The sequence below is a fragment of the Zea mays genome, chromosome 1 (assembly GCF_902167145.1).
Source record: "Zea mays cultivar B73 chromosome 1, Zm-B73-REFERENCE-NAM-5.0, whole genome shotgun sequence".
NCBI lineage: Eukaryota > Viridiplantae > Streptophyta > Magnoliopsida > Poales > Poaceae > Zea > Zea mays.
In genome coordinates, this window is record NC_050096.1 from 23,336,884 (window position 1) to 23,408,972 (window position 72,089).

Below are 72,089 nucleotides of genomic sequence, written 5' to 3' on the forward strand. Positions count from 1 at the left end.
GTTGATCACGATTCCCTTCCCCTTAGGATCCATCTCTTCGGGCGGTAAGTCCCTTTGTGAAGAGAACGGCTCCGATACCAATTGAGAGCACCTAGAGGGGGGGGGTGAATAGGTGATCCTGTAAAAACTTAACTTATAGCCACAAAAACTTGTTAAGAGTTAGCACAATAATTGCCAAGTGGCTAAAGAGGAGATCTTGCACAATACGACAATCACAGAGACGACACAGAGATTTATCCCGTGGTTCGGCCAAGTACAAAACTTGCCTACTTCCACGTTGTGGCGTCCCAACGGACGAGGGTTGCAATCAACCCCTCTCAAGCGGTCCAAAGACCCACTTGAATACCACGGTGTTTTTGCCTTGCTTATCTTTATCCCACTCGCGAGGAATCTCCACAGATTGGAGTCTCTCGCCCTTACACTTAAGATTCACAAAGAAGCACGGAGTAAGGGAGGGAAGCAACACACACAAATCCACAGCGAAATGCGCACACACACGGCCAAGATTCGAGCTCAAAGACTATCTCACAGTTTCTCACAAGAACAGAGCTCGAATCACTTAGAATCACAAACGGATGCGCAAAGACTGAGTGTGGATGATCAAGAATGCTCAAGAGTTGCTTGGTATACTCCTCCATGCGCCTAGGGGACCCTTTTATAGCCCCAAGGCAGCTAGGAGCCGTTGAGAGCAAATCTGGAAGGCTGATCTTGCCTTCTGTCGTCGGGCGCACCGGACAGTCCGGTGCACACCGGACACTGTCCGGTGCCCGATTCCTTTCCTTAAATGGCGAAGCCGACCGTTGCTGATCTGGGAGCCGTTGGCGCACCGGACATGTCCGGTGCACACCGGACAGTCCGGTGCCCCCTTCCGACCGTTGCCTTGGCCACGTGTCGCGCGCAGAATCCGCGGCCGACCGTTGGCCCTAGCCGACCGTTGGCTCACCGGACAGTCCGGTGCACACCGGACAGTCCGGTGAATTATAGCCGTACGTTGTCGGCGAATTCCCGAGAGCGACCTCTTCGGTCGAGGCAGCCTGGCGCACCGGACACTGTCCGGTGCACCACCGGACAGTCCGGTGCCCCAGACCGAGACAGCCCCTTGGCTGTACACAGCCAAGTCTTCTCTTCTCTTCTTCTTTCTGTTTCTACCACTTAGACAAATATATTAGTACACAAAACCATTGTACTAAGACTTAGAAACATACCTTTGCTCTTGATTTGCACTTTGTTCATCCATTGCATAAATTCACATTTTAAGCACTTGAGTTGGCACTCAATCACCAAAATACTTAGAAATGGCCCAAGGGCACATTTCCCTTTCAACTTGGCATAGAGTTGATTATCTCGTAGCTTCTGTAGCACCAACCTTAGATGTTCCTCATGATCACTATCACTCTGGGAATAGATAAGAATATCGTCGATGAATACCACGACGAATCTGTCCAAATACTCCATAAACACCTTATTCATCAAGTTCATAAAATAAGCTGGTGCATTGGTTAATCCAAATGACATCACAGTGAACTCATATAATCCATATCAAGTCGAGAAAGCCGTCTTGGGAATATCTGATGGTCTAATCCTCATCTGATGGTAACCCGATCGGAGATCAATCTTCGAGAATACTCTAGCACCTCTCATCTGATCAAATAAATCCTCAATACGAGGCAACGGATACTTGTTCTTCACCGTAACATCATTAAGAGATCTATAATCCACACACATCCGCTGCGATCCATCCTTCTTCTGTACAAACAAGACCGGCGCTCCCCAAGGTGAGGAACTCGGACGAATGTACCTAGCATCTTGTAACTCAGTTAACTGCTTCTTAAGTTCCTTCAACTCCTCTACGGACATCCTATATGGCCGTTTAGAAATAGGGGCGGTTCCAGGTAAGAGATCAATAACAAACTCAACTTCTCTATCTGGGGGGCATCCCTGGTAACTCCTCTGGAAAGACATCCGGAAAATCTCTAACCGCACAGATGTTGTCACCCACAAACTTCTCATCTTCTAAGAATGTCGCTAATCTGATGGTGGTAGTTACTGCGACTTCAACTTCAAATCTTTGTCCTTTGGAACTGGTGAGTTCTACGGTTCCCTTAGCACAGTGTATAAACTGTCTTTGCCTTTCTTAACCATGACATACCAAGGATCAAGTCTATACTGCTCTCTTCTAACAGTATAGGGGTAGTCCATCTGGGTTAGAACTATAGGGTAAGAAAGGAAGAACTGTAGACAAGGTGAGTAATTAGGAGAAATGTTACTATGGGGGATTTATTAGCTAAGTAGATTAGTGTGTCACCTACTAAAGCTATTTCATTGCCTTATGGTGGTACATGCTAAGATGCCCAACTATACTATTTCAATCAATCAAAGAAGCAAATCAGGCATGGATCATCAGAACAATCAACCAACATTTTTAATAGAGAAAATTAGTTTTAATTTGTCTTAGGCTTCCTATCTCTTAAAAATGTCATAGGGGTAGGGATTCCAAGGTGTGAAATCCATCTTGTCTAAGAGTAGAAAAGGTAAGAATGATCAGAGTAGAACAGTAGAAGGTGAGACAGGATCAAGATAGGTGTAGAAAGAATCAGAGTAAGGTGAGTGTAGAATGAATCAGAATGAGATAAGTAGGTAAGGGTTGTTCATTTATATCTAGGTTTCGTCCTACAGTCAACATTTCCTCTGATACCACTTCTGTCACACCCGGCTTTAAGGAACAAAGCCAGGTGCATCTCATACATGCGCCAAGAAGACAACATATATAATAACAGAGTGTATAGAGATAAATGTCATAAAACATCAGAGTATTTATTACATAGCGGAAGACTTATTACAAAATAAAAGAATAAACATAAAACGAACTAAGGATCGTCGGCGCCAATGTCAACTGAGAAACGCCACCTAGATCAGATCATACTCCTCGCCTTGTGGCTCCTCCTGAACCACCTGCTCTTCTCCTGTGGGGGGTGTGAGACAGCAAGGGTGAGCTCACACATGATCATAGCTCAACAAGTTGTGGGGAACCAGTGGACATAAACTCACAAAGGTGTGAGCTCATGTGATGTGTAAGGCTAATCAATGATAGGGGTTAAAGCTGAGCATTGCTTTTAAGTAGTTGGTCAAAATTTTATTAGCAGTTACTACGTGTAAGTAAATACCAAACCATAAATAAAGTAAATAAACAAAATAAATAATAAACCCATGCAATGCAAATGACAAAATTGAATTTAAGTTCCATAATTTAAACATCAGAGAGTCCTGAGCTGCTCATGACCGTGAGCTCGGCTAGTATACCAGTTTTACACTCTGCAGAGGTTGTACCCTTTACCCACAAGTCATGCTACCCATCTGCCAAGGGGTCGCGAATCCCATACACCTCTACCTAGGAAGCGCGGCAGGGCAACACTACGAGGCCTTTACAAAGTTCCACTAGCTTCCGAAAACCCGCTACAGTTTATAGGAAGTTCCAATGCAGGGTTCTTGGCTGACCGCCATCACAGCAAAATCAACCAAGGACCTCCCTACACTGACCACTCCCCTACTGCCCTTGCCCCTTTCGGGTAAGGTAGTCTTCCACTAGCTTTCCTAATTAGTCAGCCAAGGGCGTCCCATTAAACCCTTGTGGTGGCACGTGGTTCTCAAGTTAAGCTCTATGTTCCAATTAACATTAATGATCTCAACATGAACATAAATAGAATAACAAAAGAATTGGAACATAGAGGTAATAAATGATTATCCCAAAACCATGTAAAGCAATAGCAAACTACCCAAGTGATTCAGGGTTAAACAAGGTAATGAGATAAACAATCTAGGGTGACCTATTGGGTCCCATCAAAATTAACCTATGCATGGACAAGTGATATTAAAGAACATTATTGGGTAAAAAGTGATCAAGGGCACAACTTGCCTTCAATGAGCTCCTGCTCAGCTACTTCAACCTGCTGCTCACCAGGATCCTCGGTCACGGGCTCTTCTACTCGCCACAATACAAACAAGAACAGTGCATATAGAGAAATTAACATTACACCAAACATATATACAAAATACACAGTAATAATCTACACATTAAAATAAAATCCTAGGAACATGAATCGTAATTTTTGGAGTTATAGATTTTAAGATATGAATTTTCAAAGGTTTCATGTGTTTAAATTGGATTAAGTGAGGAATTAAATTTATTAATGTTTTCATGACAAAACAGAGGTTCTAAGTGATAGAGAATAAAATTATAAAATTTTAGGAACTGGAATGAAGTAATTTGGAGTTAGTATGAATTTTCTATGAATTTAGTAAGTTCTAGCAATTATTTTCATATTAAAAATCCATTTTCTATTTCATTTATTCAAATTAAATGATCACTGGACTGGGCCTCATTTTCTAGAGAGTGCAGGGGGCTCGGGGAAAGAATCCCCAGACACAGAGAACAGTCGCATAGGACGGGGGGTTATTTGTTAGAAAGGTTATGGACTCTTTAGCAAAATGGCCTGGCGAAAGGGTACGGGTGATTTCTTGTCGTCCGATCAGAAACGGTTGGCCTGGATTAGATGCGAACGATTCAAATTAGATCAGCGCGGCTGCGAATCGGTATGCCACCATGGCCCCTGGATCCAGATCCGACGATCGTAGTTTAATGAAATCTAGATCAGATCTCCATCGCCCGATTCCCCCGCAACGACCCAGATTCGCTCACGTGAAAGGGTATCCCACTGTCTAATCTCAGCCGTTCAGAGATCCATCAACGGCCGAAGTGATTCTCCCCCAACCGAAACAGACGACGGCGGCGCCGCCATGACCTCACGGCGGAGAGTCCACCGGAGAATCCCGCAAGCGGTGTGGATGCACAGATTCCCATGCCCTCTAGCGTACGGGTTACCCCATGCCATAGCCAATGCGGTGGGGACCCTCACACCACCAGCAACCCGTCGACTGCACCCACCCACGGCACGCGGCAGATTTCTAGCCCTGGGCGAACAATTAACGGAGCACAGGAGTTCGATTCGGAGCTAAGACGAGCGCAAAAGAAAGAGTACACCTAGAGAGGTTAATGGAGGTACTCACCAGCCGACTTGAGGTATCGGGGATGGCCGACCACGAGGTAGCGACGGTGAGGACCCCGCGGCGGTGGAATTCTTCCGCCAGGCGGCTCCCGGTGAGGGATTTGGGGACGGCGCGGGCGAGCACAGGTGCGAGGGGGTCACGGGGATTCCTATTTAACCCTCGAAGTCCAAGCCGGGGAGGAGAGGGAGGTCTTCACCCCATTCCGCGGCGCTCGGCGGCAATCCCGCGCGGTTCGGTTGCGCCGGGGAAGATAGAGCTGCGTTCGGTTGAGGTGGGAGACTGACAAGGCGGCCCCACGCGGCAGTGAGTGTGTGCGCGCAAACGATAGGATTGAACAGAGACTGACCCGCCAGCCCCACGTAGCAGCTACACACGGAGCGCGTGATGCGGTGTGAGTATGGCTAGCGGGCCCTGGGTGCAGAGAGCGCGAGCGCGCGGTGGAGGAGCCGTCTGGGCCGCGCGGGCGTGATTCGGGGTTGGGCCGAATTGGCACCTAGTGGCCCAATTAGGGTTATACTCTTTTTCCTTTTTATATTTCCTATTTTCTTTTCTTTTTTTTTCTCTTATTTTTGAATCTAAGTTTGAATTTCAAATTTGATGAACTTGTACTCAAATTTTCTGAGTATATGATTTGGATAAATCATTTTGGAATAAGTTTATCTATTTATAAGTTCTATTTTTGTATTGCATAGTATTTTTCTTCCTTTCTTTCCAAATTTTAAAATTTCTTTTAGGATTTAATTTCCCATTTGGATATTTAACATTTTTCACATTATTATATGTTAATACAAAATGCTTACAAAATAAAATCGAGCATGATGCATAATTTGGTAGTATATGTTTTTATTAATTGTTTTTGGGTATGATGCTCACATAAGATAATGCATAGAGATCAAACTCACATAAAGAGATATTGTTCCTCTACTGGTATTATTTCTAGCAATTACAAAGTGGGTGTTACAGAAGTCTTCCCACTCTCAGGGCATGATTACTTGAGCCGAGACGCGGCACGATGTGGGCCGAGCCGACGGTGGAGTACACTGTACACCTGCCCCGCGCCAATGGCGAACCCGGGCTCCGTGTGCCTGATAGCGATTCGACACGAGGGCTCCAAAACCCCAACAATCCACGAACAATCTTGGATCACGACGGGAGATTATAGACTACAGCAACAGTAACAACAACTATCCACGGCGCCAAACAAACAATCACTACATTTTTAGCCCCCTCGTTCTCGTTCTCGTTCACAGAGGGCGCACAAGTAAAATCTCATTTGCTCCATCTTAATTTTCAGACCCGGAAGAAACAGGCGCACAGTACAGTACTCCCAGTGCCAAACACGCAGCAATTCTCACGCCAATCATCGACCGAGACAATTGGAGAATGAAAACCCTAACCCTAACAGGGGTTGGGTGATTGTTCGAACCAAAAATGAGTAAGCGGACGGTCCGGCCCTGAGGCCGGACGGTCCGCGGTCCGGACGGTCCGCGCCTGTGGGCCGGACGGTCCGCGCGTGCGCAGAATAGATTAGGGTTCCGAGTTTTGTGCTACGGTTGTTAGCTATATTCGCGGGATTAGCTCGGAATCAGTTGTGTAAAGGGTCCAGCCCCCCTCCTCTATAAATAGAGAGGTCTACGGCCGATTTGTAATCATCAACAATCGAATCAATACAACTTTTATTCGCATTTTATCCTAGGAGTAGTTCTAGTCTAGTTTAGGTTTAGCCTCTCAATCCCCAAATTCTTCGTCTCTCTTCGGCTCTACGTCGATTAGAGGAGTCTAGGTCGGCCGGCCCGAGCCTAGACAACCCCTAGGATCTCTCCTCCCCGACGGGGTCCCTCCCGGGAGCGAGATCCAGGCGCCGCCGGCGATCTTCCGCCGCCCCTGCACACGCGCGGACCGTCCGGCCGTCAGGCAGGAAAACCTAGCCCCTGCGCCAGGTCGCGGACTGTCCGGCCCTAGGCCGCGGACCGTCCGCGCCTGACCAGAGAGCACCGCCGCCGGTTCTTTTTGAGTATTTGGCGCTCCAAAAAAGCGTCAACATACTTTTTGGCGACTACGCTGGGGACGACATATCTAAGCTTATCAAATCGGCCCTCAATGGCCGGTTCAAGGGATAGCTCTGATATTTCTCCAAGCAACATCATAGAGCCGACTTGGGAAACTTTGCCGGCTGACGAGCAGCTCCAGTTTGAGGAGCACAAGGAGCGGATGATCCAGGAGGCGAAAGCAAAGTTCTTGGCCAACTTCAAAGTGGACAGGAACAACAAGGTCGTCCGACATCGGGCGACGGATCCGGCTTTGCTCCAACCCACGCCAGATATCCCCAATGTAAGTAATACCAACGATCTGCAATCTCTTAGAAATTATGTAGAAGATCAGCGTGAACAAATGCAGAACATCATAGGGGGTATGCAAAGCGATCTTAAGAGACTAGTACGTGCATTTGATAAATCTAGTACCGCAAATTTTCCTTCGCACGAGGTTGAGTTAGGAGATAACACGTGTAACACATCGGCTACAGGTTGTCACGACCAGTCACAACCCCTTTATGGGATGCCGATGGGCACATACCCTAAGCAACCGCAAATCGGCAGCAAACCAGCCGATCTGCACATGCCCGGACCGTCCGCACATGAGCGCGGACCGTCCGGGCCAGCAACAGTCGGGCCTATTTTTAATGAGTTACCTAGATATGCGCCCGAGCCACCACACACGGCACAGAACCTGAAAGCTCTCTTGTGAGTTTTGGTGTTTGGATGACAACTCAATTAAAGGACTAACAAGTGTACTAAGTGCTGAACAGGTGCTTAAAGTAAAGCCTACAGGGTTCAATACAAGTGAACAAATGTGATGGTCCAAGAACTGGATTATGGATACATGATGGACATTGTATAAAGTGAGACTCGGGTGCGAAGCTCGGAGACAACTGATCACGCCAAGGACGGAGGCAAGAGAAGCTTTGAGGTACCAAGTGCACGGGAGAAGGTCAAGGAGGCTGAGGAACCCAAAGCCAAGGGTGAAGAAGAAGGCTTGCAAAGTCAAGGGTGATCGAGTTGAGAACAGCTACGGCACATCAAGGATCACTACATAAGAACGTGACTTACAGCCAATGAGGTAACAGCTACAGTTATGTGGTGTAAGTCATAAGGCTCAAGATCAAGCTCTAAGAAGGAGATCAAGGTCACTAGAAGGAGAACAAGTGTCAAAACCAGAACTGGAAGCAGCCCAAAAGAGCTAAGTTCATCTTGATCTTTAGTTTGGGTTGTTCCTATGTTTGGAGATGTTCTATGTGACCTTTGCAGGATGTTGGAGCTAAGAAATGTCAATCTAGATCAAGTCAAGCCGACTCGACGATTTATGAGTCCAACATCAAAGCTCAAGCATGTGAAATGCTACAGATGTAATAATTAAGAGAAGGTATGTTTCTAAGCCTTAGTACATTGGTTTTGTGTACTAATATAGTTGTCTAAGTGTTAGAAACAGAAAGAAGAAGAGAAGAGAAGACTTGGCTGTGTACAGCCAAGAGGCTGTTTCGGTCTGGGGCACCGGACTGTCCGGTGGTGCACCGGACAGTGTCCGGTGCGCCAGGCTGCCTCGGCCGAAGAGGCCGCTCTCGGGAATTTGCTGACGGCGTACGGCTAAAATTCACCGGACTGTCCGGTGTGCACCGGACTGTCCGGTGAGCCAACGGTCGGCAGGGCCAACGGTCGGCCGCGTGATCTGCGCGGGACACGTGGCCAAGCCAACGGTCGGAAGGGGGCACCGGACTGTCCGGTGTGCACCGGACATGTCCGGTGTGCCAACGGCTCTAGATCTGCAACGGTCGGCTTCGCCAATTAAGGAAAGGAATCGGGCACCGGACACTGTCCGGTGTGCACCGGACTGTCCGGTGCGCCCGACGACAGAAGGCAAAGATGGCCTTCCAGATTTATTCTCAACGGCTCCTAGGCCCCTTGGGTCTATAAAAGGGACTCCTAGGCGCCTCCAAGAGATATACAAGTGCAGCCAACAAGTGTAGACATCACTCGAATCAATTCTCACTCTCCCTCGTGTGTGTAACTCTATAGTTTGTGTAGAAGGCACAGCTATAAGCCTTAAGAGAGAGGAGAAGTGCTGCTTAGAGCTAGAGCAAGGTCTTGAGCGTGTTGTTACTCTGCCGAGGTGCTGCCAAGAAGTTTGTAAGCAGCCGCGGTTCTGTTGTAACCCCACTCAATAGTGAAAGGCTCTATCTGTCATATTGACAGATCTAAGCAAACGGAGGAAGGAGTTGAAATAGACTCCAAGCCCAGGTGTGGCTAACTCCAACGAGGACTAGGCAAGCATTTCAGGCTTGGCCGAACCTCGGGATAAACCCTTGCGTCTGTGTGCTCTGTTCTATCCTGACTCTCTGCCTTACTCGTTTTTATATCTGCACTTCAATACTTATCTATGTTATAAGCTTGATTTGAAGTGCAGGACATATTGAGACAGGATCTTCCATTCCGCTGCAACCTACTCGAAGAGTCTTCTCACTCCACTGCGTACTAAGTCTTCGAGTAGAGTAAGAATTTCAGTTTTAAAGTAATAAGTTTTATTCGCCTATTCACCCCCCCCTCTAGGCGACATCCAGATCCTGTTCCCGGGTCAAAGGGAACTTTCAATTGGTATCAAAGCTAGGCCTCTCCAGTGTGGGCTTAGCCGTCCGGAGATAACGATGTCGTCACAAGAGGTAACTGTAGAACTTCTTTTAGGCGATGGCTCTAATTACAAATCTTGGTCTGTCTCTATTTATAATGCTTTCATGAGTGTTGATCCTGATTTGAGACAGATCTTTAGGAGAAGTATTTTTCCATCTGATATTAGTAAAAATCCCTCTAATGATGAACTAAGATGTTTTTCTCTCAATCACCGTGCTTGCAGCATCTTAGTTGATTCTCTTTCTAGAGGTGCTTATTTTGCCATCATGAGTAGTGGTAATGACTTAATTGTTGATGCTCATGATTTATGGAATAGAATTAAAGTAAAATATTTTGTGGCAAATTGTACTACTTCTACTCCCTATATTGCTTGTGATGCTAACCATTCAAAGGGAGAAGATCAAGAACGATGGACACCCAACGATGAATCTACCTCGTCGACAGGTTTGATCTCCACTAATAATAAGTGTTTTATTGCTAACAATGACGGTGGAGACAAAAGCCATGATGAGGAAGAATATGAGGATGATAGTGAGGATGAATCTTCATCATCACAAGATACATTTTCCTATATTGCTTCCACTGACGTTAATGACAGGGAAAATGAGACCGATGATGTGGAAGAAGAGGAGATTCGCTGTTTCTACAACCATCTCAACAAAGCGGACAAAGCTCTCTTGGTTAAGTTGTTGAGAAGAAACAAGGAACAAGGCAAGACGCTTCTCAGGCTAGAGGAGACTCTCATCAAAACCAACGACAGCCTGGAGAAGATGACCAAAGAACATGAGGAGCTGAAGTACACTCATGAGAATTTGGTCCAACGGTATGAATCGATTTTAATTGAGCAAAGAAACAATCATGATGTGTTATCTAATGCTGCTCAGCTCAAAATTGAAGATTCTATGCTTAGGAATCAAGTAGAATTGTTAAGTAATGATAACCTTGCTCTTACTGAAAAATATGACTTATTGTCTTGTTATCATGATAATCTTTTGGATAGACATATCATGCTTGAAGTTGCTCATGAGGTCGTAATTACGAACTTAAATTCATGTGAACTTCATTCTTGCACAAGTACACATTTAGATAATTCATCACCATGTGCTAACCCCTGTTGGTCAAAAGAAAGCCAATGTTTGAATGAGAAACAAGTTGCAGGATCAAAAAGAAAATTGCGTGGGAACAAGAAGCAAAGACAGCTAAGGAGAAGACACATTGCTCAACTCTCTCAAGATATCCACGGGCGCGTGGTGAAGAAGCTTGAGAAAGGAAAAACTGCAGCAAGTGTTAAGCTCAACAAGAAGAATGTTTCCAAAGCTACAAATGAAGAAATCAACATGAAAAAGGAAAAAGGTAAAGATTCAATTAATCATGTTGTTTGCACTGACCTTCTCTCCATGTCATTCAAGTACAAAAAGGGAAAAGGAAAAAGGAGGTGTTTCAAGTGCAAGAAGTCAGGCCACCTCATCGCGTCTTGTCCGTACAAAGACAAGAATGAAGGGACAAGGAGTTGTTTTGGATGCAACAAAAAGGACCACACGATCACTTCATGTCCGGTAATGAAGAATCAAGGATATGCATCCTCCAAGGTGACCCTCACTAAGGAAAATGACACACAGCAAGCGTCGTGTCAAGTTGAGCGACGTTTCTGCTACAAGTGTGGTGAGCAGGGTCATCTATCCAAGGTATGTTATAAAGGCAAGATTCCTATGCAAGTGAATTTGTGTCAATCTTATTCGCGTAGGAGACCCAAATCATACACTTGTGCTAGATCTATAACAAGATCACCTAGAACTAGCACAAAGGCAATTTGGGTACCAAAGGCACATTTAGATGATCATTATGGACCCATCCCGAGATGGGTACCAAACTGTGCTAACTAGACCATGCAGGTGCCTTGAGATGGACTGGAGACCATGGGAGAGCTTAAGACGGTTATCTAAAACTCTATACTTAAGCTGTTAATTGTTTTGGTGTTTATTAACCCAAGGTTGAATTATTGTGAAACACAAATCCCATGTTCATCTCAAGTGAAATAAGGTGTATAGGTCCTGAATCATTATTGGTGAATCAAGTAAAAGGACTTTGATGAGAATCTTCAACTAGCTCTCCAAAGGACGGTATCCCGTGTATTTTAAGTACATAATTGCAATTTAGTATTGCTCTTAAATTGGCTTGTTGTGCTTCCTGTCTTTGGAGTAGTTATGCTTTATGATTGCCTGTGTTAAATGTATCATAATGATGTTTGCTTAATCATGACTGGTGTTATATAGGATATATCTTTTGAATCATTCATGGGTAGCTATTTCATTTGTTATATCCACAACGATTAACTCTCTTGGTGTATATGGATAAACCTGTAAGTCATGCTATGTGCAAATATGACATTTTGTTTAGTGCATGTTCACATGATTACCCTAGTTTAGTATTGTGTGAATTTCAAATCCATGTCGTGCCCTTTTGAGCTATGAGGTGTGTGAGCAAAAGGAGTCCTGAATTGGTGATAACAAGTGCTCTCATAAAGGCAAAGGTATGGAAAATGGAACTGTGCAATTTTATTAAATATCTTGAAGTTCCATTGATAATGATCATAGCTATGTTCTTGTCTTTCAATTGGTAATATCTTGGTTTAAGTAATTTATGCCTTTAAAATGTTGTTTCTTTTGTGCACCTAAGAAACCTTCTTAATTATGACATGCTTAGATAATTCGCTTTATATACATGATTGTGTTGATCTTCAATTGGTATATGCAATGATAGTTAAGTATGAAGCATGTACAAGTTGCGTGTAAATGTTACACTTCCCTGAGTATTGAATTGGCTTAGGTGCCACTGAGGCGTGCATTGTTGTTTTTAGTCAACCTTTCATTTAGCCTTCAATTGATGTTAAGTGGTGTTTCATTTAATATTCAAATTGGCATCTTTGGGTGATGAAAGTGGTAGAGTATGCCTTGACCAAGGTATGTTGTGATCCCCTCTAGTTCTAAGGAAGCTAGAATGTGCAAAGTGCAAGTCGTTCAAATACCTGATGCACAACTTGAGGGGGAGCACACATAACTTGTGTTTTTTTTAGACTAACTGTTTTTTGAGTGATCCTATATAGTCTCAAGGTGGAAAAGGGAAGATGAGCAAGAAATGGAGCGATCAGGACTTGGGTACCTCCACAAGTCGAGTAATTGGTATCTAAAGTTGTGAGTAATTACGTATTTAAAGGTTGCTCGTGCTCTATAATAGTTGGTGATCCTAGATGCTTATCTTTAAATATCATGGAGCTATGACAGTGATGATTTTTCAATTGGTAGCCTTGGTAGTGTGCTTCAATTGATATCTTTTGATAATCATGAGAATAGAAGTTTCCTCTTGTGCCCAATACTATAACTTTGTCTAAGTTTGGTGTCTTAGCAACAAGAAAAAGTTAGGAGAAAGAATCAGGCACAAGTGTGGAGAAGCTCTCAAGAGATTAACTATTTTCAAGATGGGAAGTACACTAAATCATGGTAAAGGTACAAAAGGAAGTATTAATCTTTTTTGCATATATGTATCTTATCTAAATGTTGTTAGTGCATATGTTCAATAAGTAAGGGGGAGTTCTAATAGTCGTTTTTTTCCTCCTTAACACCATGCTGTCCCTTGACATCATCCTATGTTCTTGCTTGAGTATAGTTTTTGGTGTTTGATGTCAAAGGGGGAGAATTTGTGCATTAAAGCTTATCTCAACCTGAGAGGAAAGCTTATCCTAAGGGGTGATGTGTTAGTTTAAGCTTTGCTAGTGTGTTACTCATATGCTTCTTGCAGTATTATATGTGTTGCATCATATGGACTAGTGCTTCCGTTGCTATGAATTAATTGGCATCTATTGTGTTCATTCTGAAATAGACAGTCATGTGGATAATGATGCATGTGGTTAATGGTACTTTAAGATTGCTTTAAATTGGTATCTTAGTTTAAATCAGTATCTTAATGGTGAATAGTGGTAGGTTGATATTCCTGTGCTATATCCACTAATTTGAACGGTGTTTAACTCTGATTATGTGTGTTTGATTATGTGCATTTGTGTGTTATAGTATCATGGTTTGATTCTTGCCACAATGCATACTAAAAAGTGCTAAGGTGTAGAAATGTTTCGATTTGCCTAAGTATGTGCAAATTGGCGTCTGAGGCCAAAATTATGTTTTTGAAGTAAGCACTTATTTAGGGGGAGCATTCTATAATCTTAGAATTCAAATTTGTGCTTCAAATCTTATTCTTATGTAAGCTTTAATTGTGTTGCCATCAATCACCAAAAAGGGGGAGATTGAAAGCTCTCTTGTGAGTTTTGGTGTTTGGATGACAACTCAATTAAAGGACTAACAAGTGTACTAAGTGTTGAACAGGTGCTTAAAGTAAAGCCTACAGGGTTCAATACAAGTGAACAAATGTGATGGTCCAAGAACTGGATTATGGATACATGATGGACATTGTATAAAGTGAGACTCGGGTGCGAAGCTCGGAGACAACTGATCACGCCAAGGACGGAGGCAAGAGAAGCTTTGAGGTACCAAGTGCACGGGAGAAGGTCAAGGAGGCTGAGGAACCCAAAGCCAAGGGTGAAGAAGAAGGCTTGCAAAGTCAAGGGTGATCGAGTTGAGAACAGCTACGGCACATCAAGGATCACTACATAAGAACGTGACTTACAGCCAATGAGGTAACAGCTACAGTTATGTGGTGTAAGTCATAAGGCTCAAGATCAAGCTCTAAGAAGGAGATCAAGGTCACTAGAAGGAGAACAAGTGTCAAAACCAGAACTGGAAGCAGCCCAAAAGAGCTAAGTTCATCTTGATCTTTAGTTTGGGTTGTTCCTATGTTTGGAGATGTTCTATGTGACCTTTGCAGGATGTTGGAGCTAAGAAATGTCAATCTAGATCAAGTCAAGCCGACTCGACGATTTATGAGTCCAACATCAAAGCTCAAGCATGTGAAATGCTACAGATGTAATAATTAAGAGAAGGTATGTTTCTAAGCCTTAGTACATTGGTTTTGTGTACTAATATAGTTGTCTAAGTGTTAGAAACAGAAAGAAGAAGAGAAGAGAAGACTTGGCTGTGTACAGCCAAGAGGCTGTTTCGGTCTGGGGCACCGGACTGTCCGGTGGTGCACCGGACAGTGTCCGGTGCGCCAGGCTACCTCGGCCGAAGAGGCCGCTCTCGGGAATTTGCTGACGGCGTACGGCTAAAATTCACCGGACTGTCCGGTGTGCACCGGACTGTCCGGTGAGCCAACGGTCGGCAGGGCCAACGGTCGGCCGCGTGATCTGCGCGGGACACGTGGCCAAGCCAACGGTCGGAAGGGGGCACCGGACTGTCCGGTGTGCACCGGACATGTCCGGTGTGCCAACGGCTCCAGATCTGCAACGGTCGGCTTCACCAATTAAGGAAAGGAATCGGGCACCGGACACTGTCCGGTGTGCACCGGACTGTCCGGTGCGCCCGACGACAGAAGGCAAAGATGGCCTTCCAGATTTATTCTCAACGGCTCCTAGGCCCCTTGGGTCTATAAAAGGGACTCCTAGGCGCCTCCAAGAGATATACAAGTGCAGCCAACAAGTGTAGACATCACTCGAATCAATTCTCACTCTCCCTCGTGTGTGTAACTCTATAGTTTGTGTAGAAGGCACAGCTATAAGCCTTAAGAGAGAGGAGAAGTGCTGCTTAGAGCTAGAGCAAGGTCTTGAGCGTGTTGTTACTCTGTCGAGGTGCTGCCAAGAAGTTTGTAAGCAGCCGCGGTTCTGTTGTAACCCCACTCAATAGTGAAAGGCTCTATCTGTCATATTGACAGATCTGAGCAAACGGAGGAAGGAGTTGAAATAGACTCCAAGCCCAGGTGTGGCTAACTCCAACGAGGACTAGGCAAGCATTTCAGGCTTGGCCGAACCTCGGGATAAACCCTTGCGTCTGTGTGCTCTGTTCTATCCTGACTCTCTGCCTTACTCGTTTTTATATCTGCACTTCAATACTTATCTATGTTATAAGCTTGATTTGAAGTGCAGGACATATTGAGACAGGATCTTCCATTCCGCTGCAACCTACTCGAAGAGTCTTCTCATTCCACTGCGTACTAAGTCTTCGAGTAGAGTAAGAATTTCAGTTTTAAAGTAATAAGTTTTATTCGCCTATTCACCCCCCCCTCTAGGCGACATCCAGATCCTGTTCCCGGGTCAAAGGGAACTTTCAGAACCCAAACTACCCAGTCGGACGGTCCGCATACAACGACGGACGGTCCGCATATAACCACGGACGGTCCGGGTACGTATCCGGACAGTCCGCGCATGAGTCTTTTGAGGAGGATTATTACATGAATCCTCGCCTGTCCCAGCAACACTTCCCATCACACTATGCGATGCACCAGCCCATTAATTCAGGATCCAAAGCCCAGGAAAACTTTCCGGCCCCACCTAGAAGGCCGGAAAGAAACGATCAAACCTATGACCCATATAGGGCAAATGAAAATGCACCACGTAACTCAAACCAATGGGGGGAAAGACAACATGCTAACGTCCATTCAACCCCACCTATGTTTGACCAGAGAGCCGGTGGTCTCGCATCGGCTGCCATTGATATAGTAAGGGAAGAAATAGCCGGGGCGTTCCGAGATAAGCTCGGAGTAAGCATGGTCCCTGGGGGGCAATCATATCGGAAACCTTATGACAGCCGATTTGATCACCACCCATACCCACAGGGAACCAGGATACCCGAATTCGCAAAATTTTCGGGTGATCAAGGGAAAAACACACGTGAACATATAGGCCAGTTCTTAGCACAATTGGGAGAATTGGCCGACACAGAGGCATTTCGCGTACGTTTATTTTCATTATCGCTAACAGGAACCGCGTTTGCATGGTATGCCACTTTGCCTCCTAATTCCGTTTCATCATGGGGGGATCTAGAACAAAAATTTCATGATCATTTTTTCTCCGGTGATTATGAATTGGATTTAGTAGATTTAGTGTCATTGCGACAGACGAAAGACGAATCGGTTAATGATTACATCCGGAGATTCCGCGATACAAGAAACCGATGCTTTCAAATTCATTTAGCAGAAAAACAGCTAGTAGGATTAGCCTTTAATGGTCTACGATATTATTTAAAAGAGAGATTAGAAGGCATTCAATTTTTTACACTAGCACAGTTACACCAGAGGGCTTTGGCTTGCGAAAGCCGGAGCAAAGAAACTGCTAAAGCAATGCGTCACAACGTACATATAGTAGAATGCGACCAAAGTAGCTCAGATGACGAATCAGCAGAAGTATATGCTGCTGAAATGGTTTGGCCAAAACAGGCCAAATCTTCGGCTTGTTCCTCCTTGCAGCCGGTTCAAAAGAAACGGCAAGAGGAGGTTAAGTTTACGTTTAATGTTGGTAAGTGTGATAAAATATTTGATGAATTACTCAAAAATGGCAATATTAAAATAAATCACACTGTTCCATCCGCCGACGAGCTAAAACGTCGTGCGTACTGCAAGTGGCATAACTCATTTTCTCATGCCACTAATGATTGTAATGTATTCCGACGACAGATTCAATCGGCCATTAATGAGGGACGATTGAAATTTCAGGAAATGCAGGTGGATACAGAGTCCTTTCCAGTGAACGTGATCGACTTTGAGGGCAAGAAAGTCCTGGTTCGGCCAAACACGGCCGATAAAAGCAAAGGCAAAGAGGCAATCATCGGCAATTCTAAAAAGGCCGATGAGGATCATAAAGTTTCTTGCAGAAAAGTGGTAGCCGAGAAGACTCCCGATGGAGGGGAGACCCTAAAGGTGACCATCACAGCCTCCAGTACTGGGGGGCAAGCGCAGACAGGGAGACAGATGCAGGAACCCGTGCTGCGCATCCCGGACGGTTCGGCACGTAGGCGCGGACGGTCCGGAGAGCTCCGGTGGACGGTCCGGCCGTACTCAGGACTTACAACGGCCACGTACTTTCAAACCACGACGACCAGAGATAGGTACGTGGAAAACAAATACATTCAAGGCAGCGGGTCGGTTGGTTAAAGCCGGCCCAACTTTTGATCAATTACTGTCTAAATACGTTAAAAAGAAGGCCGGCCCCAGTGACCGGCCAGCAAAGCGACCCCGCTCACCCATGCATGAGCAGCGCCAGGTCAGGCCGATTGGACCACCCCACCAATCGGAAGAAATGAAAGGTCATACTATACAAGTGAGACCTAACATACCTGCATGGACAACTCCACCTCCATATCCACCTATGCCATATCCGTACACATATTTACCTCCGCCATATGTCCCAAATCAAATGTGGGGCATGCCACCATATCCATTTGGGATGCCACAGTACCCCGCCTGGGGGGCACCCCAAACATCTGTTTTCAACAGGTTGACGCCACCAGTACAAGACCGATTGAGCACTGCTCAATCCGGTCACCAGGCACAAACCCAACAGGATTGCCGGACTACTCGGCCTTCAAGGCCGACCAATCCGGCAGGGGGGCATATGCCTGCAGCAACTCAAAAAACAACAAAAGGGGACATCATCAAAATAGGCACCGCAGATGTTGTCATACAGGGAGACAATAAAGGGCCGATGATTTTCGGCGAATCGGCCAACGCAACCGAAAAGGATACGGCTACCATCAAAACAGCCGATCCAAAATACTCCATGCCTCGATGGTGCCCAGCGGGATTGACACGATCCCAAAAGAGAAAATTACAGCGCCTAAGAGCAAAGGAGAGCCAGGAGAAAGAGGCGGAAAAAACATTTAATGACACACATCCATTATACCCGCCACCGCAAAAGAAATGGAGACCGAAGGCCGTTGAGAAAAAAACAAACGGCCACAGAAATAGAAAGTCAATCTGCACCAAGCGCGGACCGTCCGGCCCCTACGCGCGGACCGTCCGCCGTTCACCAGGAAGTCTCTGGACAACCTGCACCAGGCGCGGACCGTTCGGCTACCGCACGCGGACCGTCCGCCGTTCACCAGGAAGCCTCCAACGACACGACAACATCAATGGAAGAGGACGACCTGCTGGGAGAAGAACTGGTCGACTACGAGGCTTCTCCAGAACACCCAGGTATGGATGTAAATATTATTACATTTTCTGCCGATTGTACTATTATCGGCGACAATGAACCTGTTGTTGCCCAGTTTGATTTTGGTCCTAAAGAAGCCGCCTTTACTAAACCAAAAGAATCGGTAAATCATTTAAAGCCGCTCTTCGTACGCGGCCACATTGATGGGATACCGATTGCTAAGATGTTGGTAGATGGAGGGGCGGCTGTAAATCTAATGCCTTATTCATTATACAGAAAATTAGGTAAACAAGATGACGAACTTGTCAAGACCAACATGACCCTCAGCGGTGTTGGAACTGATAGTTCGATCAAAGCCAGGGGAGTCACGTCCGTTGAATTAACCATCGGGACTAAGACCCTTGCTGCTGCATTCTTCGTCGCTGATGTAGAAGGAAATTACAGTTTAATCCTAGGCAGAGACTGGATTCACGCCAATCAATGTATACCTTCTACATTACATCAAATGCCGATACAATGGGTAGGCGATGACATAGAACAAGTACATGCTGATGTATCGGCCTGCATCGCTGTGGCCGATGCCCCTGTACTCTGGACTTATGAGACTGCTACATGTCTCACAGGAGTAGACTTTTCTGATTATCAATTCATAAGTATAGATAAGAAAGGTTTCATTCCTGTAATGCTAGAGCCGATGGAGAATCGGCTAAATCCTAAATAAAGTTAAATGATGAATACACACAAAGTTCATGAGTCTTTGGTCACGGACAGTTCGGCCGCCAAGGCCGGATGGTCTGGTCTTTCACAAAAGAGTTCGGACTTTAAGACCGAACATCTACCACAGCGAAAAGACAGTATTACGGATGATCCGGTCCCCGAGACCGGAAAGTCCGCCATCACACAAAGATCATCTGATTCCTCTGTGGGGGACATGATAGAGGAATTCAGAGATCTTGATAAACTAGGACAGGGGTTTACATCGACCGATCCTTTGGAGGAGATTGACATAGGAGATGGTAAAACTCCAAGGCCGACTTTTGTAAACAAGACCCTGGAGACCGATTCTAGAAATGAGATGATCGGTCTATTGAAGGAATATTCAGATTGTTTTGCTTGGAATTACACTGAAATGCCTGGACTAAACTGAGAAATTGTCGAACATCGGCTGCCTATTAAGCCTGGTTTCAGACCTTTCAAGCAGAAAGCTAGAACATTTCGTCCAGATCTTCTCCCACGAATCAAGGACGAAATCCACCGGCTGCTAGAAGCTAATTTTATTAGACCTTGCAGATACACAGAGTGGGTCTCCAATATTGTGCCGGTGGAGAAGAAGGAGTCAGGTAAGCTTAGAGTATGCATTGATTTTCGTAATTTAAATAAAGCAACTCCTAAAGATGAATATCCCATGCCCATAGCCGACACATTAATCAATAATGCATCAGGAAATAGAATTATTAGCTTCCTTGATGGTAATGCCGGATATAATCAGATTTTCATGGCCGAAGAAGATGCGTCTAAAACGGCCTTTATATGTCCAGGCTTCATTGGTTTATTTGAATGGGTTGTCATGACATTCGGTCTTAAAAATGCTGGTGCTACTTATCAGAGGGCTATGAATCTGATATTCCATGAGTTGTTAGGAAACACTGTGGAAGTCTACATTGATGATATTGTAGTCAAATCGGCTGAGTTTAGTTCTCATATAGCTGATTTGCGCAAAGCCTTTGATAAAATGCGTCGGTATGGTTTAAAAATGAACCCACGTAAATGTGCTTTTGGAGTGTCGGCTGGTAAGTTTTTAGGATTTGTCATCCATGAACATGGTATAGAAATAGACCCTGACCGAATCAAGTCTATTCGGAATGTGGGGCCTCCGACGTGTAAGGTCGAAGTGCAGAGGTTTCTCGGCAAGGTGAATTATTTACGAAGGTTTATTTCTAACTTAGCCGGGAAGATTGATGCCTTCACCCCTATCCTTCGGTTTAAAAATGATGCTGAATTCACTTGGGGGGCAGAGCAACAGGAAGCATTTGATCTCATTAAAAAATATTTGTCTTCGGCTCCCGTGTTAAAAGCACCACAAGTAGGAGCACCATTCAGATTATACATTGCAGCTGAAGACAAGGTTATTGGGGCTGTTCTGACACAAGAAACTGAGGGGAAGGAGCATGTGGTGACATATCTAAGCCGAAGGTTGGTGGATGCTGAAACAAGGTACACTTTTATTGAAAAGTTATGCTTATGCTTGTTTTATGCATGCACCAAATGTAGATGTTATTTACTGTCTAGTCATTGCACTGTTTCTGGTCAAGCCGATGTAATCAAGTACATGTTGCATAACCCAATTATGAGTGGTAGAATTGGTAAGTGGGCTTATGCACTCATAGAATATGACTTGGCTTATGAACCATTGAAATCTATGAAAGGCCAAGTCGTAGCGGATTTTATTGTAGAACATCGGGTTAATGATATTCATAAACTAGACATATCATACCTCACTATTACTCCTTGGATTTTATATTTTGATGGATCGGTTTGCAATGAAGGGCAAGGAATTGGCATTGTGCTTGTTTCACCAAGTAATGTCTCCTTTGACTTCTCTAGCCGATTGAAAACATATTGCACTAATAATCAAGCTGAATATGAGGCCCTCCTATTCGGTTTAGAACTTTTAAATGGTATGGGAGTAAAACATGTGAAGGTATTTCGTGATTCTCAGCTGGTTGTCCAACAAGTGTTAGAAGAATATCAATGTCTTGATGGTACTCTAAATAGTTATCTTGAGAAATGTTGGAGCATAATCCATTCTTTTGACGAATTTAGTATTCGGCATATCTCTAGAGTTGAGAATCATAGAGCTAACGACTTGGCACAAGATGCATCGGGTTATCGGATAAAGAGAGGGAAATTTCACAAAACTGAAAATCTGATAACCAGTGCAGAGCCAAATTCCCAGGTCGCGGACCGTCCGCGTGTTGACGCCGGACCGTCCGAGGTTACCAGAAAGGTTCTCTTAATTGATTCGGCTGACAATGAAGCCGATGCAAGTGATTGGAGGACACCTATACTTAATTATTTGCAAAATCCCAATATCAGGACAGATAAGAACATTCGGCGAACAGCTTTCAAGTATGTTTTGATGAGTGATGAACTTTACCGCCGAACGGTTAATGATGTTCTGCTTAAGTGCTTGGGCCCAGATGATGCTATATTAGCCATGGTCGAAGTACATGAAGGAATTTGTGGTACCCATCAATCAGCTCCAAAGATGAAGTGGTTGTTGCGAAGGTCTGGTTTTTATTGGCCTAGTATGACAGCTGATTGTTTCAAGTACTACAAGGGGTGCCAAGTGTGTCAAAAATTCGGCGACCTACAGTTGGTCCCTGCAGTCGAATTACATCCTATCATCAAGCCTTGGCCATTCAGAGGATGGGGATTAGACTTTATTGGAGAAATTCATCCTTCATCATCAAAGGGGCATCGGTTTGTGTTAGTTGCCACTGACTATTTCACCAAATGGACTGAAGCCGTTGCTCTAAAGAACATGACGCACAAGGAGGTAATTGAGTTCATAACTGAGCATATTATTCATAGATTCGGCATTCCCCAGACCTTGACTACAGATCAAGGTACTTCTTTTATGTCAAAAGAGGTACGTGAATTTGCTGAATTATACAGAATTAAGCTGCTTAATTCGTCTCCATATTATGCTCAGGCCAATGGACAGGCCGAGTCTAGTAATAGGACATTGATTAATTTGATAAAGAAGAAGGTATCTGATAATCCTAAACATTGGCATAAGATTTTGTCTGAAGCTTTATGGGCTCATAGAATATCTAAACATAGTGCTACTAAAGTATCTCCTTTTGAGCTTGTCTATGGGCAGGAAGCAGTGTTACCTGTGGAAATAAGTTTGAATGCTGTCAGGTTTGCCAGACAAAATGATCTAACTGCTGCTGATTATTATAATTCAATGATGGATAATATTGATGAGGTGACCGACAAGAGGATGATAGCTTTGGGAGCGATAGAAAAGGACAAGATCATGGTAGCCAGGGCCTACAATAAGAAGGTCAAAGCAAAGTCATTTCAAGTAGGGGATCTGGTGTGGAAGACCATCTTGCCTCTAAGGAATAAAGACCGGAAGTTTGGAAAATGGTCGCCAAGCTGGGAGGGTCCTTATAAAGTAAGACAGGTAATGTCTGGTAACGCCTATTTGCTACAAACATTACAAGGCAAGGATTTACCAAAGGCTTTGAATGGGTGTTTCCTCAAACAGTACCATCCTAGTATGTGGCAAGATGCCTAAGAGAACCGATGTGATCACATCGAGTTAGTTGCTTTTGGTTCGCCCAGCTCCACCAAAAGGCAGGGGGGGCATATGTTCGAACCAAAAATGAGTAAGCGGACGGTCCGGCCCTGAGGCCGGACGGTCCGCGGTCCGGACGGTCCGCGCCTGTGGGCCGGACGGTCCGCGCGTGCGCAGAATAGATTAGGGTTCCGAGTTTTGTGCTACGGTTGTTAGCTATATTCGCGGGATTAGCTCGGAATCAGTTGTGTAAAGGGTCCAGCCCCCCTCCTCTATAAATAGAGAGGTCTACGGCCGATTTGTAATCATCAACAATCGAATCAATACAACTTTTATTCGCATTTTATCCTAGGAGTAGTTCTAGTCTAGTTTAGGTTTAGCCTCCCAATCCCCAAATTCTTCGTCTCTCTTCGGCTCTACGTCGATTAGAGGAGTCTAGGTCGGCCGGCCCGAGCCTAGACAACCCCTAGGATCTCTCCTCCCCGACGGGGTCCCTCCCGGGAGCGAGATCCAGGCGCCGCCGGCGATCTTCCGCCGCCCCTGCACACGCGCGGACCGTCCGGCCCCAGGGCGCGGACCGTTCGGCCGTCAGGCAGGAAAACCTAGCCCCTGCGCCAGGTCACGGACTGTCCGGCCCCAGGCCACGGACCGTCCGCGCCTGACCAGAGAGCACCGCCGCCGGTTCTTTTTGAGTATTTGGCGCTCCAAAAAAGCGTCAACAGTGATATATTAATAGGCTGAGTAAACTGGGTCAGTTCCATTACAGAGTGGTGAGATGGTCATTACACGGGGAAGACCCCAAACCCTAAACGGGTATTCTAACACCCCCGCAGTCACAACTCTATCCTGTACAGATGTTGAGACTGGATCGAAAGTCTAAAAACACACTCGACGGTAACCCTTTGGTGAAGATGTCGGCGAACTGCAGCGTGGTGGGAACGCCGAGAACCCGAACGTCACCGGTAGCGACACGCTCGTGGATGAAGTGCAGGTCAATCTCCACGTGCTTCGTGCGCTGATGCTGCACGGGATTGGTGGAGAGGTAGACCGCGCTGACGTTGTCGCAGTAGACGAGAGTGGCGCGCTGAAGGGGACTGTGGAGCTCGTGGAGGAGTTGTCGTAGCCAGGAAGCCTCTTTCACGCCGTTGGCCACGGCGCGGTACTCGGCCTCAGCGCTGGAGCGAGAGACGACGGGCTACCGTTTGGCGGCCCAAGAGACGAGGTTGGCGCCTAGGAACACGGCATAACCGGAGGTGGACCGGCGCAAGTCGGGACAGCCAGCCCAGTCAGCATCGGTGTAGACCACAAGCTCCGACGTCGGGGATGGTCGGAGTAGGAGGCCGTAGTCGAGGGAGCCGCGGAGGTAGCGCAGAATCCGCTTGAGCGCGATGAGATGGGGCTCCCGCGGAGTGTGCATATGCAGGCACACCTGCTGGACGGCGTAAGCGATGTCGGGCCTGGAGAAGGTGAGGTACTGGAGCGCGCCGGTCAGGCTCCGATAGGACGTCGCGTCGGCGATCGGAGGCACGTCGTCCTCAGAGAGCTTCGCTTGGGTGTCGACAGGCGTGGAGCAAGGCTTGCAGTCAGACATGCCAGCCCGCTCCAGAATGTCGATGGCGTACTGGCGCTGGTGGAGGAAGAGACCCTGAGGCCGGCGCTCGGCGGTGATGCCGAGGAAGTGGTGAAGGGGCCCCAGGTCCTTCATGGCGAATTCCCGCTGAAGGGCGACGATCGTGCGGTGAAGAAGGTCGGCAGTGGATGCCGTGAACACAATGTCGTCGACATAGAGCAGGAGGTAGACGGTGTCGTTGCCGCGCCGGTAGATGAACAGGGACGTGTCCGACTTGGCCTCGACGAAGCCGATGGAGGCCAGGTAGGAGGCGAAGCGACTGTACCATGCCCGTGGCGCCTGCTTGAGGCCGTACAGGGACCGGTTCAGCCGGCAGACCAGATCCGGACGGGCAGCGTCGACGAAGCCGGTGGGCTGGTTGCAGTAGACAGTCTCCGTCAGAGTGCCATGGAGGAAGACATTCTTGACGTCGAGCTGGTGGATCGCCCAGTCGCGGGAGAGGGCGAGGGAGAGGACGGCGCGAACAGTGGCGAACTTGACGACGGGGCTGAAGGTCTCGTCGTAGTCCACTCCGGGGCGCTGGGTGAAGCCCCAAAGAACCCAACGGGCCTTGTAGCGTTCGAGGGAGCCGTCCGAGGTCAGCTTGTGGCGAAATAGCCACTTGCCGGTGACCACGTTGGTGCCTGGTGGACACGGCACCAGGTCCCAGGTGTGGTTGGCCAAGAGGGCCGCGTACTCCTCCTCCATAGCACGACGCCAATGTGGGTCGGCGAGGGCAGCGCGAACGGAGGAGGGCATAGGGGATGCGTCCGGAGGAGTGCAGGTCGTATCCGCTGCCAGGATCAGCCGGTCGACGGGGCGAAGAACGCCAGCGGCACGCCGAGTCACCATCGGGTGGACGTGCCCGGGGTCGCGGTGGATGGCGACCGACTGGCACACTGACGACTCGGAGCGGGCCGCCGGAACGTCGGGAGCGGCGGGTATGGCCGGCTCGCGGCGGTGATAGACGACGGCGGGGTCGGCAAAGCGAGCCGTGCTCGTCGACGGGCCCGAGTCGGCAGGCGCCGAGGCGGCGGCGTGGCTGCGACGGTGTTAGACGAGTGCGGGGTCAGCGAAGCGAGTCAGGGTCGATGGGGCCGCGCGTGGCGCAGGCGTGATCGACGAGACCGCGCGTGGCACAGGCGGGGTCGTCGGAGCCGCGCGTGGCGCAGGCGTGATCGACGGGGCCGCGCGTGGCGTAGGCGGGGTCGTCGGGGACGCGCGTGGCGCAGGTGGGGTCGACGGGGCCGCGCGTGGCGCAGGCAGGATTGACGGGGCCGCGCATGACGCAGGCATGATCGACGTGGCCGCGCGTGGCGCAGACGGGGTCGACGGCGCCGTGCAAGGCGCGAAGATGGGCGCGAGCTGTGGCGTCGTGGCTGCACGAGGAGTAGGTAACGGCGCAAGTCGAGGTGCCTGGGGTGGGGGGGGGAACCAGGTCGGACTCGAGGAGGGAGTCAAGATCGGTGGGTGGGTGGAGCCTGCAAGGGGAAACACATCTTTGTCGAAGACGACGTGACGAGAGATGATGATGCGGTGGGAGGTGAGGTCCAGGCACTGATACCCCTTGTGGTCAGGGGAGTAGCCGAGGAAGAGGCAGCGAGTGGAGCGAGGAGAAAGCTTGTTAGGGGCGGTAGCAGAAATGTTAGGGTAGCAGGCACAACCAAACACGCGCAGGTGGTCGTAGGAAGGGGTTGTGCCATACAGGGCGAAGTGAGGTGTAGGGTGGCTCACCGCCTTCGAGGGAAGCCGATTGAGGAGATGCGTGGCGGTATGAAGGGCCTCTGCCCAGTAGGTGGCAGGGAGAGACGCCTGAAAGAGAAGGCAGCGGATCATGTTGGTGGTGGTGCGAATCATGCGCTCGGCCCGGCCGTTCTGAGCAGAGGTCTAGGGACACGAGAGACGCAACTGGACGTCGCGAGGAAGAAAGAGCGGGAGGCATTGTTGTCGAACTCGTGGCCATTGTCACACTACAGGGCACGGACCAGGCGGCAGAACTGGGTGGATACCCAGGCGAAGAAGTGAGTGAGGGTGGTAAATGTGTCGGACTTCAGCCGAAGGGGGAAAGTCCAAAGGAAATGGGAGTAGTCATCCAGAATGACCAGGTAGTACTTGTAGCCAGAGAGGCTAAGGATAGGAGAGGTCTAGAGATCATAGTGGACAAGATCAAAGCCCTGAACAGCCCTGGACATGGAAGTGGAAAAAGGAAGACGGGAGTGATGGCCGAGCTGACAAGCATGACAGAGGCGCTCAGAAGAGCCCCGAGTGTATGATATGTCAGAGTGGCCGGAAAGCTGGGACATGACATCAGGTCCAGGGTGCCCGAGGCGACGGTGCCAGATGGCAGAGGAGGTGATGGTAGTAGCAAGAGCATATGATGTGGTGGTAGTAGTAAGTGCAGGAGATGAGGCTACTCTGGTGTGGGGAGTGGAGGGCAAGTGAAGGGAATAGAGGGGGCCGGAGCTGTCACAGCGAGCGAGCACAACATGTGTGGGAAGGTGGCGTATGGTGAGACCCTAGGGGTCGAACTCCATAGAGCACTGGTTGTCACTAGTGAAGCGACGAACCGAGAGGAGGGGATGAGTCAGTCCGGGAGCAACAAGGACGTCGTTAAGGCAGAATGGTCCTGGAAGAACCGATGTACCTACAGAGGTGACCGGGAGGGTGGAACCGTTGCCGACGACGATGGAGGAAGGATGTGAGGGGTGGGGTGGATGGGAGTGGAGTAACGAACTAGTGGTGGGGGTAGTGTGGAAGGAGGCCCCGGAATCAACCACCCAATCGGTGGTGGGAGAGGGAGGTGGTGGTGGCGAAGGTACAGTGTGAGCGGAGAGGGCCAATGAGGGTGCCTCAATAGAGGAACTAGGAAGGGAGGGAGATGACACGGGCTCAACCGCAAGGGAGGCAATCGCAGCATGTGGGAAGACAAGCGGTCCAGGCACGTGACGACCCGCTTGAGGGTGGACCTCGACGCAGTCCTAGAGAATAGGGTTCCAGACGGGATCGAAGGACACGAACATGCCCCGGATGAGCTGGCCGTCGTGGAGGAGGACACGCACAGGCACGAGAGCGGCTGGCGAGGTAAAGCTCATGTAAGGGGGTGACGCCATGGAACCGGTGTGGGTGGAGACAACGAGGTGGGTCGTCAAGAATGGAGAATGGATCGGGTCCAAAGAATGGAGAATGGAGCACGCAGCCACAAGGATCGGGTCGGGCGACGTGGCTAGGGAAGAGGGGGCCGTGGCGGGGAGCGCTCGCGTCAGGGAGAAGGGCGGCTGGGGACCAGCGGCCGACGGGAACGAGGGGAGGAGGCCGGGTGAAGCACCCGAACCCAAGCAGAAGAAGCAGAGCGCCGCAGCGAGGCCAACGGCAGTGGACCTGTGGCCTAGCTCGGCGACGGGAGGGAGCAGAGGGATAGGGGGCGCGCGCACCGGCGGAGCAGGGGAGACGGCGGTGACCGCGCCTGCTAGTCGCCGATGCAGGGGTGACTACAAGCGCAACCAGCACGCCTCAGGGGCGACGACGCGCGCATCTGCAGCAGGACGGTGGTGGCAGCAGCGCCACCCGCGCCTGCACACGAGCGGCGGTGGCAGTGACGCCCGCGCCAGGTCCCAAGCGGTCGTGGCAAGGGGAAGGGCCGATGGCAGCTAGAGGGAGGAGAAGGCTGGGCTGGCGGCGCCGGAGAGGTGGCGCTGCAGGCTGCTGCACGGCGGCGGGTCCTGCAGGGCGACGGGTCCTGCGCGCCTGGGACGGTAGGGGCACGGTGAAGGAGGCCCGCGCACAGGAGCGCGACCCAAGCAGTCGACGGTGGGGTGGCCGGCGGCGCGAGGAAGAAAGGAGAGGGGTCGGCGGCCGACGGCTGGGGGGTTGGGGAAGCCGACGGTTGTGGGTGGGAGGAGAAGAGAGATGAAAGTGGCTCTGGTACCAAGTTGGAGAATGAAAACCCTAACCCTAACAGGGGTTGGGTGATATATTAATAGGCTGAGTAAACTGGACCAGACACATTACAGAGGGGTGAGATGGTCATTACACGGGGAAGACCTCAAACCCTAAACGGGTATTCTAACAGAGACATACCGGGATATAAGTAAACACCTTTACTCCTTAAAAGCCTTGTTCGGTTATATGGATTGAATGATATTGAAAAAAATTATGAAAGATTCTGATTTGGTTGAGAATTAAACTCACTCCATCTCACCCAATCTAAGTAACCCATATAAAGAATGGAATGGTAACCAGAAAATAACAACTCTTCCAGTGACCTTAACCATAAACAGTAGAGACTTGGACAGTGGACAACTAGAAAAATTCTTCTTCACATAAGACCACGACCATTATTTGTTGCTTTTGGGCAATGGTGGTGTTTGCTTGCTCGTCTCAGCCACAGACTCTTTCTTGCGCATCGCTATCACTGGATCCCTGCAAAAAACCACGGAAACATGATGAGCTCAAATATAGCTAACAAAGGCGATGCAAACTTTTTGAATTTATCCAATACCCTGTAACAATTTTGGATGATGCTCAGCCATATCAAAAAAGAAAAAGAAAAAAGAAACGTGTATGAATTATTAGCTGGAAGGAACAGCCATATGTGGAGCTAAGCAAACATGATGGTGAGCTCATTGGGCTGTCAAAATAAGAGAAAAAAAAAGATCCATTGTTCATCCCCTCCATAACACAAGTACTCCAGATTAATTCGCCACTGTATATAGTCATGATTGTGAGCAGTAAAACACAATGAACAATTAAGACCATGTTTGAATACACTAGAGCTAATAATTAACTGCTAAAATTAGCTAAAAACATCCAAAGTATTAGCTACTTTTAGCCGCAGAAATTCAAACACTCTAGCTAATAGTTAGATGAACTATTAGCTACACCCGCAACAATCCATTAGCTATTAGCTGGTTCAACCCAGCTAAAATTAGCTAATAGTTAGCCAGCTATTTAGCTAACTAACTATTAGAGCATCTTCAATAATGCCTCAAACTGGTGCCTCAAATTGAAATATAATGCTCTACACAGAAAAAACCGCTCTAATGGTGCCTTATTTTATAAAATTTGGTCAAAAAATTATAGAGCACTATCTTATGCGCCTCAAATCAAATATACTACACACTAGTGGTCTGTCCTATAATTTAAATTTGAGGCTTTACTATTTAAGCATAATATTTTATTAGTGCCCTAAATTCTACAATATATATTCAGTTTTACATTATAGGGTATTTTATAGGTTACGTTGTTGTTGATACTCTTAGCTCTAGTGCGTTCAAACAGAGCCTAAAAGTAATATTCAAATAACTCCAAATCTAGCACCAATAGAGATATTACGTTTTTTAGGGAAAATGGCATCGATCTTTTTCTTTTTTTCAACAACATTAATAAAGCCTTTTAGTTCTAAGTAAGTTGGAGTAGGTTCACCTACATGAACAATTATTTTCATGTATCCCTATTCAAAGCTAAATTTTTAGCTACATTCCATCATTTCAAGTCTCTTACTATCTTTTCTCATGTCAACTCCTCTTATCACTGCTACCGTGCGTTAGTATTTCGTTCCATCATTTCAAGTCTTACTATCTTTTCTCATGTCAACTCCTCTTATCACTGCTACCGTGCGTTAGTATTTCGTTGTACACTGATGCTTCTAAATGTCTCTGCATATTATTTGATGACGAACAAGCTTTTCAGTTGATGCTTCCCTAGCCTACCACATATATCATTGCTCCGGATACAATGACTTGTTGACTTCTTGTATGACTATAAATCCAACGCAACATAGTCATTTCTACAACACTAATATGTTTAACATGTATTTGCTAAACATGTTGTCTCTTTTAGGCCAACATTTTTGCATCATTCAAGTCTAATTGTCATCCTATGAAAATTATATTTTAGCTTCCGTGGTACCCTCTTGTCATATAGATCACCATATGGTTAACGCTACTTCATCCACTTTGCTTTGATTTTATTACTAATACATTCATCAATATTCTCATCTCTGTAGCATTATCCTAAATACCGAAAGATATCTTCTACGTGCACTATTTAACCTTACAAACTAGCATCTTCTTTCTCATGTGTAATAGTGCTAGACTTATATCTCAAATATTCGATTTTAGTTGTATTTTCTGTTTTTTCTGATTTAAAATAAAATTAGTTGCATCTTTAGAAAATACACCAGTTTTATTATTATTTTGAAAATACAAAACCACCTTTGAGACCAACTAAATGGTGAAATTTGTCTAATATTGATAGTTCGGTGTTCAAAGAATTCTGGTTTTGGACTTGCATTAGCCAAATCAAACTCTGGACAATAGTTCAATGGCAAAAAATGGACTTCTCCATTAGAAAATAGTGAGATACTTGTACTGCTCTACAAATAGTGACAGCATTTTCTAAACAAACAAGTATACAGGTGAACTACGAGAAATTAGAAGTTTAGTTGATCCAAAATAATGCAGGCAAAATGTGCAAATATTCCATGAACATAAAAAATTGGGTCTTTAATAAAAAGTTCAGAAGATGAATTGCTAACATTTTGCTGCTTTCGTATAACACTTTTTTAATGGAACAGGAGGCACTTGCGCCCCTACTGATTATATATTACGGCAGCAAAAAGTTATGTACAAAAAGAAAGAAAAAAAATAAAACATATATCATTGAAGCTATTCACTAATTTGGGAAAAGGTACTTCTCAAATTGGATTTGGCAGCATCCAGAGTTAGGGTTGCATTGTTGAAGATAGTCATTACAGGTTGGATGATTGAGGATCTTACTACGTGTTATGCATTAAATAAAGAAAAAAAGTCAATACTGAGATGTTCTTTTTTACAATCAAACATCTGAATTAAATGTTTCGCTTCACTTAGAAGCACAGATGACTTGAGAAAACAACAGAGACAACATATACACGTCTGGAACACGACAACAACCATGAAGCCTAGATAAGGACATTTTGTTTTTGACTCCAGAAATTTGGACATTTGAACACTCCAAGTAAAGTGAAGGTTAAGTTTAATAGCATGATCGTTAAGTGCTAAGTTAGATGACCTCCGTGGATCATGATCACGAGTAGTATCTTGCATCTAATACTAGCAGTAGAGTTTTATAATATGTTTATTTATAGCTAGAACTGAATTATTCATGAAAACAAAACAGGTGAGGTGAAATTGCAGTAACGCCAAGAATAATCTTGCACAGTAACAAGGGAGGGAAAGAGATAATCAAGTATGGAAATACAGATACCATGAATCAAATGATAATGAAATCGATTTGACTCATTCACACTTTCCTAAAGGTCCATCTCTTATATACATTCCATCACAACATTATCAAGAGTACATGGTTATATCTTAAGACATGCATACCTTACATTTCCCCTTATTTTTCAGTTTGGATGCCGGATGATCCTTTGCAGCACGACCGTCCTTGCCCGACGGATATCCCGGCTACACCGGTCTGCTTGTTCCCCAAGATCTTCGACACTCTTCATAAAGTTTTCCAGCTTCTTCTTGATCTCCTCCACCCCAAATTTCACCGCCTCCTCATCCCGCTCCGCAAACTCTACACAGTCTACCATTGAGCTGATCTCCACCTCCACCCGGTTGATGAGGACTCTGATACTGTCCAAATCCTTGATGGCAATGAACGTGCCAACCTGCATTGCGCTCACCACCTCCTTCTGTCCACGGAGCGCGTCCTGATACCCTTTCAGCAAAGAATCTATCCACTTCCCCATAGATCCCAGCGGGACTGCAGCGGCCGCGGCCAATGCCGCAGCGACAGGCGGGGCAGCGATGGCCGCGGCAACCACCGAGCAGATGAGCACGGCCGCGAACGTGGTCGCGAAGATGATGCTTGACACCCGGCGCCACGCCTTGATGGTCTTGACCTTCTTGTCGAGCCGGTGCTTGCGCTGCTGCAGCTTCTCCAGCATGGCCAGCTGCTGCCGGTAAACGGCCTGGAAGGCGGCGAAGAACTCGTCCGTGAAGGGATCCCCGGCCGCCTTGAACTGGCGCAGCTCGTGCAGCGTGCGCGCGTACCGGGCGGAGGGAGCGGCGGCGGCGGCGTCGCTGCCTTCCTCGTCGTCGAAGCGCTGGAGCGCGACGTGGAGGAGAAGCTGGGAGTCGCGGGCTCGCTTGAGGCACTTGTCGAGTGCGGTGCAGAAATCGAGGGTCTGGAGGCTGCTCTCGAAGTAATCCTCGACGAGGTCGAACAGCTCGGGGCTCTTCCAGATGTCCTTCTTGCAGTCGAGGATGACGCGCACCACCTCCTGGTTCATGTCGAGGAGGCAGCCGGTGACCTCTCGGAGCGAGTCCAGCGACATCGACCGCACCTCGACGCCCACCGCCAGCGTCGAGATGGCGCGGCTGGTGCGCCGCTGCAGCGTCGTGTCGAACGTGCGCAGCTCCGGGTCCGACCGGCACGCTGCCTCATAAGAGCTCAGCTCTTCCGCCGGCGACGCCTCGGGCGGCAGCGCCGACTCCGAGTGCTCCGGACGCCTGTTGCCGCCGCCGCTGCTGCTGTTGTTCCCCATTGCCGGAAGCAAAGGTGACACACTCAAATCAGGATCCAAAAAAAGAAGAGCCTTTTCCCCCCTTTTGAACTTGGAAGGACGAACGATGTATTTTAGAACCAAATCAACAGGCGCTTCGGCAACTAGGACGGATCAAACCAGCGAGCAATGGCGGAACCCACAAATGCCAGGGGGTCTCCGAAGAATCGAACCAGAAGAAAAACTTCGACAGCTCAGGAAATTCAAGGGACTGAATTTGGCGGAACAAGCGAATGCCGCGAGCTTTATCTCAGGGATCGAGGACGCGTTGCGTCAGGTCAGACCAAGCGCGAGGTTTCGGGGAAGCAAGAAGAATGGATGCAATGCAGGGGCCGGGAGGGGAGGGGGGATGGATTTGTGGTGCAGTGCCGGTGCGGGGATGACGTCAGGCGAGGAGGAGGTGGAGGAGCGGCGATGTGGGGATGTCTTGTACGCATGACGAAGGAGATGGGGCGGGGTTGGCAATGGCCACCGCCGGAAGCAACCCGATGCCTGTCAGTTGTCACTCCACCGCCAGGCGCGTGTGTGGATGTGGTGTGCACTGCTGCGGTGTGTGCCGTAACTCAGCAACTGCGCGTGTTCTGCCGCCACTTCGTCGAGGTCGGCGGAGGCTCAGCTGACTGGGGGTGGGGGAAGCAAGCAAAGCAGCGAGAGAGAGAGAGAGTGCGCGCGTGTTTGTTTGGCATGGTGCCTTGTCGCGCTCACAAAAAAAAAAGGTACAACAGCAAATGCTAATCGGCGCATCGGAAAGATTTGGTAATTTGCAAACCTAAAATTTATGTTATGGAATCTTGTGCTTCTCCGGTGAGCTTCTGGTCAAGTTTCGTGGCATTTTAGCAGGCATGATGAGCTCGTACTATTTTGTGGTGAAACCTCTGAGCTGAAAACGATGAGTGGAATGTCTGAATTAATCGGGTCAGATGTACTTGGTAATGAAATCTAAACTTTACACTATAAAATTTAGAAATCAGATTAGATTAAGGCTTCATTTTCATTCAATTTTAAATAAATTAATTAAGAGTCCAAATAAATTATGAAAAACATTTAGATCACGATCAATTATCAAGCTCATCACTTCCACTAATTAGCCACATTATGCATATGGCTAATCACAAAGCGTGCGAGGTGAGATCAGCAGTAAGAGTAACTTACACTGATCCAACTCATACGTATATGTACTCCACGTCCACATCCGTTGGAAATCCTGTGGCCAAAGGCATCCATATATTGATCACTCAATCCTCTGCTATCCCAGACTTCATGCGCGCATCAGCCAAATGTGGCCGTTATTGCTTTTCAGTTTTCTTTGTGTGATAGCCAAGTCTCAGAAACCTTTTTATCCGTTCCCCCACATGTGAAGCTTTTGGGAACACCAAGCAGCAGCATAATAAGGGGGTGTTTGGTTGCTCCTGCTAAAGTTTAGCCCGGATCACATCAAGCGTTTGACTTTTAAATAGGAGTATGAAATATAGACCCAACCAACTGGACTAGATTCGTCTCGTCTTTTAATTTTTGGCTGACAAATTAGTTTTATAATCTGAGTACATTTAATACCCGGAACGGAGCTTCAAACATTCGATGGAACAGGAGCTAAATTTTAGCGGGGTGTAACCAAACACCCCCTAAAGTAAGACGACCAGCCGTCCATGGCCATTGGTACGAAGTCTGAAGGTATGATTCTAGATGGAATAACAACAAACAGGATTAAGCGAGACCTGGTTTGACGAGTGTGAACGGCTAAAAGGGCCAAAGCCTACCCGCAGCAGAAAGAAAAATCGGAAAGAAAGCCGGCCCCGGCCGGATGCGGTTTCTCGAGAATCTTCTGGCAACGACGTTGCACGGACTGCTTCCCATGACTTGCATTCCGTTGTACCATAGATGACAGGGCTATTTATCCTCTTGACCAAATAATCGATTCCAAAACGTGCCACCCAGTCGTGGTCCTGATTAGTCCGCGCTTTGATCTAGCAGGTCGTGTAAAGGAATGTGCCAAGTATTGTTTCAAAATAGTGAGTGGGATAGAGTGTGAGATAGGAAGTTTGCTGGAGATAGTATAACTGCCACATCATGATCAGCGGGCACGCTGCAACCACTCATCGCACGCCACCTCTACGTGTCACTCGCTCCGACCAGATGACTGAACCTATAACGGTAACAGAATGACTAGAACGGTAACGGAATCGTTGAAGCCGTAACAGGATGGCTGAATGAGTGAATGATTGAAACGGTAATGGTAACATGATGACGTAAATCGTAACTAAAACCGTAATGGAATGAATGAAACTAACAGAATGACTGAAAGTGCAACGTAATGGCTGAATTAGTGAATTAGTGAAATGATTGAAACCGTATTAAATAACATAAAAGATGCCCAGCTAATAAATAAGAGGCGTAAAGAATCATTGCCGCAACAGAATTGACGCACACAGGCAGAATTGACTGAAACAATATTGATATGCGGCGGCTGCTTTCTTGATAGCGTGCGAGTAATAGTGAGCGTAATGTACGTGGCAGTATGGGCGTGTCGCCTGCCAGTGGAATGGACAGGTCGCTGCCTGCCAGAGGAATGGACAGGTCTCAATAAATGCTGAGGCGGCACACCGCCTGCCAGTAGAATAGACAGGTGGCGCGTCTTATCCTTAATAAATGCAGAGGTCGCGTAGCCCAGAGGTCTTACGTCAGGCTCGGCCCGTTGGCTTATGTCACGCACAGTAGGTCACGCGGCAGCATCGGATCTCCGCCTGGGCGGGGAGCAAAAGCGTATACGATAAGGTTCAGACACGTGTCAGCTTCGGACCCCCGCCTGGTCTTGATTAAGGCCTAGGTATTCTCTGTCCCAGAATCCCGGGACCCTGCTGTGAGCGGCCCGGACCCCACATAGAGGGGTCCGGATCCCATCCTAGGGGTCTGGTTTGCGCCCGTGGAGGTCCCGGACCTTACCCGGTGGCCCGGTCTGTATATACAGGGGTCCGACACTTTCCCATGGGGGTCCGAACTCACTGTGGATACCTTGGAGTATATCATCTTCTCTGGCCACGTGGCGCCCCCGGAGCCGTCCACGTGGTGGGGTCGGGTGCTGTTGCTGGCCCAGAGTAGTCACTCGAAGCTGGGGTGAGTCACGGCCTGGCCCCACGCACAGCTCCATCACCATGCAACCAAAGATAGCTGCGTGGGTATTGCGCCTTCATACAGTAGTAAGGGGTACCCCTGCTTTAGGGTACTGACAATATGGAATAGACAAGTTTTGAAGTTTAAAATACAAAATTAGGCCTAAATCTGTGATTAAATAAAAGTCTAGGGTTCAATCTGCAAGATTACAGGGGCCTGCACATGAAAACCAGGGACGGCGGGTTGATTTCCAGAAACCAGGGGTCTCTTTAACATTTTTACCACGCGAAGGCGTATCAAGCTCTCTCGGCCATCCGATCTCAGATCAACGGCCGAGAACAGACCCCGCGGGCGAGCGCGCGGGCGTGGACGCGGGTTGACCAGTAGGCCAGGGCAGTTAGCACCGAGAGATAACAGGGCTGACAGGCCAAGCCTAGCGGCAGGGGCGCAGGTGACGGGGAATCCGAGCGGTCGGATCTCAGGCGGGCGGTTGGGATTAGATTTGGTCTGATTAGATCCGGGCCATCCGATCTCAGATTGACGCCTGGGATCTAACGACCAGCTCGGGCCAGGTCCCTCGGCCAGCTCGGTGGCACCGCTCGCGTCCACGGCGGAGGCCCACCGGAGACAACGGCGCGAGCGCGCTGGGGCCCACTAGGACGCCGGGAAGGCACAGGGAGGTTCAGAGGAGTGCGGCGAACACGGCTAGGGGCACAACACTAGCACAAGGGCGTTGGGGGGTTCACGGCGAGGCGGCTCGGTGGCGGCGCAATCGTACTCCGGCGAGCAATCGCGCACAACCAAGGACAGACTAGGGGAAAATAGGCGCGGGGCTGGGTTGCTTACCTGGAGAGGAGACTCTGGAACCCTTGAACGACGATAGGGACACGACGAGGGCCTGGGCCGACGGCGGCGGTGCTACGCCTGCGCGGGGAAAGCTCCGGTGAGCACGGACAGAGAGAACCAGAGGGGGAGAGGGCAAATGGAGGCGTGTCTCGAGTTGTGGACACCGAGGCGGAACTCACCGAGGCAATGGGCACGACAAGGCCTCAACGGTGGTGGCAGAACGTATGTGCGGGTGCGGTGAACGACAGCGGTCCTTCAAGCTCGGGGAAGAGGCAGCGCACGAGCGAAGGCAGACTGGGAGGTGTCTGCGAGTGGAGGAAATGGCAGAGCGGACGGGAGGGGGGTTTGGGTAGTGGTCGAGCGCGTGGGTAGTGGCCGGGATTTGCGCGGACATGGGCGCGGCCATGGCGGGCATGTGGACCAGAGGTTAGAGGAGGGAGGGAAGAGCTGACAAGCGGGGCCCGTAAGACAGAGGCACAGATGGGCGGTCGTGGCAACAGGCAGAGGCGCCGACAGGCGGGGCCCAGATGGCATAGGGAGGGAAGGAGAGAGCGTACGGACGCGAGGACTGTCGCTGACAGGTGGGGCCCACCTATCAGGCGGCACGGGCGCGCGCGCAACCCCGCTAGGCTGGACTGGGCCGACTGGGCTGAAAGTGTTTTTTCTTTTTCTAGGGATTTTCTAAATGCTTTTCTTTTTATTTTCTCTAGTGAACTCAATTGAAATTCAAACACAAACCCAAATTCAAATAATTCAAAACATGTGCATTAAATCAAAGAATAATTTAGGCTCAGCATGATGTGACAATTCATGACTCACATGGTTTTGACAAAGTAAAATAATTAATCCCTCACTAAATTAAGCTAATTCTACTCAAAAGAAAAAGGAAGAGAGAGACTAGAGAGAGAGACAAAGGGTAACACCTGAATTTGGTAGGCATTTAGAGAAGAAATTTTATACCTCGAAATTCAGGGTGTTACAATACCCCCATCTCATCCTCACTCAAACTCATACTCACCACGGTCAAGCTCTCAAGCAATACAAGTCACAATGGACATAGGGTATTACGCTTCGGTGGCCCAAACGACTCTAAATCTCTGTGTGTTCTTGTGTTCTTGCATCTCCACAAGTAAACCATAGGCAACCCCCTCATTCTTAGGATTAGTCGGGTGCATTCCGCCACCCGGTTGGAGATTATCTCCGACAATGACAAATAAAGTCTGTGTGTGTGTGTGGCAGCGCTATTTGTCACCCTGGGTGATGATCATCCATCCTGGAATAACTTATAAAGATTGCAAGCAATTTAACATTTGCCAAGTCATTCCACGCGGGTGATAATCACCTAGAGTGATATATATACACACGCGCTTATGTGCTCACACGTGTATTCGCAGGTTTATGGCATCCATGAGTAGGAGGTGCAGGTGGCATATTGTGCCCATCGCGGGGTGTCAGGTAGGGGTTTGTAAATGAAAGATCCCTTTTGGGTTTTGGTGTTTTTGAATGTCAACACAATTAAAGGTCTAACCATGGTGTTAAGGTTGAAAAGGTACTAAGTGAAAATACTGAGAGGTTCAACAAGTGGAGACATATGTGATGATCCACACAAGCTGAGATAGCTATGGTTTTGTGGACATCACAAGTAAAGTTGAAAGATGGCCAATGACTATGTGGAACTCGATGTGCATAACTTGGAGTCAACTACTCGAACCAAGGATGGAGGCAAGGAGATCTTTGAGGTACTAAAGCAAGGGAGAAGGTTAAGAGGACTGAGGTACCTAAAGCCAAGGTGAAGAAGAAGCTCTTGCAAAGTCAAGGTTGATCGAGTTGAGAAAGGCTATCGTGCATCGAAGATCACAACATAAGGACATGACTTGGATCCATTGAGCTCATTCCTAGGGTTTATGGTTCAAGTCATACATCTCTAGATCCTAGCTCAAGTAGTAGGACATGGTCACAAGAAAGTGAAGAAGTATCAAAGTTAGAACCTGGAAGGGACCCAAAAGAGATAAGTACACTTTGACCATTGCAGGGTGTTGGAGATCATAGATGACCATTAAGTTCAAGTTATGGCAACTTGAGGATTTGGAGTCCAACACCGAGCTCAAACAGGCCAAAAAGGGCAAAACAGTGAAAAGGGTTAATTATGCAAGGTTTGAGTGTTTGAATATGCTGTATACACTTTTCACTATGCATTTGGCACTTTGGTTTGCTCTCTAACCTTGTTTGTAGAGAAAGTGCCACTTCGGACCATATTTGAGAAAAAAATAGAAAAGCTCAGAAAAGAATGAGAAAGAGGTAAGATTATGTGACTTAGTCAAATGGGTTATACTCTAGTTATGTGTGTCAAAGTCACATAAAAGCCCAACAAGAAGTTGAAGTTGGATGGAGAAGAAATGGAGGAAAAAGGCTAACAATAGCCTATCCTGGTGCACCGGACCGGTTACAATACTGGTCCGATGGTGTACCGGACCGCCTCCGTATGTGAACAGCGCAATCTTAGGAATATTATATTTTATAATTCAGCAGACCGTGAACAGTGGTGGTCTAGTGGTCCACCAGACCACGCTGTAATGGCTACTTCCCAGTCGCTCCAGCCACCCAACAGCTAGCTAACATGGCACCTCGTCCGGTGATACATACTATCTTTTTCACAAATGTATCAATGAATGATAAGCATTGCTGCTGAATGGGCAGATTTCACAAATTACTTTTATATCTCAGATGCAAGCAAATGATAAGCATTACTATACTAGGTATGTGCTCGTACGTTGTCACAAGACGGGGAAGCGGCACCTAGGCTACAAATATACTTATTGTTTATTTATAAACACTAAAGTACATGTGGTCTGCTGGTTAGCCACAAATTTTTAGAGTAGTGAAGTGTAGGTTTGAGTGATCGCATTGCACTATTTTTTGCGGTTGCTTGGCGTGGAGAGAGTGAAGCCGTGGTAGCACAAATGCTCACATTAAACTATTAATAATAGATTAAGTATAGATATAGATGTGTGCTGTGAATATGGACAGAGTTTCACAAATCATATTTAATATTCTAGATGCAAGCAGCATGCTCACATGGCTTCGTTATTTCTATATGCTCCAGAAACAATGTGTTTCTTTTTTAATTACAACATTTTCAATATTTCCTTTTAGCTAATGCAGACGTTTCCTTTTTCCAATTATTACATAGTTGCAATAAATAGTTAAAACACTTTGTCGTTTTTTATCTGACGGCAAGGTTAAATTATTGACATGATAAAATAAAGCAAAGTTATGTATATGTAAAAACTTCAACCACGTTTCTGAATTAACACAAGATTTTTAAAAGGAAAAAAGTATAACTGTTAGGCTTTGTAAAGACTGTTCAAGCTCTCAGCGACCCGTCATTGCTTCCGTTCTTTTTTTTAAGGAGCTTTACCTTTCTATTAAAAAGAATTAAAATTGATTCAGTTTAAGAAAAACCGGATCTAAAATCTATACAGAGTGCCCAAACAACACAAAAGCGACAACCCCACACATAAAGTCTATCTATAGAGTCTTCATTGTATAGCTCAATATAAGTTACGAACAGCTCTAACTCCGCAAGACGGGCCATAGCATTTTATTTTGAATATAGGTTGTATGCATTTTATAGAGATGCTGCTGGCTCACTTTAGTGGGGGATGAGAAAGCTTCTCACCAGGCCTATCCTTAAGTGATAATAACCAATGAACTTGCAACCATTGTGAGGGTTGTCGGTTTTCCATATAGGAAAAGACATATAGTAGTATTTTCTTTGGTCAAGTTAGAGCTAAATCCTTAAGAAACATATAGTAGTATATGTTTCTTTAGCATTTTCTGAATTTTCTTTAGAATCATTTCTAGTTCTAGCTAGTAGCTACTGTGAACATGCTACAGACTGTTGAGGAAGAAACAAATCAATGATGATTCAATACACCATCACTATGATGCACTTCCCACATGGCATAAGATTCAATCCAATGTGAGGTCGTGGGAGACGATCACCAGGTTGGTCTCGTAGCTGGGGTCCTGGTCCAGCCTCCCATTGTCGATGTGCCGCCACGGCGACTGTAGGAAGCTTGCCTAACCCATGGTGAAGGAGAAGAGCATAGGGAGACGATGGACCTGGTCGACTCACCAGCGGACGTCCCTCGGCGGTGGGGGACTCGCCAGCGGAGGTCCCACGGCGGGGCGAGCGTCGGAGGAGGGTCGAGGCAACGATTTTACGTGTAGATATGGGGAGCCGCTCATACAGCAGGTGTGCCATGACGGTCGTCTTCTCCCTCTATTCACTAACTGCAGGGAAGAACACTTGGGTTCTACGATGTCGCCATTGTCGTGTAGAGACGCCGAAGGGAAGGAAAAGAGACCTCTTCTTCGTCGTCACCTACACTTTTTTCTATCCTGAGTTATTACGCCTCGCGATGCTTCCAGTTATCCAGTAGGAGGCCGACGTGAGACGCGGCGAGAGGTCGGCCACGCGAAGCGTAAACTTGAGCGACGTTTCTGACCGTTGTGAGGCGATCGAGCGGCTGAAAATAATCGAGGTGATAGGGATATGCTGGTAGGCCAGGTTTACTCCCGATTTATATATATGAATTTAATGTGATCCATATCATATAAATCAATAGCAACATTGGCCTCCGTAGCATAGTGGTAGTGCGTTCGCTTCGTAAGCGAAAGGTCGCGAGTTCGATCCTCGCCGGGGGCTCTTTTGGTGGGAGTAATTAATTATTTTTTATAATTTATATAACTCACGTGTTTTTCTTCCCGGGATATTCGTTTCTTCGGTGTTTTTATTATTACATCCTATCACGCTAGAAAAAAACTAGTAAACACTCCGGGCCAAGTAAATAGTCAACTAACAAATCTAAATAAACTAGTAAACAACAAATTGATTCACAATCAAACCGACTCCTAAACAAAAAGCATTTGAGAAAATCTCTGTTTCTAAAACATTTGATTGCCAAATCTTACCCACTTTTCTCACTATTTTCTTCTCGGTTTGGTTGTCCTGTCGTTGTGTCTTTTCTAATACTAGGGTCGTGCATGTGCGTTGCAACGATTTTCATATATCTCATGGTAGACCTTTAATAATGATGCATGCTTCAATTTAAAGGACATGCATTGCTCAAATCTCCGAGGAATTGCAGTGAAGCAAAAATACCCTAGACTCTAAATAAAATTGTCCCCCACCAAAAAAGAAAATGTAAACTAAGTGTACAAATTTGTAAGAGTTGCAGATGTCTGTTTATTGAATGTATTAACAATTGAATATGACCGGGCCGCCAGTTGAGCGTCATCAGGTTGATAATCTCCATAATACGACTGTCCGAGGCTCGAAGCAGTTGTATCTGCTGGTGTTGTCAACCTGCAATGATGTGCAATCAACAATAATCAATCAATGTTCATCAGCCTTGATTAATTAAGAAAGAACTCACGGGAGTCATAATTATTATTGGGACTAAACATATAGCCATAGACCATAGTGACATGTATGTGTGGCAAGTAGTATCCTAATTGCCTTGCCTATAGGTCCAGGAGGGATGTCAGGTCACGAGGGTCTCCTCCATCTTGCCAGCCAGGGAGAGGCAGGTCACGGCCACCAGCTGCAGGAACAGTTTATCTGTAGTGTGCGTATGTTTTTTGCGGCCGCCGAGGCCCAAACATACCGTCGTCGTGTTGTGAAGCTGTGTTTCTTTTCCCTTTGTTTCGAGTATCAGGACTTATTTGTTGGTAACAGAATTGTTTATCCGAGCGAGAGTTACTTTTCACGGAAGGTGATGAGTGAGGTATCCGTATCCCGGAGGCGTAGGAGTTCCTCGGCTCGGTCGGCCTTGTCGCTTACGTGTACTCTTACTCGTCCGTTGGATTCTGTTATCGATATAGTCGAGAAGGCATGAAAAATCGTTTCGGCAGAAAAGTTTTCGAGCGTTAAGACTTGTTCGGCCAGTGGAATCGCTTATCCGAGCGTGAGTTACTTATCGCAGAAGGTGATGAGTGAGGTATCCGTATCCCAGAGGCGTAGGAGTCCCTCGGCTCGGTCGGCCTTGCCGCTTACGTGTACTCCGTCGTTTTTAGGATCCCACTATCGAAGTAGTCGAAAAGCACGAAAGATGTTCTGGCAGAAAGACTTTTTCCGATGAAAATTTTGACGCGGAGGGGGTTCCCCCCTTCTAGCCCCCGAGGGAGGGTCGGGCTTTGCCGAGGCAAGGCTGACCCTTCCTTGATGGTTAGACTTTATTTGTGTATGTAAACGAGGTGTATGAACGACTTGAAAACATCTTAAGGGTAGAAGCGACGTAGCTGTCGGATGTTCCAAGCGTTGTTGTAGACCTCGCCTTGATTGTTGGCCAGCTTGTATGTTCCGGGCTTCAGAATCTTGGCGATGATGAATGGCCCTTCCCAGGGAGGCGTGAGCTTGTGGCGCCCTCGGGCGTCTTGTCGTAGCCGAAGCACCAAGTCGCCCACCTAGAGGTCTCGGGACCGAACCCCTCGGGCGTGGTAGCGTCACAGGGACTGCTGATACCTTGCCGAGTGTAGTAAGGCCATGTTTCGAGCCTCTTCCAGGTGGTCCAGTGAGTCTTCTCGGTTGGTCCGGTTGCTTTGGTCGTCGTACTCCCTTGTCCTCGGGGATCCGTATTCTAAGTCTGTGGGCAAGATAGCCTCGGCCCCATAGACTAGAAAGAACGGCGTGAAGCCCGTGGCTCGGCTTGGCGTCGTCCTCAGACTCCATACCACCGAGGGGAGTTCTTTCATCCATCGCCTGCCGAATTTGTTGAGGTCGTTGTAGATCCTTGGCTTGAGTCCTTGCAGAATCATGTCGTTGGCACGCTCTACCTGCCCATTCGTCATGGGGTGAGCTACGACGGCCCAGTCCACCCGGATGTGGTGGTCCTCGCAGAAGTCCAGGAACTTTCTGCCAGTGAACTGGGTGCCGTTGTCGGTGATGATGGAGTTCGGGACCCCAAAGCGATGGATGATGTTGGTGAAGAATGTCACCGCATGTTCGGACCTGATGCTGTTTAGGGGTCTGACCTCGATCCACTTGGAGAATTTGTCGATGGCAACCAGCAGGTGCGTGTAGCCTCCGGGTGCCTTCTGCAAGGGACCGACGAGGTCCAGACCCCATACAGCAAACGACCAGGTGATGGGTATTGTTTGCAGAGCCTGAGCGGGCAGGTGGGTCTGCCTTGCATAGAATTGACACCCTTGGCAGGCGCGTACAATCCTAGTGGCGTCGGCCACCGCGGTTGGCCAGTAGAAACCCTGTCGGAAGGCGTTTCCAACAAGGGCTCGAGGCGCTGCGTGATGACCGCAAGCCCCCGAGTGTATTTCTTGCAATAGCTCCTGACCTTCGGCGATGGATATGCATCGCTGGAGGATGTCTGAGGGGCTGTGGTGGTAGAGCTCCTTTCCGTCACCCAGCAAGACGAATGACTTGGCGCGCCGCGCCAGTCGCCGAGCTTTGGCTCTGTCGAGGGGTAGCTCTTCTCGGTGGAGATATTGCAGGTACAGGGTCTGCCAGTTTCGATTAGGCGTGACCCCATTCTGCTCTTCCTCGACGCGCAGTGCCTCACCCTCGGGGGCCGAGGGTGCCTCGGGCTGAGCCGAGGCCTTCTCGGGCTCAGGCGTGTCGTCGGTCTTGACCGAGGGTTGATGTAGGTCTCAGGAGAAGACGTCCGGAGAAACCGTTGTCCGCCCCGAGGCTATCTTAGCCAGCTCGTTCGCAGTTTCGTTGTATCGTCGAGCGATGTGGTTGAGCTCGAGCCCGTAGAACTTGTCCTCCAGGCGCTGAACCTCATCGCAGTAGGCTTCCATCTTCGGGTCGTGGCAGTGGGAGTTCTTCATGACTTGGTGATGACAAGCTGCGAGTCGCCACGAGCGTCGAGGCGCCGGACCCCTAGCTCGATGGCGATGTGCAACCCGTTAACCAGAGCCTCGTACTCGGCCACGTTGTTGGACGCCGGGAAATGGAGGCGCAGCATGTAGCGGAGGTGCTTCCCGAGGGGTGAGATGAAGAGCAGGCCCGCGCCCGCTCCTGTTTTCATCAGCGACCCGTCGAAAAACATGGTCCAGAGTTCCGGTTGGATCGGAGCTGCTGGAAGCTGGGTGTCGACCCATTCAGCCACAAAGTCCGCCAAGACTTGGGACTTGATGGCTTTCCGAGGGGCGAACGAGATTGTGTCGCCCATGATCTCCACCGTCCACTTTGCAATCCTACCCGAGGCCTCTCAGCACTGGATGATCTCCCCCAGGGGGAAGGATGACACCACAGTCACCGGATGAGACTCGAAGTAGTGTCGCAACTTTCGTCGCGCCAGAATTACTGCGTACAGTAGCTTCTGGATTTGTGGGTAGCGGATTTTGGTCTCGAACAGTACTTCACTGATGAAGTAGACCGGCCTCTGGACGGGCAATGTGTGCCCCTCTTCTCGTCTATCGACCACGATCGTGGCGCTGACCACCTGAGTGGTAGCGGCGACGTAGATCAAGAGGGCTTCTCTGGCAGCGGGGGGCACCAAGATGGGCGCGCTTGTAAGGAGCGCCTTTAGGTTCCCGAGGGCTTCCTCGGCCTCGGGGGTCCAAGTGAAGCGCTCGGTCTTCCTTAAGAGGCGGTACAGAGGTAGGCCTCTTTCGCTGAGGCGCAAGATGAAACGGCTCAGAGCCGCAAGGCATCCCATGACCCTCTGTACTCCTTTCAAGTCCTTGATGGGCCCCATGTTGGTGATGGCTGCGATTTTCTCCAGGTTGGCCTCGATGCCCCGCTCGGAGACGATGAACCCCAGGAGCATGCCTTGGGGGACTCCGAAGACACACTTCTCTGGATTGAGTTTTACGCCTTTCGCCTTGAGACACTTGAATGTCGTTTCGAGGTCGAAGAGGAGGTCGGAGGCTTTCCTTGTCTTGACTACGATGTCATCGACGTAAGCCTCGACCGTTCGACCAATGTGCTCCCCGAACACGTGGTTCATGCACCTTTGGTATGTCGCACCCGCATTCCTCAAACCGAATGGCATAGTAACGTAGCAGTACATGCCAAAAGGTGTGATGAAAGAAGTTGCGAGCTGGTCGGACTCTTTCATCCTGATTTGGTGATACCCTGAATAGGCATCGAGGAACGACAGGGTTTCGCACCCAGCTGTGGAATCCACAATTTGATCGATGCGAGGCAGAGGGTAGGGAACCTTCGGACATGCTTTGTTTAGACCAGCATAGTCTACACACATCCGCCATTTCCCGCCTTTATTTTTCACAAGCACAGGGTTGGCTAGCCATTCGGGATGGAATACCTCTTTGATGAACCCTGCAGCCATCAGCTTGTGGATCTCCTCGCCTATGGCTCTGCGCTTTTCTTCGTCGAATCGGCGCAGAGGCTGCTTCACGGGTCGGGCTCCAGCTCGGATATCCAGCGAGTGCTCGGCAACATCCCTCGGTATGACAAGCATGTCCGAGGGACTCCACGCAAAAACCTCGGTGTTCGCGCGGAGAAAGTCGACGAGCACTGCCTCCTATTTGGGGTCGAGCTCGGGGCCGATCCGGACTTGCTTGGAGGTGTCGTTGCTGGGGTCGAGAGGGACAGACTTAACCGTCTCAGCTGGCTCGAAGTTGCCGGCGTGGCGCTTTGCATCTAGCGCCTCCTTAGAAAGGCTCTCCAGGTCGGCGATGAGGGCCTCGGATTCGGCGAGGGCCTCGGCGTACTCCACGCACTCCACGTCGCATTCGTACGCGTGTCGGTATGTGGAGCCTACGGTGATGACCCCGTTGGGGCCCGACATCTTGAGCTTGAGGTAGGTGTAGTTGGGGACGGCCATGAACTTGGCGTAGCATGGTCTCCCCAGCACTGCGTGGTAGGTTCCTCGGAACCCGACCACTTCGAACGTGAGGGTTTCCTTTCGGAAGTTGGAGGGAGTCCCGAAGCAGACAGGCAGATCGAGTTGCCCAAGGGGTTGGACGCGCTTCCCGGGGATGATCCCGTGAAAGGGCGCCGCGCCGGCCCGGATCGTGGACAGATCAATCTGCAGGAGCCCGAGGGTTTCGGCGTAGATGATGTTGAGGCTACTGCCTCCGTCCATGAGGACCTTGGTAAGCCTGACGTTGCTGATGACGGGGTCGACAACGAGCGGGTACCTCCCTGGGCTTGGCACGCGGTCGGGGTGGTCGCCCTGGTCGAAGGTGACGGGCCTGTCAGACTAGTCTAGGTAGACTGGTGCCGCCACCTTCACCGAGTAGACCTCCCGACGCTCTTGCTTGTGGTGCCGAGCCAAGGCGTTCGCCACTTGCCCACCGTAGATCATGAAGCAGTCATGGACCTCGGGGAACTCTTCTACCTTGTGGCCTTCCTTCTTGTCGTTGTCGTGGGCTCTGCCACCTTCCGCCGGTGGCCCGGCCTTGTGGAAGTAGCGCCGAAGCATGACACACTCCTCAAGGGTGTGCTTGACGGGACCCTGATGATAGGGGCACGACTCCTTGAGCATCTTGTCGAACAGGTTGGCGCCTGCAGGAGGCTTCCGAGGGTTCCTGTGCTCGACGGTGAAAGGGAAATGTGCCCTTGGGCCATTTCTAAGTATTTTGGTGATTAAGTGTCCAACACAAGTGCCTAAGTGTTAAATTGTGCCAAGGACTCAAGAGTGCAAATTAAGATTAAAGGTATGTTTCTAGACTTAGTACATTGTTTTGAAGACTAATGTATTGTGTCTAAGTGCTAGAAACAGGAGAAACAATTATGGAGAAGTTGGCTGTGTACAGCCAACAGACTGCTCGGTCTAGGTGCACCGGACTGTCCGGTGGTGCACCGGACTGTCCGGTGGTGCACCGGACAATGTCCGGTGCGCTAGGCTGGCGTCTGTCAAGTGGCTGCTCTCGGGACTTCGACGACGGTGTATGGCTATAATTCACCGGACTGTCCGGTGGTGCACCGGACTGTCCGGTGAGCCAACAGTCGACCCGGCCAACGGTCAAAAGGGGGCACCGGACTGTCCGGTGTGCACCGGACAGTGTCCAGTGCGCCAACGGCTCTGAAACTCCAACGGTCGGCTTCGCCAAAGAAGGAAAGAAATCCACACCGGACAGTGTCCGATGGTGCACCGGACTTTCCGGTGCGCCAGGCGACAGAAGGCAAGAACTGCCTTCCTGGAATGCTCTCAACGGATCCTAGCTGCCTTGGGGCTATAAAATGGACCCCTAGGCGCATGGAGAAGAACACCAAGTATTCTCTAAGCATTCCTAAGCACCAAGACTCTAATTCCGCGCATTCGATTCTTCTTGATAGCAACTAGAGCTCCATTTGAGTAGAGAACTCTTTGGGTTGTGTTGTGAGCTCGAGTTGTGACTTGTGCGCGTGTTTGTGCTCTAATTTTGTGTCTTGTGTGCGTTGCTCATCCCATCCTTACTTCCGTGCTTCTTTGTGAACATCTTTGTAAGGGCGAGAGGCTCTAAATTGTGGAGATTCCTCGCAAGCGAGATATAGTAAAGTGAAAGCAAAACACCGTGGTATTCAAGTGGGTCTTTGGACCGCTTGAAAGGGGTTGAGTGCAACCCTCGTCCGTTGGGACGCCACAACGTGGAGTAGGCAAGTGTTGGACTTGGCCGAACCACGGGATAAACCACTGTGACATCTCTGTGTTGATACTCTTGTGGTTATCGTGTTGTGCAAGAACTCCTCTCTAGCCACTTGGCTTTATTGTGCTAACTCTTAATCAAGTTTTGTGGATTAAGTTTCAATCTTTTATAGGATCACCTATTCACCCCCCCTCTAGGTGCTCTCAATTGGTATCAGAGCCGTTCTCTTCATGTGAGGGACTAATCGCCCAAAGAGATGGATCCTAAGGGCAAGGGGATGGTGGCCAATGATAAGGAGAAGGAGTCCTTCGTCAATGACCCAAAGGATGACAAGCCTACTGACTCGGGCGCGAGTCACAAAAGAAAAGACGGGAAGAAGAAGAAAACGAGGCATATCAAGGAGATCGTGTACTACGACGATAGCGACGAGTCCTCTTCTTCCCAAAAGGACGACGACAACGACTACGAGAAAAAGAAGACGGTTAATTCAAAATTTTCCTTTGATTATTCTCGTATTCCGCAAAGTTCCAATGCTCATTTGCTTTCCATTCCCCTCGGTAAACCCCCCACTTTGATGGAGAGGACTACGGATTTTGGAGTGACAAAATGCGTAGCCACTTGTTCTCTCTCCATCCAAGTATATGGGAGATAGTAGAAAATGGAATGCACTTTGATAGTATGGATAGTCCCATGTTCATTAATGAGCAAATTCACAAAAATGCACAAGCTACTACTGTTCTTCTAGCTTCATTGTGCAGGGATGAATACCATAAGGTGAGCGGCTTGGATAACGCCAAGCAGATTTGGGACACCCTCAAAATCGCACATGAGGGGAACGACGTCACCATGATCACCAAGATGGAGTTGGTGGAGGGCGAACTTGGGAGATTCGCAATGATCAGGGGCGAGGAGCCAACCCAAACGTACAACCGGCTCAAGACCCTCGTCAACAAAATAAGGAGCAATGGAAGCACGCGATGGACGGACCACGACGTCGTCCGCCTAATGCTAAGGTCTTTTACTGTCCTTGATCCACATCTTGTGAACAATATTCGTGAGAATCCTAGGTACACCAAGATGACGCCCGAGGAGATACTTGGAAAGTTTGTAAGCGGGCGGATGATGATCAAGGAGGCAAGATACGTTGACGATGCATTAAACGGCCCAATCCACGAGCCTCAAACCGTTGCTCTCAAAGCAACGAGGAGCAAGGAAGTGCTACCTAGCAAGGTGGCACAAGTTGAGGCGGCGGGACTCAATGAGGAAGAGATGGCCCTCATCATTAAGCATTTCAAGACGGCGCTAAGGGGTCGCAAGGAGCATCCCAACAAGACCAAGACAAAGGGGAAGCGCTCATGCTTCAAATGTGGTAAGATTGGTCATTTTATCGCTAATTGTCCCGATAATGATAGTGACCAGGAACAAGGGAACAAGAGGGAAAAGAAGAAGGCTTACAAGAAGGCTAAGGGCGAGACCCACCTTGGAAAGGAGTGGGACTCAGATTGTTCGTCGTCCGACTCCGACAATGAAGGACTCGCCGCCACCGCCTTCAACAAGTCGGCCCTCTTCCCCAACGAGCATCACACCTGCCTCATGGCAAAGGAAAAGAAAGTAAGCACTCATAATACTAGTACTTACGCTTCCTTAAGTGATGAAGAATCTAGCGATGATGAAATAGACTATTCATGTTTATTCAAGGGCCTAGATAGAACTAAGGTTGATAAGATTAATGAGTTAATTGATGCATTGAATGATAAGAATAGGTTGTTAGAAAAGCAAGAGGATCTTTTGTATGAAGAACATGATAAGTTTGTAGAGGCACAAAAATCCCTTGCTTTAGAAATTAAAAGGAATGAAATGCTTTCTTGTGAATTGTCTACATGCCATAACTCTATTTCTAGCTTAAAGAGCATAAATGATGATTTGAATGCTAAGTTAGAAATAGCTAATAAATCAACATCTTGTGTAGAACATGTTGCAATGTGCAATAGGTGTAAAGATTTTAATGTTGATGCTTGTAGTGAACATCTAGTTTCAATTTCTAATTTGAATGATAAAGTGGCTAGTCTTAATGCCCAACTTAAGACTAGCAAGAGTGAATTTGACAAACTAAAATTTGCAAGGGATGCCTACACGATTGGTAGACACCCCTCAATTAAGGATGGTCTTGGCTTCAAGAGGGAAGTCAAGAACTTAACAAACCATAAGACTTCCATCTCCGCCAAGGAGAAAGGGAAGGCCCCTATGGCTAGCAGCACTCAAAAGAACCATGCTTTCATGTATCATGATAGGAGACATTCTAGGAATGTTTATAGAAGTTATGATGCTTTTGATTCTCATGCCATGATTGCTTCTAGTTCTTCTATTATGCATGATAGAAATTTGGCTAGGAAAAATGCTATGTCTAGAAGAAATGTTGTTCATGTTCCTAGGAAAGTAAACTATGAATCTTCTACAATTTTTCATACTTGCAATGCTTCCTACACTATTTGTAGAAAGGATAAGAAGGTGATTGCTAGGAAGTTAGGGGCAAGATGCAAGGGAGATAAAACTTGCATTTGGGTCCCTAAGACAATTGTCACTAACCTTGTAGGACCCAACAAGAGTTGGGTACCTAAGACCCAAGCCTAAATTTGCCTTGCAGGTTTATGCATCCGGGGGATCAAGCTGGATTATCGACAGTGGATGCACAAACCAGATGACGGGGGAGAAGAAGATGTTCTCTTCCTACGTCAAGAACAAAGACTCCCAAGACTCAATCATATTCGGTGACGGGAATCAAGGCAAGGTGAAAGGGTTAGGAAAGATTGTTATTTCATCCGAGCACTCCATTTCCAATGTGTTTTTAGTTGAGTCGCTTGGATATAACTTGTTGTCTGTTAGTCAACTTTGTAATATGGGATATAATTGTTTATTCACAAATGTAGATGTGTCTGTCTTTAGAAGAAGTGATGGTTCATTAGCTTTTAAGGGTGTACTAGACGGCAAACTTTATTTAGTTGATTTTGCAAAAGAGGAGGTCGGTCTAGATGCATGCTTAATTGCTAAGACTAGCATGGGCTGGCTATGGCATCGCCGTTTAGCACATGTAGGAATGAAGAACCTTCACAAGCTTCTAAAGGGAGAACACGTGATAGGTCTAACTAATGTAACTTTCGAAAAAGATAGACCTTGTGCAGCTTGTCAAGCAGGTAAACAGGTGGGAAGCTCTCATCATGCAAAAAATGTGATGACCACATCAAGACCTTTGGAGTTGCTTCATACGGACCTCTTCGGACCCATCACCTATCTAAGCATAGGAGGAAGTAAGTATGGTCTTGTTATAGTTGATGATTTTTCCTGCTTCACTTGGGTATTCTTTTTGCAGGATAAATCTGAAACCCAAGGGACCCTCAAGCGCTTCCTAAGGAGAGCTCAAAATGAGTTTGAGCTCAAGGTGAAGAAGATAAGGAGCGACAACGGGTCCGAGTTCAAGAACCTTCAAGTGGAGGAGTACCTTGAGGAGGAAGGAATCAAGCACGAGTTCTCCGCTCCCTACACACCACAGCAAAATGGTGTGGTAGAGAGGAAGAACAGGACGCTCATTGACATGGCGAGAACAATGCTTGGAGAATTCAAGACACTCGAGCGCTTTTGGTCGGAAGCCGTGAACACGGCTTGCCACGCCATAAATCGGGTGTACCTTCATCGCCTCCTCAAGAAGACTTCGTATGAGCTTCTAACCGGTAACAAACCCAATGTGTCTTACTTTCGTGTATTTGGGAGCAAATGTTATATTCTAGTGAAGAAAGGTAGAAATTCTAAGTTTGCTCCCAAAGTTGTAGAAGGGTTTTTGTTAGGTTATGACTCAAATACAAAGGTGTATAGGGTCTTCAACAAATCATCGGGTTTGGTTGAAGTCTCTAGCGACGTTGTATTTGATGAGACTAATGGCTCTCCAAGAGAGCAAGTTGTTGATCTTGATGATGTAGATGAAGAAGACGTTCCAACGGCCGCAATACGCACCATGGCGATTGGAGATGTGCGGCCACAGGAACAAAAGGAGCAAGATCAACCTTCTTCCTCAACAATGGTGCATCCCCCAACTCAAGACGATGAACAAGTTCATCAAGAGGAGGCGTGTGATCAAGGGGGAGCACAAGATGATCATGTAATGGAGGAAGAAGCAAAACCGGGACCTCCAACTCAAGTTCGAGCGACGATCCAAAGGGATCATCCCGTCGACCAAATATTGGGTGATATTAGCAAGGGAGTAACTACTCGTTCTAGATTAGTTAATTTTTGTGAGCATTACTCGTTTGTCTCTTCTATTGAGCCTTTCAGGGTAGAAGAGGCCTTGCTAGATCCGGACTGGGTGTTGGCCATGCAGGAAGAGCTCAACAACTTCAAGAGAAATGAAGTTTGGACACTGGTGCCTCGTCCCAAGCAAAATGTTGTGGGAACCAAGTGGGTGTTCCGCAACAAACAAGACGAGCACGGGGTGGTGACAAGGAACAAGGCTCGACTTGTGGCAAAAGGTTATGCCCAAGTCGCAGGTTTGGACTTTGAGGAGACTTTTGCTCCTGTGGCTAGGCTAGAGTCCATTCGTATTTTGCTAGCATATGCCGCTCACCATTCTTTCAGGTTGTTCCAAATGGATGTGAAGAGCGCCTTCCTCAACGGGCCAATCAAGGAGGAGGTGTACGTGGAGCAACACCCTGGCTTCGAGGATGAACGGTACCCCGACCACGTATGTAAGCTCTCTAAGGCGCTCTATGGACTTAAGCAAGCCCCAAGAGCATGGTATGAATGCCTTAGAGACTTTTTAATTGCTAATGCCTTCAAGGTTGGGAAAGCCGATCCGACTTTATTCACTAAGACTTGTAATGGTGATTTATTTGTGTGCCAAATTTATGTCGATGCCATAATATTTGGTTCTACTAACCAAAAGTCTTGTGAAGAATTTAGCAGGGTGATGACTCGGAAATTCGAGATGTCGATGATGGGCGAGTTGAACTACTTCCTTGGGTTCCAAGTGAAGCAACTCAAGGACGGTACCTTCATCTCCCAAACAAAGTACACGCAAGACTTGCTAAAGCGGTTTGGGATGAAGGACGCCAAGCCCGCAAAGACTCCAATGGGAACTGACAGACACGTCGACCTCAACAAAGGAGGTAAGTCCGTTGATCAAAAAGCATACCGGTCCATGATATGTTCTTTGCTTTATTTATGTGCTAGTAGACCGGATATTATGCTTAGTGTATGCATGTGTGCTAGATTTCAATCTGATCCAAGGGAGTGTCACTTAGTGGCCGTGAAGCGAATTCTTAGATATTTAGTCGCTACGCCTTGCTTCGGGATCTGGTTGTTAGAAATATGCCCTAGAGATAATCATAGAGATGAGCATATTTCTTTGTATCCATGATATATATATTGCTTAATTGAATATCCATGGAAGGCACCTTATATTGATTAGCAATTATGTGAATTGTTTGTGAGATTCTTTACTTATATGGTTATTCTAAATGATGTCCCTAGTCAGAGTCGATGACTAGCACATGTATTAGTTGATGACTACATTTCACAAGTCATGAACATGGAGATGTTAAATTAATAATGTGGGCGCATGTATGACATGAGGCTGGACCGACCCAACGTGAGATATTGTAATATAGTTCTCTTCTTGCAACATGAATACTGTATCCTTAGACCTGAGATTGTCGCATGTTCTCAAGATGTGAATTGACTTACTTAGGGACTATCAAACGCTATCCCGTAACTGGGTAGTTATAAAGGTAGTTTTGGGTTTGTCAGGAAGCATGCTATGAGGCATGGTCAGTCAAGATGGAATTTGTCCCTCTCTTTGTGAGAGAGATATCTCTGGGCCCCTCGAGTGATTGGATCAAGAAATGCATGGCCGTGCTAGGGTTAAGAGTTAACCATTGAAAGGATTCCAATTCACAGTATCGAGAAAGAGAGGTTAGCTTAGAGCCAGACCAAATATCGTGAGACAAAGGGAACAGCATATACTTAATGTCGCAATGGTTCGTCTGATATGATCTTTACGTACACATAGGAGTTGACATGTCTTGCTAGAGGCCGCTGTCAATTATTGGGCCAAGTAAGAGTACTCGGGCTATGTCTATTTGTACGTGAACCTATAGGGTCACACACTTAAGGGGAAGGAAGCCTAATTCGGATTAGATCCGAAATTAGACTGGGCTTTAGGGTTAATGATGGGCCTCGGCGTCAGAAGCCCACCATAACGCCTATATATTGAGGGGCGGGGGCGCGGTTAAGCATAACCTAATTCACCACCAGCGAACTAACAGCCGCCGCCCACCTCTCGCCCTCGCCAAGCCGCCGTCGCGAACCTAGCAGTTCGGTACGCGGCGCTTCCTCCCTGTACGTGTGGATACCTCGGAGGTGCTGCATCTGGAGCACTTGGACGGACCGTGCGAGGACGTGAAGGACGCCGGCGACTGCACGGCACTGCTCGACGCGTTCGTCTACATCGAGACGTCTTCCGCTGCTCTGCGCGTCTAGTGGTAATTCCATGACCTATAACCGCAGTAGTTCTTGGTATTATGGGGATGAAAATTTTTGTTTTGCGCTAGCGTAGCCTCCCCGTAATCCTACAGTGGTATCGGAGCAGGTTCTGCGTAGTTTTAGGTCTGGATCTAGGTTCATGAGATGGATCTACTTGATGCACGGTTTGATTAGATCAATTGGTTATAAAGGGTTGAAGTCGATTACATCGGATATGACTGGAGAGATCAGTTCGTCCTTCTCTGTTATGTGCGCGACTTGCCCCTACCGGCTGGAATCACCATCGGGGCTAACTGCGTACACAACTAGCAGATGGATGTAACAGATCAACGTCATGAGTGTAATCTTCTTCGGGTCGAAAGTCTCGGATTTGGGTTGATTTGATCAACCGCATGAGATTTCCAGTGGAATTTCCATACATACGATGCATGGACCGCCGTGGCTATCTGCTGTAGTGGCGAACGTATAGAAACGTGTTTGTCTAACCTGTTTTTGCAGGACATCTTGTGATCGGTATGGCTATTGTGTATATGATGCATGTTAATAAATTATTCATGACCTGCATGTCGTGACCAGGGCAATATGGCTGGAGCCACATGTATTGTCCAAATTTAATGTAATGACCTGCGTGTCAACATGTGATGATCCAAAGCGTATATGTAATTTGTTTACCAGCATACGTTAGATAGATCTTGAAGGACTCATCACCTGGAGGATGGCATACCTATATCATGGAGATGGAGATCATCGTGATGGACAGATTATTGGAGATGGGGATCACCATGTGAAAAGCAAGCCATACCGAATCACAACTGTTGTGTGAATGCCATTCTTATTGTTCTACTTGTTTATATTGCATATAATTCCTTGCGTGCGATGTTATAAGTAGGACGATCCCTCATAAATGTTTAAGCTTTAATGCCTCTCCAAACCTTGCACTATCATAAGTCTTGTACAATTGGTGGTGGGTCTATGAAATTAGGGTGCCACCAGTTTTCCTTGACTAGATAGGTTTGTATCGGATACGAACTGCAGAAAGGGTTGGTTAACTTAAACAAAGTCAGCTTAATGGTTAAGGACTTTGAGGCATAAGGTTGGGAGCCGAGACATAGAGATGTCACCCAACAACAGGAGTCATATATATGATATGATTAGCAAGGAGTTGCTTACCGATCTACCTTGTCTTCTAGCGGTGATGCTAAAGCTCACTAGTAGACTTGTTAGTTGTGGGTTCTGAATCACTAAGTATCAATCGAGGGATATTGATTTTAGTGGGAGTAGACTATTAAATGTTTAATATGATTTACTCTGTCATGGATATTTTTGTCTTAGTATTTTGCATTATTTTGTTGTAGATGGCACCTAGCACACCAACATTTACTTTGCGATCAATTCTTGAAAAGGATAAGTTAAATGGAACAAACTATACGGATTGGATCCGTAACCTGAGAATTGTTCTCAGGGCTGAAAAAAAGGAAGACGTTCTAGACACCCCACTGCCAGAGGATCCTGGTGAAAATGCAACTGCTGCAGCTAAAACCGCTTACAAGAAAGCAATGGATGCTAATCTTGAAGTGAGTTGCCTAATGCTTGCTTGCATGGAGCCTGAGCTCCAGATGCAGTTTGAGACAAACCATGAGGTGTACGATATGATCGTGGCGCTCAAGGATATGTTCCAGACTCAGGCTAGGACTGAAAGGTTCAATGTGTCCAAAGCCTTTCTGGAATGCAAGCTAGCAGAAGGCACAGCAGTTGGGCCACATGTAATCAAAATGGTTGGTTACAGTCAGAGGTTGGAGAAGCTAGGCTTCCCAATAAGCCAAGAGTTGGCCACTGACTTCATTTTGGCATCTCTTCCACCCAGCTATGGAAACTTCATCATGAACTACCATATGCATGGGGCGGAGAGGGGCCTCAATGAACTATGTGGCATGCTGAAAACAGCAGAGGGGGACATAAAGAAAAGCGCTGGCAGCAGCGGCCATGTGATGGCGGTCCAAAACAAACCCAACTTTAAGAAGAAGGGTAAATCTCAAAAGAAGAAGGGCAAGGCAAAGGATACAGTATCCAAGCCAAATCAAAAGCCCAAGGCTGGACCAGCTGCAGATGCAGAGTGCTTTTTTTGCAAAGAACTTGGTCACTGGAAAAGGAATTGCAAGCAGTACTTGGCCTCTATTAAGGATCGCGGCGGTAAGGGTACAGCCGCAGCAGGTACACTTGCTATTCACATTACAGAAATTTTTCTTGCTGATTCTTATATTAATTCTTGGGTATTTGATACCGGATCGGTTGCCCATATTTGCAATTCGATGCAGGGAATGATAAGAAGTAGAAACGTGAAAAGAGGAGAAGTTGATTTCCGGGTAGGCAATAATGCAAGAGTTGCTGCGTTGACCGTCGGGACGATGCAACTCCACCTCCCATCAGGATTTATTTTGGAGTTAAATAATTGTTATCTAGTTCCTAGTATGAGTCGAAACATTATGTCTCCTTCATGTTTGATGAAGGATGGTTATTCATTTGCGAGTGAAAACAATGGTTGTGTGATCTCTAAGAATGGCATGTTTGTGGCTTTTGCATCCATTATAAATGGGTTATTCATTTTAAATCTTGATGATGCACCTATCTGTAATATTAGTGCTAAAAGGCCTCGGCCTAATGATTTAAGTCCTACCTACATATGGCACTGTCGTTTGGGTCATATAAGTGAGAATCGCATGAAGAAGCTTCATTCTGATGGGCTTTTAACTTCGTTTGATTTTGAATCATACGAGACATGTGAAGCTTGCTTACTTGGTAAGATGACCAAGGCGCCCTTCACGGGTTTACCGGAGAGGACGTTAGATTTATTGGAACTCATACATACTGATGTGTGCGGACCAATGAGTACGACAGCTAGGGGAGGATTCCAATACTTCATAACCTTCACTGATGATTTTAGTAGATATGGGTATGTCTACTTAATGAAACACAAGTCTGAATCCTTAGAAAAGTTCAAAGAGTTTCAGAATGAAGTAGAAAATCAGCGTGGCAAGAAAATTAAAGCACTGCGATCACATCGTGGTGGTGAATATTTGAGTCATGAGTTTAGCAATCATCTAAAGAGTTGTGGAATTGTTCCACAGCTTACGCCGCCTGGAACGCCTCAGAGGAATGGCGTGTCTGAGCGACGTAATCAGACTTTATTGGATATGGTTCGATCAATGATGAGCCAGTCGGACCTACCTTTGTCGTTTTGGGGATACGCTCTAGAAACAGCAGCTTTCACACTAAATAGGGTACCGTCTAAGTCCGTAGTTAAGACACCATATGAGATGTGGACTGGGAAGACTCCCAGCTTGTCTTTTCTAAAGATTTGGGGTTGTGAGGTTTACGTCAAGCGACTACAGTCGGATAAACTCACTCCAAAATCGGACAAGTGCATGTTCGTGGGATATCCAAAGGAAACTTTGGGATATTACTTTTACCACCGGTCAGAGGGCAAAGTGTTTGTCGCCCGGAACGGTGTGTTCTTAGAGAAAGAGTTTCTCAAAAGAGAGAAAAGTAAACAAAAGGTGTATCTTGAAGAAGTTCAGGATGAGCCAGTGGGACAAGATTCAACAAGCGATGCTAATGTAGCAGAACAAGTTGAGACGTCTATGGCAAGAGAAACACCACCACAACCACGAAGGTCAGCAAGGCTTCGCGAGGCACGAGGAGAAGTGCTATTGTTGGGCAATGGAGAAGTGTTGTTGTTAGACAACGACGAACCTGCAACATATTCAGAAGCGATGATGGACCCAGATTCCGAGAAATGGCATGTCGCCATGAGATCCGAGATAGATTCCATGGGAGAAAATCAAGTTTGGAACTTGGTTGACCCGCCTGATGGTGTTAGACCTATAGAATGCAAATGGATCTATAAGAAGAAGAAAGACATGGATGGAAATGTTCACATCTATAAGGCTCGACTTGTTGCAAAGGGTTTTCGACAAGTTCAAGGAGTTGACTATGACGAGACATTCTCGCCAGTAGCGATGCTTAAATCTATTCGGATCATTCTAGCTATTGCCGCATATTTCGATTATGAGATTTGGCAGATGGATGTCAAAACAGCTTTCCTTAATGGAAACCTTGATGAGGACGTGTATATGATACAGCCCGAGGGTTTTGTCGATCCGATCAATGCTGGAAAGATATGCAAACTTCAGAAATCCATTTATGGGTTGAAGCAAGCATCTCGGAGTTGGAACATTCGTTTTGATGAAGTGATCAAAGGGCTTGGTTTTCATCAGAATGAAGAAGAAGCTTGTGTTTACAAGAAGGAAAGTGGGAGCGCTGTTGTATTTCTGATCTTGTATGTGGATGACATATTATTGATTGGGAATGACATTCCTATGCTGGAGTCCGTCAAGGCTTCACTGAAAAAGAGTTTTTCTATGAAGGACTTAGGGGAAGCAGCATATATTTTGGGCATAAGGATCTATAGAGATAGGTCGAAGAGGCTTATAGGATTAAGTCAAGATACGTACATTGACAAGGTTTTGAAACGGTTCAACATGGAACAGTCCAAGAAAGGTTTCATACCTATGTCACATGGTAAACACCTTAGCCAGATGCAATGTCCTGCGACGGCTAATGAGCGAGAGCGCATGAGTAAGGTACCATACGCCTCAGCGATTGGATCAATCATGTATGCCATGATAAGTACACGCCCAGATGTTTCATACGCTATAAGTGCTACGAGTAGATACCAGGCTGATCCAGGTGAGGATCACTGGACAGCGGTAAAAGGCATTCTTAAGTACTTAAGAAGGACTAAAGATATGTTCCTGGTATATGGGGGTAAGGAGGAGCTCGTTGTAACTGGTTACACCGATGCTAGCTTCCAAACTGACCCAGACGAGTTAAAATCGCAATCAGGTTTTGTGTTCACAATAAATGGTGGTGTTGTTAGTTGGAAGAGTTCCAAACAGGAGACTGTGACTGATTCTACAACAGAAGCCGAGTACATTGCAGCTTCTGAATCTGCGAAGGAAGGTGTTTGGATAAGAAAGTTCCTCATCGAGCTTGGTGTGTTTCCTAATGCATCTAGCCCATTGAACCTCTACTGTGACAACAATGGGGCTATTGCGCAAGCTAAGGAGCCAAGGAACCACCAGAAAAACAAACACGTACTGCGGAAGTTTCACCTCATACGGGAATTCATTAGGCGGGGTGAGATAAAGATATGCAAAATACATATGGATTTGAATGTTGCTGATCCTTTGACAAAACCTCTTCCACAACCTAAGCATGAGGCACACGTGAGATCTATGGGTATTAGATATCTTCTAGATTAACTCTAGTGCAAGTGGGAGACTGTTAGAAATATGCCCTAGAGATAATCATAGAGATGAGCATATTTCTTTGTATCCATGATATATATATTGCTTAATTGAATATCCATGGAAGGCACCTTGTATTGATTAGCAATTATGTGAATTGTTTGTGAGATTCTTTACTTATATGGTTATTCTAAATGATGTCCCTAGTCAGAGTCGATGACTAGCACATGTATTAGTTGATGACTACATTTCACAAGTCATGAACATGGAGATGTTAAATTAATAATGTGGGCGCATGTATGACATGAGGCTGGACCGACCCAACGTGAGATATTGTAATATAGTTCTCTTCTTGCAACATGAATACTGTATCCTTAGACCTGAGATTGTCGCATGTTCTCAAGATGTGAATTGACTTACTTAGGGACTATCAAACGCTATCCCGTAACTGGGTAGTTATAAAGGTAGTTTTGGGTTTGTCAGGAAGCATGCTATGAGGCATGGTCAGTCAAGATGGAATTTGTCCCTCTCTTTGTGAGAGAGATATCTCTGGGCCCCTCGAGTGATTGGATCAAGAAATGCATGGCCGTGCTAGGGTTAAGAGTTAACCATTGAAAGGATTCCAATTCACAGTATCGAGAAAGAGAGGTCAGCTTAGAGCCAGACCAAATATCGTGAGACAAAGGGAACAGCATGTACTTAATGTCGCAATGGTTCGTCTGATATGATCTTTACGTACACATAGGAGTTGACATGTCTTGCTAGAGGCCGCTGTCAATTATTGGGCCAAGTAAGAGTACTCGGGCTATGTCTATTTGTACGTGAACCTATAGGGTCACACACTTAAGGGGAAGGAAGCCTAATTCGGATTAGGTCCGAAATTAGACTGGGCTTTAGGGTTAATGATGGGCCTCGGCGTCAGAAGCCCACCATAACGCCTATATATTGAGGGGCGGGGGCGCGGTTAAGCATAACCTAATTCGCCACCAGCGAACTAACAGCCGCCGCCCACCTCTCGCCCTCGCCAAGCCGCCGTCGCGAACCTAGCAGTTCGGTACGCGGCGCTTCCTCCCTGTACGTGTGGATACCTCGGAGGTGCTGCATCTGGAGCACTTGGACGGACCGTGCGAGGACGTGAAGGACGCCGGCGACTGCACGGCACTGCTCGACGCGTTCGTCTACATCGAGACGTCTTCCGCTGCTCTGCGCGTCTAGTGGTAATTCCATGACCTATAACCGCAGTAGTTCTTGGTATTATGGGGATGAAAATTTTTGTTTTGCGCTAGCGTAGCCTCCCCGTAATCCTACACTGGTATCCAAAGGGGTCTACCTTTGACTTAATTGGATACTCAGACTCCGATTATGCTGGATGTAAGGTCGATAGGAAGAGTACATCAGGGACGTGCCAATTCTTAGGAAGGTCCCTGGTGTCGTGGATTTCTAAGAAACAAACTTCTGTTGCCCTATCCACCGCTGAGGCCGAGTATGTTGCCATAGGACAGTGTTGCGCGCAACTACTTTGGATGAGGCAAACCCTTCGGGACTTTGGCTACAATCTAAGCAAAGTCCCACTCCTATGTGATAATGAGAGTGCTATCCGCATGGCGGACAACCCCGTTGAGCACAGCCGCACAAAGCACATTGACATCCGACATCACTTTTTGAGAGACCACCAGCAAAAGGGAGATATCGAAGTGTTTTATGTTAGCACCGAGAACCAGCTAGCCGATATCTTTACCAAGCCTCTAGATGAGTCGACCTTTTGCAGGCTGCGTAATGAGCTAAATGTCTTAGATTCGCGGAACTTGGATTGATTTAGAGCATACATGTGTTTTATGCCTTATGCATTTTGTTTATGTATGGTGCTCAAGTTGTACAAGCACTCCCCGGACCTCATAAGTCAATTTGCAAGTGATGCACATATTTAGGGGGAGTTGTGTTACAACTTGACCCTTTGAGACTAACCATATGCTTGAGTTTGCTTGATTTAGTCTCAAAGGTGAATTGAAAGGGAAAAGGTGAACTTGGACCATGCAAGACTTCCACTGCACTCCGATGAGAGGGTAACTTATTCCAAGTTCATCTCCATGCTCTTATTGCCTTTTTACTCTTAATTAAAGATTTTGGTGAGGCAATGGGGTTTAAGGGCCAAAAATGATCCTGTTTTGGTGCTTGATGCCAAAGGGGGAGAAATTAAGGGCCAAAGCAACAAATGGATCAACTACCACTTGAGAATTTTGAAAATAGTAGAGTTAGGATTTCTTGATTTGTCAAACTTCTAAATGTCTCTTTTTGTCAAAAGTTGATCTCTTGTGGGGAGAATATTTGATTATGGGAAATAGGGGGAGTTTTTGAAATCTCTGATCAATTTCTCTTTGAACAACTCTCTTTATGTCTCAACAAGTGTGTTTGACTTAGAGATAGGGAATTGAGTTTGATTTTCAAAAATAAAACCAAGTGGTGGCAAAGATTGATCCAAATATGCCAAATTTGAATCAAAACAAAATTGTGTTTTCATTTGCGTTGATATTGCACTTCTTTTAGTTGCTTTATGTTGTGTTGGCATAAATCACCAAAAAGGGGGAGATTGAAAGGGAAATGTGCCCTTGGGCCATTTCTAAGTATTTTGGTGATTAAGTGTCCAACACAAGTGCCTAAGTGTTAAATTGTGCCAAGGACTCAAGAGTGCAAATTAAGATTAAAGGTATGTTTCTAGACTTAGTACATTGTTTTGAAGACTAATGTATTGTGTCTAAGTGCTAGAAACAGGAGAAACAATTATGGAGAAGTTGGCTGTGTACAACCAACAGACTGCTCGGTCTGGGTGCACCGGACTGTTCGGTGCGCCAGGCTGGCGTCTGTCAACTGGCTGCTCTCGGGACTTCGACGACGGTGTACGGCTATAATTCACCGGACTGTCCGGTGGTGCACCGGACTGTCCGGTGAGCCAACAGTCGACCCGGCCAACGGTCGGCCGTGTAATCCGCGTGCGACGCGTGGCAGAGCCAACGGTCAAAAGGGGGCACCGGACAGTGTCCGGTGCGCCAACGACTCTGAAACTCCAACGGTCGGCTTCGCCAAAGAAGGAAAGAAATCCACACCAGACAGTGTCCGGTGGTGCACCGGACTGTCCGGTGCGCCAGGCGACAGAAGGCAAGAACTGCCTTCCTGGAATGCTCTCAACGGCTCCTAGCTGCCTTGGGGCTATAAAATGGACCCCTAGGCGCATGGAGAAGAACACCAAGTATTCTCTAAGCATTCCTAAGCACCAAGACTCCAATTCCGCGCATTCGATTCTTTGTGATAGCAACTAGAGCTCCATTTGAGTAGAGAACTCTTTGGGTTGTGTTGTGAGCTCGAGTTGTGACTTGTGCGCGTGTTTGTGCTCTGATTTTGTGTCTTGTGTGCGTTGCTCATCCCATCCTTACTTCCGTGCTTCTTTGTGAACATCTTTGTAAGGGCGAGAGGCTCCAAATTGTGGAGATTCCTCGCAAGCGGGATATAGTAAAGTGAAAGCAAAACACCGTGGTATTCAAGTGAGTCTTTGGACCGCTTGAAAGGGGTTGAGTGCAACCCTCGTCCGTTGGGACGCCACAACGTGGAGTAGGCAAGTGTTGGACTTGGCCGAACCACGGGATAAACCACTGTGCCATCTCTGTGTTGATACTCTTGTGGTTATCGTGTTGTGCAAGAACTCCTCTCTAGCCACTTGGCTTTATTGTGCTAACTCTTAATCAAGTTTTGTGGATTAAGTTTCAATCTTTTACAAGATCACCTATTCACCCCCCCTCTAGGTGCTCTCAGGCGGCGGTGACAAGGTCTGCGTCGGCGGCGTCGCGTTTCGCTTGCGACTTCTTCTTGCCCTTCTTCTTGGTGCCGCGCTGAGCGGACGCCTCGGGGACATCTTCCGGCTGGCGCCCCTGAGGCTGCTTGTCCTTCCGGAAGATGGTCTCGACCGCCTCCTGACCAGAGGCGAACTTGGTGGCGATGTCCATCAGCTCGCTCGCCCTGGTGGGAGTCTTACGACCCAACTTGCTCACCAGGTCGCGGCAAGTGGTGCCGGCAAGGAACGCGCTGATGACATCCGAGTCGGTGATGTTGGGCAGCTCGGTGCGCTGCTTCGAAAATCGTTGGATGTAGTCCCGGAGGGATTCTCCCGGCTGCTTGCGGCAGCTTCGGAGATCCCAAGAGTTCCCAGGGCGCACGTATGTGCCCTGGAAGTTGCCGGCGAAGGCTTTGACCAGGTCGTCCAAGTTGGAGATCTACGCAGGAGGCAGATGCTCCAGTCAGGCTCGGGCGGCGTCGAAGAGGAACAGGGGAAGGTTGCGGATGATGAGGCTGTCATCGTCCATTCCACCCAGCTGGCAGGCCAGCTGGTAGTCCGCGAGCCATAGTTCCGGCCTTGTCTCCCCTGAGTACTTGGTGATGGTAGTCGGGGTTCGGAACCGGGTCAGGAACGGCGCCCGTCGTATGGCTTGGCTGAAAGCTTGCGGACCAGGTGGTTCGGGCGAGGGGCTCCGATCCTCCCCGCTGTCGTAGCATCCCCCATGCCTGGGGTGGTAGCCTCGGCGCACCTTATCGTCGAGGTGGGCTCGACGGTCGTGGCGGCGGTGCTCGTTGCCGAGGCGTCCCGGGGCCGCAGGCGCTGTGTCCCGCGTGCGTCCGGTGTGGACCGAGGCTTCCCGCATGAATCGGGAAGTCGCGGCGCGATGCTCCGGGGGGTACCCCTGCCTTCGGGAGGCAGAGCTCTCGGCCCGTCGGACCGCAGCATCCTCCAGGAGATTTTTGAGCTCTCCCTGGATACGCCGCCCCTCGGTGGTGGATGGTTCCGGCATCGCTCGGAGTAGTATTGCTGCTGCAGCCAGGTTCTGGCCGACCCCACTGGAAGCTGGAGGCAGCCTTGCCCTCGCATCGTCGGTGATGCGGTGCTGGACGTCCTGGGCCAGATGACGCGCTTCTCCGGCCGGTGCTCGGCCTGCCCACTCCTGTCCGATATTTTGCTAAAGCTGCACAAGTTGTCCTGCTTCCTCGTCGAGCCTGGTCTGCATCTCGCGGATTTGCTCGAGTTGTGCGTCCCGACCCCCCGCAGGGACTAGGACCACAGCTAGCTCCTGAAGGATGTCAACGCGAGGCGCAGGCCTAGGGGGATCGCCGTCCTCCGGCATACCAAGATGGTTGCCTTCGTCGAGACCCCCTAGATCAACGTGGAAACATTCGCGACTTGGGCCACAATCCTCGTCGCCGAGGCTGTGGCTACTATCGGAGCAATCGGAGAGGCAGTAGTCACATGCAGTCATGAAGTCCCGCATGGCACTGGGGTTACCGAGCCCGGAGAAATCCCAACCATAGTCGGGCTCGTCATGTTCCTCGGAACCCGGGGTCCCGTAGGTCGAGACGGTCGTTAGTCGGTCCCAGGTTGACCGCATATGATACCCCGGAAGATTTGGATATGCCTTTATGAAAGCATCCACCGAAGCGGGGTCGCTTGGTGGGTCGGAGCTGAATCTAAAAGGCACAGGATGAAAAACGGACGATACCTCTTGATTGACGGATGGTGACGAAGTCGCGTCGGGGACGGACTGCACCGTTATCTCAGGTACGTGGCTAATGCCTAGCAAGTCCTTTGCGATTGTGTTGGCGTCGTCCGTCTACTTGGGGTTGGCGTGTTATGGGGAAACGACGCTCGTCTTCGTCTCAGACGCGAGGTCAACGCCCGACGTGTCCCCCGCTGGGGCACCGGCGCCGTCGACTCGCTCGACAGCCGACGAGGTGTCGCCTCCTGCTTGGCCATGGTTGCCCCGCCTCCTCCTCCGTCGGCGGGGAAGGTGACGAGACAGACCCGGATGTTGCTCTTCCCCCACGTGGGGAAGACGTCATCAATTCCGCCGCCGGCGGGCGGGCTGACAGCCGCCATTGTCGTTGTCGCGCGGCGGAGGAAGGAGTATCATGTTGTAGCTGCCGTCGAGGGACATGAACTCGAGACTCCCGAAACGGAGCATCGTCCCGGGTTGGAGAGGTTGCTGGAGACTACACATCTGGAGCTTGACGGGAAGCTGTTCGTCAACATGCAGCAGTCCCCTACCTGGCGCGCCAACTGTCGGCGTTTCGACCCCGGGGGGTCCCTGGACCGACGAGTAAATTGTCGCTGCGTGTCCCAGCCCAGATGGGTCGGCACGAGACGGAGCACAAGAGGGAAAACAGTAAGGGGAAACCGCGGACTCGTGTTGTCCTGCGCCTAGGACGGATGCGCTTGCAGTAGGGGGTTACAAGCGTTCGCATGGGAGAAAGAGAGAGCGTGAGCCTGTGCGTCAGCCCGTCCTCCCGCGCGGCCACCCTCTCGTACGAGAGCCCTGGACCTTCCTTTTATAGATGTAAGGAGAGGGCCCAGGTGTACAATGGGGGGTGTAGCAATGTGCTAACGTGTCTAGCAAAGGGGAGCCAGAGCCCTATGTACATGCCGTCGTGGCTGTCGGAGAGGTGTTGCTGCCCTGTTCATGTGATGTCGTGGCCGTCGGAGGAGCGCTTGAGCCCTGTGGAAGTACAGCTGTCGGGGCTGTCGGATCCTTGCTGACGTCTCCTTACTTCCGTAAGGGGCTTAGAACCGTCGTCGTCATGGAGCACGCGGGGTGCCATCATTACCTGTTTTACCGGGGCGAGCCAGATGGGACACCGGTCTTGTTCCCCGTAGCCTGAGCTAGCTAGGGGTAGGGTAATGATGGGCCCCCCTATGACGTGGTCGGTCCGAGCCCGAGGTCGAGCGAGGCGGTGACTCCTCCAAGGTTGAGGCTGAGTCCGACCCCTGGGGTCGGGCGAGGCGGAGACCGTCTTCCGAAGTCGAGGCTGAGTCTGAGCCCTGGGGTCGGGCGAGGCGAAGACCGTCTTCCGAGGTCGAGGTTGAGTCTGAGCCCTAGGGTCGGGCGAGGCGGAGAGCGTCTTCCGAGGTCGAGGTTGAGTCCGAGCCCTGGGGTCGGGCGAGGCGGAGACCGTCTTCCGAGGTCGAGGTTGAGTCCGAGCCCGGGGGTCGGGCGAGGCGGAGACCGTCTTCTGAGGTCGAGGTTGAGTCCGAGCCCGGGGGTCGGGCGAGGCGGAGACCGTCTTCCAGAGTCGAGGTTGTGTCCGAGCCCTGGGGTCGGGCGAGGCGGAGTCCGTCTTCCGAGGCCGAGACGGGGGCCGAGCCCTAGGGTCGGGCGAGGCGGAGCTTCCTATGGCGCCCGAGGCTGGACTTAGCTGTTGTCGGCCTCACTCTGGGGAGTGGCACAGCAGTCGGAGCAGGGCAGGCGACGCTGTTTTCCTGTCAGGTCAGTCAGTGGAGCGGCGAAGTGACTGCGGTCACTGCGGCCTTGTCGACTGAGGAGCGTGCGTCAGGATAAGGTGTCAGGCGATCCTTGCATTGAATGCTCCTGCGATACGGTCGATTGGCGTGGCGATCTGGCCAAGGTTGCTTCTCCGCGAAGCCTGCCCGAGCTGGGCCTCGGGCGAGTCAAAGGTGTGTCCGTTGCTTGAGGGGACCCTCGAGCGAGACGTGAATCCTCCTGGGTCGGCAGTCTTTGCCCGAGGCTGGGCTCGGGCGAGGCGAGATCGTGTCCCTTGAGTGGACGAAGCCTTGACCGGAATCACGCCCATCAGGCCTTTGCAGCTTTGTGCTGATGGGGGTTACCAGCTGAGATTAGGAGTCTTGGGGTACCCCTAATTATGGTCCCCGACAATCATTGTGCTGGCGTTATTGGGTATATTATCCAACAATTTATGTACTTCAGTTATGGTTCACTTGTTGCTCCTAACAGTTTGTGTAGTTCCACTTTCCCTTTTATTATAGTTATGATTGCACAAACAAAAATAATTGTAAGGATACATCATAGCCAAATAAGCATTATATGTAGAAAGAGAACAAACATGAATACAATGATAGGAATTTACCATCAAAATATCCATTTGATTTCACAAATTTCTTTACCATGTCTGCCATCTAGGAACATTCGACCTGTGTAGAAGTAAGAACAGACCATTATATCTTGGCAAAATAAAAGTATTTGAGTTAAAAGCATCGTCATAAGATATCAAGATAATAGAAGAACAGTGGCTAGGAACATATCAGAACAGAGCAAAATAGAAGGATTAAAGTAAAAAAACAGTCACAAGATACCAAGATAATAGAACTTAGATCCAATTCTGTTCTTATCATTAGTTAAAGTATATGTAAATAGGTTAGGTAACTTCTATTTCATTTCAGATTCAGATCATATATAGTTGTGGTCTGCATGGTAATTAGGACATGAGGCTCAACAGGAATGTATGGCATTGTGGCACACAATAGACAATACTTGATAATTTATTGTATCAAGATGTATCCACTAAATAACTATGTATGATCTAAGTCACCATAATAGCGAAATGAAACACATGAATAGAAGTCTGCCAACTAACCGTGTAGACATGTTTAGCTCCTCCTTTTGCACAGAAAAGTGTTTTGGGAGATAACATTTTGATATGTTTTTGTCCGAACACCTATGTTCGTTCCTGCAGTCAGTACATGCAAATAATTAGCATCTCCACTGCATAGACATCCTTACGATAGATATTTAAAATTGATGAGATATCAATTTCAGATTCACTTACCTCATGAATACATGCAAAACAAAGGACATGTAAAGTCAGAAAAGCTCTATAAACTTTGAAGAATCTACAATACGTCACTAATACTTGTGGTGTATCTCAATACAAAAGAGGACATCCTTTAGCTTATTTAACCCTTGATCCAAATATAAAACAAAACATTAAAGAACATTTAAGATTCAATTAAATAATACAAATCCAATTACTATAACATCAGAACTCCTATTTCTTGATAAACAAAAATTGCACTGCAGAATGCATGACAGTGTTAGTCATATTCTCCAATTTCCAAACTTGATGAAAAATTGTTCCTAGATGGGGCAAGTTCATAAATAATCAGTTGTTAGATTGAAGTCTATTCTCTTTTATAGGTTGGACTGGCTTTAGAGAAACTATTTGAAGATGGCGTGGTCAAGCGTGAAGATCCGTTTGTCACGTCTAAGCTGTGGTAAGGCTTCTCTTCTCAAGCTTATCTGAAGCAATGATGCAGATCATTGGTTTCTGCTCTAAGATCAGAAACTTTGATTTTTTCAGGCCATGTAACCATGCACCTGAAGATGTGCAGGGGGATCTTTGTTCGGCCCTCGAAGATTTGCGGCTTGACTACGTAGATCTGTACCTTGTAAATTCATGTTCTTGATCTTGGTACCTATCAGGTAATAGTCTACCTACTGTTTACCTGCTAAGATCTATCTGGTAATGACCTTACTTTACATATTCATGGTCCAATCCGTATCCAGAAAGGAACCATGTTTATCCCGGAAAACCTATAAAATCTTGACAATGAGTTCATAGGAATTTCATAACTTAACTCGTGTATCTACAAATATAAAACGTTATATGCCTTAAATAAAAATAATTAACATCAGAACTATTTACTCGCATTTGCATCACATTGTGTTCGTTTGAATCACTGCAGATGGGGCAAAAAATACAATACCATATACAGGAAACCCAAATATAGCAAACAAGCATTTTTGGATTGGATTGCAATCAAAAGCTCTAATTTTACTCATTTACCTTCAAAATTGGGCGCAACAACGCAGTTGGTGTGAATTGATAACCCATCAGTTGGAAAAAGACCAACAAGCATCTAATGAACACACGAATGGGAATGGCGATCTACATAATATATTGGGCCCACCTAGGAAAATGAAAAGGAAGGAGGAGCTCACCATGGAAGTCGTAAAGACATATATTGCCACGGTTCTTTTTCTTGGAGATGATCTGCGATAGACGGTGCAAAATCGTGTTGAAATCCGCCCTGGAAACGACTCTGGTCATTTTCCAAGAACCCGCCCCATCCTCCTCTTCTTCCACACGCTGCAGGTCGTGCCCTCCCTGTCCACGGCGCTGAAGAGCTCGGGGAGGAGAACGGCGGCAAGACGAAGCCCACTTGAGAGAGAGGACAACAAATCCAGAGAAGGTAGGATTGGATCCGCACTTGGAGGCCCAGATCTACACAGCCACTGACCGGATGCTGGCGCTGCGAAGTGCGACGGCGGATGCGTGTGGATGGTTGAACAGATGGGGAAGGAAAAGAGCGAGAGAGGCAGGGAGGGAGCAGTGGAGATTGGGTCAACGACCGGATGAGAGGGCGAGGAAGTAACCGTCGCTGCTGTCGGCCGTGTTGTGCGACCGGAAGCTATCGTAGGAGGTGTTGCGCGTGGCCTGCGTGGACGTGCCGTCGGGCGTCGGTGTGGCTGGTGCCGGTCGTGGTCCACTTGATGTCGCTGAGCCGAAATTGAGCTCCCCCTCGAGCGACCACATAAACTGCGGCTTGAACGGCGACACCTCGGGCGGCGGCGAGGCCTTGGACAGGACATGCAGTATGGCGGGGCGGTCGCCCGCGTTAACGGAGGTGGGGCAGGACTTTTCTGGGAAAAGGGGCACAGATGACGGGGGCGGGGCGGAGATGGCGGTCGTCTCGGCGGTGTGAGGGAGGGCACGGGACCGGGGCACCGCGTATCGTGCGCAAGGCGGGGGAAGGGCGCACCGGGGCGGGGGCATGGTGTAACCGTGTGGCCACCCCGTCCCCCGCCGGCGCTGTCCCCACCACAGCACACCCCGATCCGTCCCCTCCCTCCCCGATGTCCACCCCGTCCGTACCACCGCCCTGCCCGCACCTCGCCGCGCACCGCCTATCCTCGCGCCCGTTGCGCTTCCTCCGCCGCTGCCTGCGCGTGTGCCCGCTCGGCCGCCCCGAGATCCGACGGGGCCCACGCGAGCTCCTGAGCTGCTCACCCTGCGCCATCGCGTCCCCGTCCCCCACCTCCCGCCTCTACGTCTGCCTCTCCTGCGCCGCCGTCTTCTGCCCCTCCCACACTGCCACGCACGCCTCCGCCTCCGCGGGGCCCGGCCACGAGATCGCCGTCGACGTCGACCGCGCCGAGCTCTTCTGCGCCGCCTGCGGGGACCGGGTCTACGATCCCGACTTCGACCACGCCGTCTTCCTCGCCCAGTCCTCCACTCCTCCTCGCTTCTCCCCTCCACCTCCACCTCCTCCGCCTCCCCTGCCCTCCACAAGCGCCGGCGCATCGATTACGAGGACCGACGGGAGAAAGGAGAACACACCACGAGGACACAGAGACCGGAGCTCCGCCGCTAAGCCAAGACTTAGGAGCCTCTCCTCCCTCTCTCGTCCGCTTGTAACTCCTACTACGAGTATTGATCAGCACTGGTGCCGGTAGCGCAAGCCACTGATGACTGGATGTAGAGACGTTCTGTCCGAAGCAGTATAAATCTTACACTCACCATGCACACCGTCCGGAGCCCAGAACACGCACACAAAAATTTACTTGTCGGAGTGAGGTTCGAAACACCGACACAAATGATCTTGCATCATAGATTACAGATAATCATGGTCAATAATGTAGGCCTCAA

General features: G+C 48.2%; 1 protein-coding gene, 1 long non-coding RNA gene and 1 other non-coding gene across 4 annotated transcripts; 1 reads left to right on the forward strand and 2 right to left on the reverse strand.

Annotated features, from left to right (window-relative positions):
• Positions 1-28,623: 28,623 nt before the first annotated feature.
• On the reverse strand, positions 28,624-33,908 carry LOC103632282 (UPF0496 protein 1). Of its 2 annotated transcripts, none has more exons than XM_008654101.4 (2): positions 32,062-33,908; positions 28,624-29,108 (listed from the first exon to the last, which is right to left on the reverse strand). In XM_008654101.4, the coding sequence occupies exon 1, from the start codon at positions 33,223-33,225 to the stop codon at positions 32,077-32,079; it is 1,149 nt and encodes a 382-aa protein (XP_008652323.1). In that variant the 5' UTR covers positions 33,226-33,908; the 3' UTR covers positions 28,624-29,108; positions 32,062-32,076. The 2 variants fall into 2 exon arrangements, with proteins under 2 accessions (XP_008652323.1, NP_001309286.1); NM_001322357.1 differs by having other exon boundaries at positions 29,090-29,108; positions 32,057-33,907.
• Positions 33,909-41,836: 7,928 nt separating this feature from the next.
• On the forward strand, positions 41,837-41,908 carry TRNAT-CGU (transfer RNA threonine (anticodon CGU)). The gene has a single exon. It is a non-coding gene; the product is annotated as a tRNA-Thr (tRNA).
• A 26,600-nt stretch (positions 41,909-68,508) lies between these two features.
• Positions 68,509-70,810, reverse strand: LOC111590583 (uncharacterized). Its single transcript, XR_002749719.2, has 3 exons — positions 70,382-70,810; positions 69,018-69,110; positions 68,509-68,574 (listed from the first exon to the last, which is right to left on the reverse strand). It is a non-coding gene; the product is annotated as an uncharacterized lncRNA (long non-coding RNA).
• Between the last annotated feature and the right edge of the window lie 1,279 nt (positions 70,811-72,089).

Bases quoted from the DNA above. Each gene is read 5' to 3' on its own strand.
- LOC103632282 (XM_008654101.4), bottom strand. From the start codon at position 33,225: ATGGGGAACAACAGCAGCAGCGGCGGCGGCAACAGGCGTCCGGAGCAC.